Source organism: Trichosurus vulpecula, chromosome 6 (genome assembly GCF_011100635.1).
Source record: "Trichosurus vulpecula isolate mTriVul1 chromosome 6, mTriVul1.pri, whole genome shotgun sequence".
In the NCBI taxonomy this organism is placed as follows: Eukaryota; Metazoa; Chordata; class Mammalia; order Diprotodontia; family Phalangeridae; genus Trichosurus; species Trichosurus vulpecula.
The window spans coordinates 274,303,055-274,375,143 of NC_050578.1; the positions used below are offsets into that span (position 1 = coordinate 274,303,055).

The 72,089-nt window shown below is 44.7% G+C and overlaps 1 protein-coding gene across 1 annotated transcript; it reads right to left on the reverse strand.

The window, feature by feature from the left end:
• Positions 1-35,776: 35,776 nt before the first annotated feature.
• LOC118854476 (solute carrier family 22 member 12-like) lies at positions 35,777-47,458 on the reverse strand. Its single transcript, XM_036764841.1, has 10 exons — positions 47,276-47,458; positions 46,608-47,152; positions 46,078-46,181; positions 45,766-45,920; positions 42,251-42,419; positions 41,631-41,754; positions 39,140-39,255; positions 38,311-38,525; positions 36,858-36,966; positions 35,777-35,984 (listed from the first exon to the last, which is right to left on the reverse strand). Exons 2-10 carry the CDS (start codon positions 47,007-47,009, stop codon positions 35,777-35,779), a joined length of 1,602 nt encoding a protein of 533 aa, XP_036620736.1. The 5' UTR covers positions 47,010-47,152; positions 47,276-47,458.
• Between the last annotated feature and the right edge of the window lie 24,631 nt (positions 47,459-72,089).

Here is a 72,089-nt window from a genome sequence, read left to right on the forward strand (position 1 = left end):
TCCCAATGTTCCCCAGGTTGCGTTCCCCACAGCCTTACCCGCAGTGGTGTTGTCTTTGCCTGTTTTGCGTTCATTTGGGCACAGGATGTGCATCTGGTGACTGTGCTGGTAAGGATGTCATCTAGGTGGGGGATGTAATATCTGTCCCTGAGTAGCTCCCCAAGCTTTCTCGACCCCAGAGGCGTGATCTGATGGAGTCTTTCCATCCAATCCCTCCCCAAGACCTCAGGCACAAAAGTCCAGCCATCTCCCAAAACCCACCACCCGGACTCCTTCTTCCCCCACCTTTTTTTTGGCCTCAAAGGAATCATCCAAGGGTGAATAGGAGGGAGGAGGGTGACAGAGGGGAGGGGGTCTGAAACAAAAAGAAGCAGGGCAGCATCCGAGAGGGATGCCACCTGGGTGGCGGCATCAGCCGTCTAGTTTCCAAATGCCTCCGGGGAGTTTCTCATGACTATAAAAGAGTACCAATTTACCCAATTATTTGACTAAAAAACTTTTCCATTTCCTCCTATAAAACCTTTGAGATCTTTGGGTATCACAATTTGACAATAATAGCATTTTCTGACAACTCTCTTTCCTTGTAAAGCTTTTACCAGTAGCTCACAACCAAATTTTAATTTTTAAAAGAATGTCCTAAAAGCCAATTATTAAAAATTAGTCCTACTGGCTTTAAAAGCAGGTTCAGAGGTCAGGTAGTTTCTGACCCCACTGTTCTCTCTCTTTCAGTAAAACTTCCACTTCCAGGCTTTACCAACTTATTGTACAAATAGGGATCCCAGTACTGCTGCTACAAAACCTTTTTATTTCTGTTTCCTGGAGAAAATGTCACCAATGAAATAGGGACCTTGAACTGAAAATGACATTGTCAGTTTCACACACTGAATTGCCAAACACCCCAAAGTGATCAGCTGTGGGTCAGTGGACCTGGCTCTTTCATAGGGACAGGGGAAGCACTTCCTCTTTGCACTCCTGAACATCACACAGATTAAACATTTTATATCATAATTACCAAAAACAGTGCCCCTTAATACATGATGTCCGCAAGAAAATCAAGGAGAGGTTGACTGTTCAGCTGTCTGAGTAACTGGCCAAGCTTTGGAAAGATGGAGAGAGGGTAGTGGAAATCTCGATGGCTTCTTTGTTGTTGCCCTGGTCCTTAGGATTATATTTAGTCATCCTTGCCCCTTCTATCCTTTCTGCCAAGCATCCACCATTTTTGTTCCTTCTTAAAGAAGTGATGCCTGATTCATGATCCTAAGACCAAGACATAAGAATCACCCATACAGAACTGATTATGGTGATTGTGACGGCCAAGAATAACTGACCCAATAAAATGAAGTATAATCCTGCAGGGGGAAATGGGTCTTTAGTGAAACAGAGAACTTCCAAGCATTCCTGATGAAAAGACTAGAGCTGTGTAGAAACTTTGAAATGTAAACACAGGTGTTAAGAGAAACATAAAAAGGCAAATATGAATAAACAATAATAAAGAACTAAACAAAGGTAAACATTTGGGCGACAGAGGAGCAGACTAGACCAGAATGGAGGAGCATGGGAAGGAGGGGAGATTCCAGGACGTGGAGAAAAGGTGGGGAAGAGCAAAGGCATGAGCAGAGTCTAGAGAGAAGCAAGGGAGATGGCCACTGGTCAGGTCAACCAAGGGCTTTGTTCCCCTGGAGGAGGTTCTGCCTAGAGCAGGGTTTCAGAGGAGAAACATCTCTCTAATGAGGCCTTAGTCCCATGGGACCCCCCTCCTCCCTTCATAGAAATATACCAGTGGTGTAGCCTTAGACAAGTGTCCAAGGATTCCTCTGGCATGTGAGTGCATCTGCTGCTCCCAGAAGAACAAACAGAACTGTGTTGATTTCATGATGGCCTCTCTTGTCATCCTCCACATCTTGGCTTTCTCCAGCTGCTCACAAAAAAGTGAATACATACATTATTTATTTATATATGTATGTATATGTACACACACACACACACACACACACACACACACTTCTCTGGGCTCTGCAAACAAACAGAAGAGCAGTGGGGAAGCCCGGGTCAAAAATCATTGAGTAGCCATCGTCCTACCTAGAGGCATCCAGAAGCAAATCCTGCTCCTTGTCCCATGTAGCTCAAAGGGGCTGGTCATAGAAATGGCAGTGGGTGGTGAAGGGGTGGGAGGCAACCCAGAATCCATCCAAGATGCCTCTGCCATTCTATCTGGCTGGACCTTGACCATAAGGACCAAAACGACTTCAAACTAGGTGACACTAGACAGGAAAAGGTCATTGAGATGAAAAAATGAGGGGCTTGGTGTCTTCTGAGTCACCCAGATGGATGGACAGGAACCATGATGATGATGATGGTGGTGGTGTGTGGACCCTACTCTACATTCAGTCAGGGTTGCTCCCTAGGCTGCTGGTCTTTGTGTCCCTCCTTAAACTTTCCACAGCTCCCCCACCCCCATCCTCTCAGCTGAGAAACTTATCTCACATTTCACTGAAAAATTTAAGGCTATTTATTGAGAGTTCCAAGTTTCCCTCCCCCTCATCTCACATCACTCAGTTTTTGTCACTATCTCCACCTTCACCTCATCTCACTTGAAGATGGGACTCTTCTCCCAAGACTAAACCTTCTACCTGTACAAGGGATCCCATTATATCTCATCTTCCCTAGCAGATTTCCCCCCATGATTCCTACTCTCTTACTAATATTTGATCTTTCCCTGTCTAGTAGCTGCTTCTCTACTGTCTACAAACACACCCATGCCTCTCCCCTCCTCAAGGAACCCTCCTTTAATCCATCCATCCATCTGCAATAGCTTCCATCCCATATAACTTCTCCTCTTTGAGACTAAACTCCTTGAGAAGTTCATCTACAATAGGTGCCTTCACTTCCTCTCTTCTTACTCTCTTCTTGATTCTCTATAGTCTGGCTTTCAACCTCATCATTCAACTGAAATGGCTCTGTCCGAAGTTGCCAATGATAACTTAATTGCCAAATCTAACGGCCTTTTCTCAATTCTCCTCCTTCTTGACCTCTCTGTAGCCTTTGACACTGTCGGTCACCCTCTCCTCCTTAATCCTCTCTTTTCTCTAGGTTTTCTTGACACTACTTTGTCCTGATTCTCCTCCTACCTCTCTGACCACTCCTCAGCCTTCTTTGCTGGATCTTCATCAAAGTCATGCCCACTACTCATGGATGTCCCCAAAGGCTTTGTCTTGGGCCCCCTTCTTTTCTCCCTATAAACTATTTCCTTTGATCTTATGAGCTCCTGTGGATTCAATTATCATCTCTAAGCAGATCTAATTTTCCAGCCCTAAGTATCTGCGGATCTCCAGTCTCCCATTTCCAATTGTCTACTGCAGGGCTGTCCAACCTTAGATTTTTATTGAAACAATAGACAATATATTTTGATTTTCCATTTTAGTGAGAGCTCTGAGGTAGCTTGGGCTGTTTAATAAAGCATGTATGTAAATTTCTGTGCTTGTAGGCAGGCCGTTCAAGTTGCACTGTGGGCCTGCGTGCTGCCAGCCGGCCACATTTTGGACAGCCTGCTCTACTGGATATCTCTAAATAAATGTCCAGTAGACATCTGAAGACATCTTAAACTCAGTGGGTCCAAAACTGAATTCGTTGTTTTCCTGCCAAACTCCCATGTCCTACCCTCTTCCAGATTTTCCTGCTTCTGTTGAGGACACCACCACCCTCTCAGGCACCCAGACTCATAACCTCTGTTATCATTGATTCCTCACCCATTCTCAAGCCCATCACCTCACACATAGACTATTGCAACAGCCTGCTGGGGGTCGGAGGATCTGCCTGCCTTAAGCGGACTTCCCCACTGCAGTCCATCCTCCATTCAGCTGCCAAAGTGATCTTTCTAAAATGCAGGTCTGACCATATCACCACCCTATTCGTTCAACTGCATCAGCTTCCTGTCACCTCTGGAACCAAATGTAAAATCCTGTTTGGCATTCAAAGCCCTTCACAACCTGCTCCCTATTTTTTCCCCATCTTCTCATACTTTGTTCTCTCTATGAGCTGTTCCTTGAACAAGATGCTCCATCTCCTGACTCTGAGCATCATGAGGGACTGGCTGTCCTCCCTGCCTGGAATTCTCTCCCTCCTCATCTCTGTCTCCTGGTCTCCCTTACTTCCTTCAAGTCTCAGCTAAAATCCTACATTTTACAAGAAGCCTTTCCCAATTCGTCTTTCTCAACTGATTGCTTCCCACTTCTCCCATCTCTACCTTGTTTGCATATAGTTGTTTGCATATTGTCTCCCCCATGAAACTGTGAGCCCCTTGAGAATAGTAATTATTCTTGCTTTTCTTTGTATCTCAATGCCTCATGTACAGTAGGTGCTTAATAAATGCTTGCTGAGTGATTGTTGATACAGTGAAGGGAAAGGTAGATTTGAAGTCAAAGGCCCAAGGGTTAGTACCTTGGCTCTCCTCTACCTTGTGTGACCTAGACCAGAGTCATAGTTAGGGATGTTTATACCTGGGGCAAGCAGCATAAATGGAGGAGAAGAGGAACGGAGATATAGACACTGACGCTGGAATGCCAGCCCCCAAGGATAGGCATCCTGAGACCTCTACTGAGAAGGCTTCCCACTTCCCAACCACAACCCCTGAAATCTTCTTATTTTAGCCAAGCATTCTTGCAAACTAGAGGCTAGGTCAGTATTTCTTCACATTTAGGCCCCCATAGAGCCAGAATTATGGGCAGACGATTCTTCTACAGCAAGAAAGATGTTTGGTGAGAGAGCTGAAAGAAGATTGGAAACTTCACCCCCAAATCCTTACATCCATATAGCAGAATATTAGAGACCTTCAAGACCACCTGTGAAGGCCACAGCACAACCCTGTCTCTCTCTTATATCATTACATTGGTTGAGTATACCTTCCACCAATATGGAACCCAGGAGCTGGAAGGAACCCTCCAGGTCATCTAGTCTAACTGCTTCATTTTTACAGATGAGAAATCTGAGGCCCAAGGAGATAAATGACTAACTCAAGGTCATATGGGATATAAACATGGGATTTGAACCCAGAATCTGAGAGATCATCTAGTCCAACCATTTCATTTTTTCAGATAAGGAAACCAAGGCCCAGGGAAGTTAAACAGCTTACTCATCATCATGCAGGCAGTAAAAATCAGAGCTGAGAACCAGTGGTCTCCCTACCCAAGCCTGCTCTGACTGGAGATGGAGGGGAGGTAAGAGGAGCTTTACCCAGCAGCCAAACTTTTAGTCATCTTATGAGGGAAACAGAGCTGGAAGGGACCTCAGAGAGCCTCAGGCCTGATGAATCAGCAGCCCATCAACTGGGAGAGATTTCCCATAGGCCTCTTCCTGGCACACTCGTGGCATCCTCAGCCATACTAATGGCCCCTAGTGGCCTAGCTGGCTATCAAATGAATCCCAGGAGGAGATATAAAGGCAAAGGGAAGGGCTGTAAGAGGCATCCTCGTGGAGGTGGGGGCAGAATGTTTCTGAACCCCGCCCCCTTATCCTTTTTTTAATTTATAGAAATGGAGAGGTTTCTGCTAATTATTTAGGCTCATTCGTCACTGCCATAGGACACGACAGAAAGGTTATCTGTAAGGAAACCAGATCCATTGATGAATATAGATCATGCAATGAAATGGGTGAGATTATACAAGATATCACTGCAGGCTCCATAGAGAGCACCCAGAGGAGATCGAAAAGGAACCACTGCATCGAATGACTAGGACCGTACAGCACAAGTCTGATATCCTGTATAGACCAGCAGATGACAAGTCTCTGTAATGCCAACGCAAATCCAGGGTAGCCTTGAGAATCCAGGAAATAAACAGTCTAGAATTTGTGTATTGTTTACAGACAGAACTGTTGCCCACAACTGCCGGGACATAACATTGGCTGGGTCACCAAACCTTGAGTAAGGAATACCCGGGTTCAAATCCCTTCTTAGACACCTTTAAGCTTGTAACTCTGGGCACGTTGTTTCACTTCCCCAGGATTCAGCTGCCTCTTTTGCGACTTCTAAGGTGCCTTCTCCCTCTAAATCTACGATACTATGAAAACTCATCATCTCTACATCACGATATGTGGAAGGAAGAGCTTTCAAAATGTAGAGACCTAGCAGAAGAAATTGAAATGATGGGGGAAGAAGACAAGGTCTATCCTGCGGTCTACTGCTGGATTTTTCTCAGACACTTTTGGTGAATCCCCAGAAGACAACGTTCCATTCCAATACTCTTATGTAGTTACAATAAACTCATTTATCTACCTATACCCACCTAGGAAATATTAAATATAAAGGAATAATAGCGAAATAGCGACTAATTCTCAGACCATTTCTATCCATGTCTGATTTCCTAAATTCTGAGAAGAGGATGAGCTAACGGTTAGAGTGATAAAGATGATTATTTTCCGTATTTCATCACGTGACTTGTATTAAATCAGTGACTTTGGATGACTTCATAACTATTCCTTTGTATGATTATTGTTACAGATACCTTGGGCTTCTCTCGGCAAGACAGAGCAAACTTAAGGTTGTCAAGGAGAAAGCTGTTACTGCGTATTTCTTCCACCACACCCCCCCCGCACTTAATAGTACTTAATTTTTTTCAATTACACATAAAGATAGTTTTCAACATTCACTTTTATAAGATTTTGAGTTTCAAATTTTTTTCTCCTTCCCTCCCTCTCCTTCCCCCTCCCCAAGACAGCAAACAATCTGGTACGGGCTATACATGTACAATCATATTAAACATATGTCTACATCAGTCTTGTCGTGAAAGAATTGGAACAAAAGGGGAAAACCACGAGAAAACACAAAGAAAGAGAAAAGAGTCTGCTTCGATCTGCACTCAGACTCTACAGTTCTTTCCGAAATGTGGACAGCGTTTCCCATCATGAGTCCTTTGGAATTGTCTGAGATCATTGTATTGCTGAGAAGAGCTGAGTCTGTCAAAGTCAGTCATCGCACAATGTGGCTGTCACTGTGTACAGTGTCCTCCTGGTTCTGCTCACTTCACTCAGCATCAGTTCATCGAAGTCTTTCCCAGTTTTTCTGAAGTCCACCTGCTCGTCATTTCTTAAGGAACAATAGTATTCCATTACATTCATATAAGATAATTTGTTCAGCCATTCCCCAATGGATGGGCATCCCTTCAATTTCCAATTCATTGCCACCACAAAAAGAACTGGATTAAATATTTTTGTGCATGTGGGTCCTTTTCTCTTTTTATGGCAGAGATATTGGAGTGATTTACCATTTCCTTCTCCAGTGTGTTCCCATTTTACAGATCAAAAACTTACACAAATAAGGGTTAAGTGACTTTCCCAGGGTCACACAGCCAGTAAGTGTCTGAATCCAGATTTGAACTCAGATCTTCTTGACTCCCAGCCCAGTACTCCATCCACTGCACCACCTACCTGCCCCTCTGCCTAGTTAGACTCCCCTGTGTGAACCCTAATGATCACAGGACTAAGAGATTTGTGTTTTCACCTTTCTTTGTATCCCCAGGGTTTAGGGCAGTGCCAGTCACAGAGTAAACACTTAACAAATGTTTGTTGATTCAGTGGTTGATTAATTTCTTGCCAGAGGCTGTTTCCCTGAGAGCCCCACTCCCCAAATGAAAGGCTCTAAGAAAGGCTCAACTTAGGAGACTGCTGAGCCCCGAGGTCCTTCCATGGCTGGATTAGAGAGGGGTAGGCTCTCCACTGTCTCACCCAATCACACCACCATTGGAGGTCTACCTAACTGCATCTCCAACCCTTCTTTGGTCTCCATGAAGGAGCTAGTTATTAAAGGCCAATAACGCAGAACCTGACTTGGTGTCAAGAGGCCTAAATTTAAATCCTATTTCTGACGCTGGCTGTGTACACTGGGCATCTCCTGCCCAGTTCTTCAGGATACAGACCTGCTAGTGCTATTTCTGGATCAAAGAGTATGCACAGTTTTATAGCCCTTTGGGCATAGTTCCAAATTGTTCTCCAGAATGGTTGGATCAGTTCACAACTCCACCAACAATGCATTAGTGTTCTGATTTTCCCACGTCTTCTCTGACATTTGTCATTTGTCATTTTTTTTGTCATATTAGCCATAAGTGTGAGGTGGTACCTCAGAGTTATTTTAATTTGCATTTCTCTAATCAATAGTGATTTAGAGTATTTTTCATATGACTATAGATACCTTTAATTTCTTCATCTGAAAACTGCCTGTTCATATCCTTTGACCATTTATCGACTGGGGAATGGAACCCCCTATTTTCCTCCCATGAAAGGACTGACCTGACATTGCTAACCAAAGGTCTGCCTGGGACTGGGGAGATGGTATGGTATAATGAAAAGAGCCCTGGAGTCAGAGGACTTGAGTTCAAATACCACCTCTGCTACCTGCCCCCATATGACCTTGGCCAAGTCACTTCCCAAGATTTGGAATTTGGTGTCCTCATTTGTAAATGAAGGGGTTGGAATGGATGATATTTGAGGCCATTTCCATGACTGGTAAAACAAAGCTAATAGAAACAGCAGCTATTATAACACTATTATTAAAAAAAACACTGTAGTCTTTTTTTAAGGCAATTTGGGTTACATGACTAGCCCAGGGTCACACAGTTAGGAAGTGGCCGAGTCTGGATTTGAACTCAGGTCTTCCTGATGGTAAATCCTGTACTTTGTCCACTGAGCCCCTTAGCTGCCACCTAGAAGAAGAGGCTGGCCCTTGGATAGCCCCATATTTAGGAGGCTAGGGGAGGAGGTGAGTTTCCTCAGCTCTAAAATGAGGACAATAAGAACACCTGCTTTCCCGGATTATTGTGAAGACAAAATGAGACAATCTGTATAAAGTGCTTTGCGAACCTTAAAGAGCCATAAGGATGCTACTGATTATTATTGTCAATCATGCTTTTCATTAGCTATGGATATGGAGTTTTGCATATAATGTCTGACTTTTTCCAAATGGTGGTTTTTCTGTAGTATCTTTGTCCTTCTTTTTTTATTCTTTACTTTAAAGGAAAGGAGGGATAGCTTGTAAAATGTTGGTGATATGGGAACAAAAGCTTCGATACAAATGTAGTCTTTTATATACCCAGAGGGTCAGAGGACCTGGATTCAAATCCCAACTCTGCCAGGGAGGATATTCATCAAGTTTCTTCACCTCCCTGGGCCTTGGTCTCCTCACCTGTAAAATGACAGGATTGGACTGGCTGGCCTCGGAGGTGCCTTCCAGCCAGTTCTAGAGCTATGAGGCCTCACACGACCTCCTCAGGACATTCTTGGTCTCATTTTCATGAAAGATCAAAAAGACCTTGGCAATTGAAGGGAAACCACAGTGATCTAGGTTCTTAGACCTCCTGTGGGGTTTCTTGGCACAGCCTCCTCGCTCCCTGGCCACCAGACAAGGCCCAAGACAGCTTTCACCTCTAGGTCTATGATCCCAACACCCTAAATAACTAAGGCAGAGAGATTGAGTGGCTTGCCTAGAACCACACACCAGGTGTCTAAGGTGGGATTTGAATCCAGTTGACAACATGGGTCTTCCTGATTCCAAGCCCAGGGCATTGTAGACAGTGTAGACTACACCACTCTATCGGTCTCGTCTTGGCCTCGATGGCGCCTAAGGTCTCTTGCAGGTCTAAATGACCTTGTGATCTTCCTCTAAGAATGACGTTTTTCTCCCACGCAAAGCTCTGAAATGTTCCAAAGGTCCATTTGTTACTCCAGGCTAGCCCTACCACACAGTGATTCCAACTTCGCATGGAGCCGGAGCAATGTGGAGGAGCTCCTCCACGCACGAGGTCCCAGAAACTTTGGCGATTTGTTTTCTCTCACAATCCGGACAAGATAGCGCCGGGCACCCGACTTTACTCCAAGCTTGGCCTAGAGCTTGTTGTACGCAACAATGTAGCCAGGAGAGTTATGGTTTTCCCTCATGCGGTCTCCCTTCTCCGAGACTTTGAGCAGGCTGGGCTCGGTTTCTGGAATCCACTCCCTCCTTCCCTCTGCCTCTTAGAAACACCTGCTTCCTGTAAAGCTCAGCTCAGGCGCCGGCTTCTACAGGAAGCCTCTGTGGATTCATCTGCCGTGGTAGCGCTCTCTGCGTCTTGAAATGACTTTGTATGTGTTCATGTAGGGCAGAATGCCATCTGCACTCGCAGGAAGCACTTGCTTTTCATTCATGGAGGAGTAGCTCCTGGGTGTGCGCTATCTGGACGATCCACCAGGTGGCGCACCACGCTAGAGTTCTTCTCCTGGACTCCTACCGCATCAAAGGGAGCAACCACAAGGCTCCAGTGCCCGACAAACTGAGCACTATCTGAGTATACGCAGATCACGGCCAAACAGAGGAAGTCTTTTTTTCCCCTTGTAGCAATAGGGAGCCATGGAAGTTTCTTAAGAGGGTATTAACAAAAGTGGAAAGGTATTAGACGTGAGGCAGAGGTCTTCCCCAGCAGCTGACCATGTCATACAGGAGAAAGGGAACTGGGTCTATAGTCAAGAGCCAGTCTGGGTTTCGGCTTCCTCTGCTACTTATTCGTTGGGTGTCCTTAAGACCCTCTGAGCATCAGTTTCTTCCTCTGTGAAGTGGACATAATAATCCTTTCACTAAGAGTGAAGTGGAGTCAGGAGGACCTGAAATCAAATTTGTCCTCAGACACTGGCTGTGTGACCCTGGACAAGTCACTTCACCCTGTTTGCCTCAGTTTCCTCAACTTTAAAATGAGCTGGAGAAGGAATAAGGAAACCCTGCCAGTATCTTTGCCAAGAAAACCCCAAATAGAGTCACAAAGAATCAGACGCAGCTGAACAACACCAATCCTTTCACTGGGTGCCTTATGTTCTAGGTTAGTTAAAGAAAAAAATACAAAAATAATAAAAGATCAGATAATATCTTATTAAAAGAAAAGACAATAAAGAAAAGAAAGATAATGAAATGCGATATTGAGACACCCACACACCACAAGAACTGGTCGGGAGACGGGTGAGGCACCCCCACGTTTAGGAGCGGTACAGTCCCATTAATGGCCGAGGTCACACGTTTTCTCTTCCCAATGGAGCAATTATTCCCACTTTGAAACCTTGAAGCAAAACAAATAAAGATGACTGTTGTTATCAATAATTATCACTGTCTGCTTTTGCTATCATTATAATCACCATATCAAAGTTTTTAAAGCATCCCGATTTGAAACTTGACTCCCAGGTTCCGATTGGAGCAGTGTTATTAATGGTGAGGGCCAAGACTATTTTTTACTTTTGTCTTTGTGTCCTTTGTGCTCAAGAAATGCTTGGTGGCTGGCTGGTCGATTAATATCAATGCTTCAGTTTGTCCTTGTTCTTGTCCAGACCTCTGATTTTGTTGGTGTAGGGACACAGTGAGGAAACTCTCACTGAAGATTGAAAGCCAGAGAGGATTTCTGAGGACATCCAGGCCACCATCTCCCCCACATTTTATGGATCAAAACATTGAGGCAGAAATGGAGGAAGCCATCTGACTTGTCAGGGTTCCACGGGTCTTTCACTTGGCCCCAGCTCCTCAAGCTGGGAACATGGGGCTTGGAGGGACTACTGGACAGAGAGAGAAGGCTGAGCATGGATCCCGGCACACCCCATCCTCAGTGTTAACATTGACCAAATCCTCCAGCAAGTGGACGCACCCCCTTAACAAGAAAAGCCAGATTTCATAGGCAGCATAATGTGAATCCAGGGCTTGGGCTGAGGGTCAGAGAGACATGGGCTGAAACCTTTCTCTGATACTTTCTTTGTGTGTGATGTCCGGGACATATCACGTGACGGTGCTGGGCCTCGGCTCCCTTATGTCCTGTGGGGTGCTGTATGGCTTGCCCATTAGGGATAGACATCTTTAGGGTCTCCTCCCCTACTCACCTCCAAAGGAGATTTCAGTTCTGCTGGGAGGGGAAGCAAGAAGTTAGGGCCAGAGCCTGGCTACTGCTCACCCCCAAGAGAGGGGGTTCTGGGGTTTAAATGGCTGCGACATTTAAAAAGTTTAAGAGACATAGTTTCTGGATAATTAATAATTTTATTAATAATGCTAGCACATTATAAATAAAAAGAGACAGTGAGACTCTCGAGTGTCAAAGACCAAAACATGGAACACACTCAACTCCTATATGCCCTTGGTGGAGTGTGTGTTCCTCACTCTGATTGACTAACAAGTAATAAGAAAGAATGAATATTATCATGAGAGATGGACCTATTCTAATGAGGGGCTGGGGAATTGACTTTGATGATAGCCTTTACTTCCAAATCACTCCCAGCTTTGGGCAATTTAAGCAAAGACTTTATCTCCACCCAAACCAGAGTAGAGAACCATGGGCCTCCCCACATGGGTGGGCTCTGAACGAGTTAGTCCAAGCTCATTATCAGCAATGTCCTTCAGAGACTGAACAGCCTACAGGCTTTGGAAAAAATCCTGATCCTAATTCAATAATTGATTATTAATAAGAGAGAGAAATAATCATTTCTCTAAAGTGAAAAGTATATCTATCTGCTCCCTTAAATCACATTAGTCTAAAAGATATTTTTAGGTGTGAGGATCACTAATGGGGAAAGGAAACCTCCACTCTTCACATCCAAGGCCCGACTTCCCTCCCATCAAATACCAACTCCACAATGAACACACAGAGTAAACAGGAATTTATCCAAGTTAACAGCAAAACAGAAATCAGGGAAAGCATACATATGGGAATATGTACCTGACAATACAGAGTGCTGCTTCTCTCCCATTGGGATTGAGCTAACTCTGCTCAACCACATGAGAGAGTCCCATATTTCCTCCAGTGGGGAAGTTCCCCAAAGTCTCTGCTGTAGCAAGCTAGGGATGGTGACATCTGAAGTGTGCCGGCTCTTCTCCTGTTGGCTTCTTCCCAGGTCTCTTTTTTCCTTTAGTGTCCTGTAGAAGGGTTGTTCTCACCCATCTTCTTTCAAAGCTGGAAGCCAGAAGCACCTAAAGAGACTGAAGAGGCAAGATCTCTCTTCCCTTGCATTTTTGACAAGTCTAGCCCACACCTCATGTGGGGCACTGATCTCCACCAATGAGCAGAGGAGGGTCTCAGTTCTGATTTCTAGCCCATTGTGAAGCCTGCAGAGAAATAACCAGGGCAGCAATCCCAGACCAAAGGGAAGCCTATATTTATGTCACTGAACCAGCAGAGCTTTTTGGATGGCTGATAGTGGCTGAATCCAGCAGCTGTTTCTGCCAGAACTCCAAAATGGGCAAGCCCACAGGTGACTATTCAGACTCAAAGCCAAGTCAGGCATTTACAGAGTTCTGACCTTGGTGGACCATACGCAAACTTGCCCTAGATCAGACTGTTTGGGGAGCACTGAAAGCTTGCAGGTTCCTGGATCGAGCTGTCCCCAAACATAGCACCCAACACCCCAAGAAGGCAACAGCAGGATCATCCCAGACGTTCCCTCTAGAAATGTAGAGACCCTGACCCTAGCATGAATTCCAAAGTTGGGAAGTAGGCTGCAAGAATGAACAAATTTTAAAAAGAAAAAGAAAAAGAAATGTGGTGACAGGGACATTCAAAACAGAAACCAAGGATGTGTGATAGAGAGATTCCTGCCAAGAGGATCTGAGTAGTACTGAAAGGATTCAGGGAGGCCCTCCTACATGCAGCCCCAGGCTTCATGCCTTGATAGTCTGACAGAGTGGGGTGGCTCTTTACCGTGCCCAATTCTTCCTTCATCATGGACTTCTGAATCCCCAGGGAGATGGGGGAAGTGATGGAGTCGGTGCTGGCAGGATGGGAGCAGTCTCTGGCAAGAGCTTGAGCCACAGAGTCTGGGTATCAGGATTCTTCTGTAGACTAGAGCAGCCTTTGTAGTCATAGACTTGGCAGGAAGCCTGTTCTCTCTCTTCTCCATGACTGAGCTCATCATCTCAATCTGCCAGAGACAGGCAAACGTGGCAGCACAAGGGAGTTTCACGTGAGAGCCTGGGCCCCTGTTTCCCGCTCCTCTGCAAGCCAAGTCAGGAAAAAAGCCTCTGCTCCCAGCCCCCAGGCACCACACCAGCCCCTACTGAGCGCTGCAGGAGCCTTCTTTTCTGAATAGAGCCAGAGGGACAGACGGCAAGATCACAGAATCAGAGAATTTCCAGAGTGGGAAGGTGGCCCAGCCTCATCTAGTCCAACCCAAAAAGAATCTGCACTATCACCTACCGACATGTGGCAGGCAGCTCTCTGGTGAAGCAAGCCCCTACCTGCTAAGTTGTTCCACTTCTGACCAGTTCTCATTGTTAGCAAGTTTTTCCTGACATCCAGTCTAAATTAGCTTCTTTGTCCTTTCCCCCACTGTTCCTAGGCCTCCTGTCTGGGCCCAAACACAATAAGCCTAATCCTTCCTACACAGGAAAGCTCTCATGTCCTGCACCGCTCCCCCCAACTTCCCTTCTCCACACTTTCCCCCAGTTCTTTTAACGTATCCGTGTATGATACAGATGTGTGACCCTTTGGCATGGTTGGGGCCTTCCTCTGCATGCTCGCCAGTTTGTCGATGTCTTTTTTTGTGTTTTTTTTTTTAATCAGTAAAAAACCAACCGCCTTCTCTTCCTCCCACCCTGTATCCACCCCCTTCAACTGAGAAGGAAAGAACAATAAAACTCCTGTTATAAGCATGTATAGTTGAGCAAAACAAATTTTCATGTTGCCCACGTCCAAAAAATCTATTAGTCTCACTTTGCATTCTGAGTGCTTTACCTTTCTGTCAGGAAGTAGGCGGAGTGTTTCACCCTTGGTCCTCTGGACTTGTGGTTGTTCCTTACACTGATTAGAGTTCTTAGTCTTTCAAAGATGTTTGACTTTATGATACTGTTATCACTGCAGAAATTGTCCTCCTGTTCTGCTTGCTTCACTCTGCATCAGTTCATGCAAGTCTTCCCGTGTTTCTCTGAAACCATCCCCTTCGTCATTTCCTACAGAACAATATTTCATCACATTCATGTACCATAACTTGTGCTGACCATTCACCGACTAATGGCCATCCCCTCGGATTCCAATTCTTTGCCACCATAAAAAAAGACTACAAATATTTTTTTATACGTTCTTAGAGTTTGTTTCGAACTCAGACTAATCCTTCCCTTAATCTGCCTATTTTTCCCTTCTCCCTTCTCTCTTTTATTTCTCTGTTGAGTGAAAAGTGTTCCTGTACCCAGTTCTGTGTGTATGTGCGCGTGTTCATGTGCATGCGTATGCCTGTGTGTGTGTCTTCGTGGGGGGGGGGCGGCGTTTTGTGTGTGTGGTGCGTGTGTGTGTGTGTGTGTGTGTGTGTGTGTGTGTGGTGTGTGTGTGTGTCTGTGGGGGCATTGTGTGGCGTGTGTGTGTCTTTGTGTATGTATGGTGTGTGTGTCTGGGGGAGCATTGTGTGGCATGTGTGTGTGTGTGTGTATGGTGTGTGTGTCTGTGGGGGGCATTGTGTGGCATGTGTGTGTGTGTGTGTGTGTGTGTGTGTGTTCCAGTGTCAGCCATTCCTGCTCCCCCTTCCTCCAGGAGTCTAGGCTTCCACTTGAGCATGCCAATTCTGTGGGACAATTTTCCCTAACCTTCTTCATTTCCTTTCAGCCTAGTGTACCCCTCTTCCTCTCCTTTTCCATTCTTCTACTGAAACCTGCAATAATGTATAACAGACCCACTCCCAATCCTTCTGTCTAGTTTGTTGTTGTTCAGTTGCCTCTGACTCCACATAACAAAGATATTGGAGCGATTTACCATTTCCTTCTCCAGTGTTTTCCCACTTTAAAGACAAATAGGGGTTAAGTGACTTGCCCAGGGTCACACAACCAGTAAGTGTCTGAACCTAGATTTAAACTCAGATCTTCTTGACTCCCAGCCCAGTACTCCATCCACTGCACCACCTACCTGCCCCTCTGCCTAGTTAGACTCCCCAATATGACCCATAAGGATCACAGGATTAAGAGATTTCTGTTTTCACCTTTCTTTGTATCCCCAGGGTTTAGGGCAGTGCCAGTCACAGAGTAAACACTTAATGAATGTTGATTCAGTGGTTGATAAATTTCTTACCAGAGGCTGTTTCCCTAAGAGCCCCACTCTCCAATTCAAAAGCTCTAACAAAGGCTAAACTTAGGAGACTGCTGAGCCCCGAGGTCCCTCCATGGCTGGATTAGAGAGGGATAGGCTCTCCACTGTCTCACCCAATCACACCACCATTGTCGTGGTCTCGAACCCTTTTTTGGCCTCCACTAAAGAGCAGACTATTAAAGGCCAATAAAATAGAACCAGACTCGGTGTCAGGAGGCCTGACTCTGGCTATGTACACTGGACATTTCATGCGTGAGGCTGTTTCCTCAACTATATGTAACCCATGGGTCAGTGCCTTAAGCTCCAGGCTTATATAGATCAGGGTCAATGTTGGGGAGGGGTGCAGCAAAGAGAACGCTGTCCCTCCAAATCATTCTCTTTGGCTCACTTTGTCTCCAGTCAGGTAGGTGGCGCAGGGCCTGGAGTCAGGAAGGCTCATCTTCCTCAGTTCAAATCCAGACTCAGATACTTACTAGCTGTGTGGCCCTGGACAAGTCACTTTACCTGTTCACCTCAGTTTCCTCATCTGTAAACTCAGCTAGAGAAGGAAATGTCAAACCTCTCCAGTGTCTCTGACAAGAAAACCCTAAATGGGGTCACAGAGAGTCAGACATGACTGAAAATGTCTCAACAACAACAGAATCTATCTCACCTCACTTCAAAGTTTCCACCGAAGTGGATAGAAGGGTCACCAGTTCCCCTGCTCTCTTACTCAGGGTTCGAATGCACATAGGGAATAGGACAGATGAAACTCAGACAATATGTAAAGGAATCCATGTTCCTTCTCTTGCACAGTAGATTATGAACTCCTTAAGGTTAGGGACTCTCACCTTTGTCCTGGCAGCCCCAAGATCAAGCACAGTGCCTGGCTCATAGCACCTACTTCACAAAATATTAAATTGAATTGTTTGCCCTAAGCAGGGCTTCCACCTTCCCTCAAGGCCAGGGTCAGAGAATCAAGAAGCTTAGCACTGGAAGGGACTTTTGAGATCCTCTGGTCCAACAAGCTCAATCATTTCCTTTCCTTCAGTTCTGGGGTTGGGGGAAGAAGGAAAAGGAACAGGAGTCCTGTTCTAGAGCTAGTTCTCATCCCAGAGCCTCAGTGTCGAGACCATCCAAGGAGCTGCTGTCTGGGAGTCCAAGGGAGAAAAAGAAATGATTTGGTATCATCGTTCCAGGGGCTGGTCAGGATGACGGGCAGTACAAATAATGATTCATAAACCTCTGGGCTGTGAAAGCACCTGGGTCCCTGTTGGGCCCCACTTGTTTCATAACCAGAAAGTCCAGCCACCCAGCAGATGCCCGGCCGCCTGGAGGGGTTATGTTCCAGCAGAGCACACAGAAGCTTCAATTTGGGGTTTGCATGCAATACTGTAGCTCCCAGAGGAAATACAAGGATAGGCTCAGGCATGTTTTCATGCCAACCACAATAATGGGGTTGACTTGGCTGGGTTATATGCGCCACAGCCAAAGGCTGCTTTGGAGCTCTATTCTCGTACACTGGGCAGAACACTGGCCATGGAGTCAGGAAAACTCAGATTGTAATCCTGCCTCCAACACTGACTGGTGGTCTGTCCTTGATTAATTCGTTTAACCTCACTTACTCTCTCAGTTTCCACATCTATAAAATGGGTTGCGATACGGACTATACAAGATAATGTATGGAAACCTCCATACGAATGTGGGCGATTATTACAGTCCCATTAGGACACTCTAGAGACTTGATCAGCCTTGATCTGGGAGTATCTGGGTCTATAATGACAGAGGTAAGCTCGAAAGAGCAGTAGATTTGGAATAAGAAGTCTTGGGTTCAAATCCCGACTCTGCTTTTTGCCACTTAAGGTCATGAAGCTAGACGCAGTAGGAGTTCCCGAAATCATTTATTCCAACCCATTCATTTTAATGGTAAAGAAACTGAAGGCCAGAAAGATGAAAGGATTTGCCCAAATTCACACAGGTACTAAGTGGACAGTCAGAATTCAAATTCACATCTAAACTCCAAATTTAGCAGGAAACTTCATTATTCTTTCCCATGTGCCAGATTCCTCCCAGTGTGATCTTGAGAAATTCAAACAGATGGAGTGCACTGCCTCGGGAAGATTCCTCCCCCCACCCACCTCCCCTCTACAAAGAGGTCTTCCAGCTGAAAAATAAGGGAGAGATCCCTTAACAGGGACGTATTTCAGAAAAGGTCCTCAAGCACATTCAATGTGGACTGGATAACCCCCAAAGTGCTGCTTTGCAGTCATGCCCCTTTCTGGGCCTTGGTTTCCTCATCTGTAATAGGAAGCATTGGATGAGAAGATCTCTGAGGCTCCTTTTAGTTCTGAATATGGGACCTGATGAAAACCTTCAAGCAAGGTTGTCCCTTACTTTTGAAGAAGGTATTTAACATCAAAGACTCTCAAGTTCACATTTGACAAAGAATAAACTTTTCAAAAGGATTTAGTGACTTAATATACCTATGGTGACAATTGGCTAGGTGGCTGATGCTTAAGCCTCATCAGAATGTGCCACACTTCACAGGATTGCTGATTAAGCACTTTACATTTCACCTCAGCTCTGCACTGTCCAAGCAACATATCTCCTGGGAAGACAGCCAGGCTTAGTTCAGCCTCTTGCCAGAGCCTGTCCTCTCTGATGGAGAAGCTTCCCCTGTGGCCCGTCATCTCCACCCCAATAGAACTCAGAGTCTTTGGACCCCTCAGACTCACAAAGTAGCCTTCACGCCTGCACACATGCATTCCAAGATAAGTGCTTATTCACCTAATACCAGAAAAGATCAAACACAAAAGAGACCACAGAAATCCAGGCTGACTCTTGCTTGCCAGGGCTGTGTGTTCATGGCCTCATGGAAGTTCGGGTGAGAGCTAAGAATAAGCCATCCTTCCTTCCATAATTCTTCAGAAGAAGCCTGAAACAATCTTGGCACAGTTCACAGCTGGAAAGGAAGAGAGAGTGAGGAGGCTGGAGCCCTTTTTGTATATCTATTGAATTTTTAGGTCCTCCTGCTCCACAGCCAAGAAGAGAAGTCTCCATTATCTCCAAGTGTGTGCTCCTCAGGGATGAGTCACACATGTCCAGAAGCAGGTTCCCTTCAACCAGCAATGTCAACTCTGAGTATGTCCCATGGGATGTCCAGAGTTTCTCCAGTGGGAGAGACACAGGAACCGCTACAGTTCTGGGACTTTTTCACCCTGCTTTTGCCTAGCATTGACTCCCACAATCTGGGACTTTCCTACTTCTCCAATCTTACTGTGTACAAACACCCTCAGGCTGGTTAAAATACCTTGGGCTTTAGATGTGGAACAGAGGCACTAATATGCCATCACAAAGGCAATAAAGAGCCACTGAATTTTCTTGAGCAGGGGAGTGACACACTCAGATGGTGGAAAGAGCATCAGTCTGTAGATAAAAGCCTCTGCTGCTTACTAGCTGTGTGATTCCAGGCAACTTCCTTCCCCACTCTGATTCTCAGTCTTCTCAAGTGTGAAACAGAGATCATAGAGTATGCTCATAGCTATGACCTCACAGGGTTGACTTGTGTAGGGACATGACTGGCCAGACCTGCCGTTGAGGAAAATCACTTTGGTGACTATCTGCTAATCAATCAGGAAACTTCTTTTTGTGCATACTACATTGAGAGAGACATCCCATAAGACCAATTAGAGAGCTATCGGGGAAGTGGAGTCAAGACCACAGAGTAGCAGGAAGTACAGCAAGCTCCTCCCCCATAGAACTCCTCCAAACAGATCTAGAAAACACACTAGACCAAATCCCAGTCAGAACATCCAAGAAAAGGTCCTAGTGAACAATGTTAGCCCAGGTCACCAGACAGAGAGAGTGAGAGACAGAGGATCTACGGGTGCTGGGGACAGGGTCCAGCCAGGGGCACCAAATGGAGCACTACTCCTGAATACAGAGATTGAAAGAGGACCTAGGCTTGCCCCAGGTTAAGATGAGGTTCCAGACCCATCCCAGAGCACTGTGCCCTCACCCAGGATGCTCAAACAGGCACCAACTGGCAGTTCTGTTACTCACTATACAGGTCAAAGTCATAGATACAGAGTGGAATGAGGAGGGGAGCTGTGCCTAGGAGTGATGCTCTGTAGTGAGGAGAGATCCCAGGTCTTGGCTGTGTACCAAGCAAGAAGAAAGCTCAAAAGCAAGGCATAGGTGTGTGGTTCTGAGCCCAGGAGCAGAAAAAAGTCACGGTTCCAGCCTCCAGGGCAATCTGAAACTTGCAGAGGAATAACTATGGGCAGGAATCCCAGACTGAAGGGAAACCTGCAATTCTGTCACTCTGAATGAACAGAGCTTTAAGATGGCAGACAGTGGCTAAGGACAACAGCAGCCAACTGAAACTCTAACCAGAGTCAAGCCCACAGGCTTGGTGCTCAGACCCAAATCCAGGATAGAAACTTGCGGTGCTCAGATGGGGGTCAAGGATAAGACTTGTCCTAGATCAGATTTGGGGAGCACTGAAAGCTTTTGAGTCCCCAGACTGAGCTTTCCTTGAGAGCCTGGAACAACACTACACCCAATACCCCAAGAAAGCAGCATCAAGACCAGACCTGCCCTTCCTTCCAGAAATGTGGCACTGCTCAGCTGTAACATAAATTCCAAAGTCAGGAATTAGGCTGGAAGAATGAGTGAACAAAAAAAGAATCCTTTCACAAAAAAGCTGCTGTAATGACTGGGACACTCTAGACACAAACTCAGAAGAAGAGAATGACTCCAAAACATCTCCAAGCAAATCCTCTGAGAAAAAGACAGCCTGGGCACAAACTCAACTAAAATTTCTGGAAGAGATGAAGCAAGAATTTTAAAAAATAGCTAAAAAGTGTTTTTACTAGAGGGAAAAATAGAAAAGAAATGAGAACTGCGGGAGAAATAATTAGAAAGGGAATCAACAGCTTGGCACAAGAAAGTGACTCAAGTCCTTATCTAAGTAACAAACTCCCTGAAAATTAGAATGTATCAAATAGGAGCCAAAGACTCCACAATACAACAAGAAATATTAAAACAAAATCAAAAGACTGAAAAATAGAAGAAAATGGAAACTATCACATGGGGAAAATGACTGACCTAGAAAGCAGAACAAAGAAAGATAACCTAAGAATCATTGAACTACCTGAAAGACGTGACCAAAAAGAACACAGACATCCCATTTCAAGAAGTAATAAAAGAAAACTCCCCAGATTTCCTAGAACCAGAGGGCAAAGTGGAAAGACAAAGAATTCATCAATCACCTCCAGAAAGAAACCTCAAAATAAACCAAGAACCAAGGAACCAAAGTCAGAATAACACATGATTCAGCAGCCAGCATTGTAAAGGAGCAGAGAGTTTGAAATATAATGCTCTAGAACGCGAAGGATGTAGGCTTAAAGGCAAGAATAACTTACCCATAAAAACTGATAATAATCCTGTAGGAGGAAAATTGACCTTTAATGAAATAGAGGACTTCCAAGTATACCTGACAAAAAAGACCAGAGCTAAATAGTAACTTTTAAGCGCAAACACAAGAGTCAAGAAGAACATAAAAAGGTAAACATGAATACATAATCATAAGGAATTAAACAAAAATAAATTGTTTACATTACATTATGGGGAGATGATACATGTGTCCCCTCTGAAACCTATGACCATCAAGGGTCATAGAGGGAATGTACTTAGACAGAAGGTCTGGGAGTAGTTCTGTGTTTCAACAATCCAGCTAGCAGCTGCTGTGGGGGTGAAAAACCAACACAAGCCCAACAACAAGAACACTTCAAGCCCAGGTTCTTTTGATCTGCTTTACTAAGGAAAGCAACGTTAAGGGGTTAACAATCTCACTTTAATCCAACATACAAATATCATTCGCTCAGCTCAGGGGGAAAAGCCAGCACTCTGAGTTTCAGAGAAAATACAAACAGAACAAATAAACATGAATCAACAGACAGATTTCCGCCTGACAAAATCACAATATACAGTTACCAGAGAAGCATCAACATCTGAGTTTTCTCCAAAGCTGGGGAGCTCATAACAACGGCTGGCCCAGAGTCATGCAACACTCCCGCTGTGGCTCAGAGCTCCAAAAGAGAAAACCAACCTCTGGGTTTATGTATCTTATTCAGGGTCAAAGATGAGTCACACATGCGACTCACCCACATGGCCTAAAAGTGTCACAAAAATTCTACTTAAACTCACATGGTCCAAAAGCCTCTGAGGTCACAAACATGGTACTAAAACCCATGTAAACTAGGCTTTCCCTTGAAGCAAGGAAGTCATCAAGGACTCCTAATTTAATCAAGGAAACAAAGGCCAAAGGCACGTGGTTGAATAAGTGCTAAGAGTCCATCTTGATTGCCAATACATTCTGTTATATGATGGTATTCTTATTAAAAGAAGAATGGAAAAGGTGCCAAAGAGGAATACACTGAAGGAAGAGAGACGAAGATTAGGGGAAATTATCTCACATAATATGGGTGCACAGAGAGAAGTGTACACAAACAAGGAGGGAGGGGTAGGGGGACCAGCACCACTTTAACCTCATTCTCATCTGAACCACACACACACACACACACACACACACACACACACACACACAGAAATACATTTTATTTAACAGGAAAATAGGAGGGAAAGGGGAGTAAGGAGAAAGGGAAATTAGAAGTAGAGTATATTAAGGGAATTATTCATCCTAAGCAAAAACAGAAACAAAAAAACCTTGTAAGGATATATTTATATTTATTTGAGTGTGTGTATACATTAATACATATTTTTGACTTAAATATATTTATAGTTCTTTTGTGCTTGGGAAGAATTGAAATCTTAGGGTAAGAAAAAGGTCCCCATCAATTGGGGTCAATCTAAGGTTGACTTAGGTTACCATATATGAATGTGATGGAATGCTCTTGTGCTATAAGAAATGAATGATTTATAAAATCAAATTAAGGGATGAGAGTGGAATATATTGAGAGAGGGAGAAAGGGAGAGATAGAATGGGGCAAATTATCTCACATAAAAGTGGCAAGAAAAGGCAGTTCTGTAGGAAGGGAAGAGGGGGCAGATGAGGGGGAATAAGTGAATCTTGCTCTCATCGGATTTGACCTAAGGAGGGAATACCATGCACACTCAATTGGATATCTTACCCCACAGGAAAGAAAGAGGAAGAAGATAAAAAGAGGGGATGATAGAAGGGAGGGTAGATAGGGGGAGGAGGTAATCAAAAAGAAACACTTTCGAAAAGGGACGGGATCAAGGCAGAAAATTCAATAAAGGGGGATAGGTTAGGAAGGAGCAAAACATAGTTAATATAGTTACTCTTCCACAACATGAGTATTGTGGAAGGGTTTTACATAATGATACACATGAGGCCTAGGTTGAATTGCTTGCCTTCTTAGGGAGGGTGGGTGGGAAGGGAAGAGGGGAGAGAATTTGGAACTCAAAGTTTAAAAAACAGATGTTCAAAAACAAACAAAAAAATGTTTTTGCATGCAACTAGGAAGTAAGATACATAGGCAATGGGGTGTAGAAATTTATCTTGCCCTACAAGAAAGGAGGGGAAAAGGGGATGGGAGGGGAGTGGGGTGACAGAAGGGAGGGCTGACTGGGGAATGGGACAACCAGAATAAACACCATCTTGGAGTGGGCTGGAGGGTAGAAATGGGGAGAAAATTCGAAATTCAAACTCTTGTGAAAATCAATACTGAAAACTAAATATATTAAATAAATTTTTAAAAGTCACCAAACTAAAAGAAAAAAAAAGAAATGAATGATCTAAAAGAAACTTGGGAAAATGTGTACAAACTGATACAGTGTGGAGCAAGCAGGACCAGGAAAATAAGTTTTACAATGCCAATAATATTATAACGTCAAACAACTTTGAAAGTCTTAGGATCTCCGATCAGAATAATGACTACCACAATTCCAGAGGACTAATGTTGAAACAAACTACCTACCTCCTGATAGTGACATGAAAGAATCACAGTGTAAAATGAGGCATGTTTTTGCATGACCAATTTGGAAAGCTTTGTGCTTGACTATGTTTACAACAAGAGCTTTGTCCTTCATTTCTTAATTGGGAGTGGGGCAGAGATTGTGGGGCAGAGAAGGTGGATTTTTGCTAATTGAAAAAATGCAATTAAAAAAAAAAAAGAAGGCTATTGCAGAAGTCCAGAAAAGGGGTGATGACTGCCTGAATCAGGGAAGTATCTCTGTGAAAAGATTTGCAAGAGATGTTATGGATTTATACATGACAAAATTTGGCAACACATTGAATATGCGGAATAAGTGAGACTGGGGGGTTGAAGATATTACCAATATTGCAAAGCTAGTACAGTGGAGGAATGGTGATGCTTTCAGCAAAAAAAGGTACAGTTCAGAAGGTGGGGAAATTTGGGCAGAAAGATAAGGAGTTCTACTTTGGATATGTCGATTTTGATGTGCCCATGAACCACTCTGCCTATGGGTAGTCAGTGATTTGAGACTGGTGCTTAAAAGACATAATAAATCGAGAGATCAATCGATCGATCGATAGATCAATATAATGAAGGGCTTTTTTAAGGATGGGAGAGGTTTGAGTATGTTTGTAAGCAATATCTCTCCAGCAGATTGAGAATTTTTTAAATTAATATTTTATTTTCCCAATTACATGTAAAAACAATTTTTAACACTCATTTTTTTAAATTTTGAGTTCCAAATTCTCTCCTGTCCTACCTCCCCTCTCTCCCCCAGACTCCTCTTTAAAAGACAAGCAATGTGATATAGGTTATACATATGCAGTCATGCAAAATATATTTCCATATGTTTTTCTTTCTTTTTTTTTTCTTGAGACAATCAGGATTAAGTGACTGGCCCAGGGTCACACATCTAGTTAGTGTCTGAGCCTGCATTTGGAATCAGGTCCTCCTGACTCCAGGGCCGGTGCTCTAGCCACTACACTAGATCTATCTGCCCCTCCATATATTTTTCCATATTTTCCATGTAGTGAAAGGAAACACAGACATCTTTAAAAAAAGGAAATTTTTAAAAGTATACTTTGATCTGCATTCAGACTCCCTCAGTTCTTTCTCTGGAGGTGGATAGCATTTTTCATCATGGGTCTTAGATTTGTCTTGGATTTTTATATGGCTGAAAATAGCTAAATCGTTCACAGTTGATCATCATATTATATTGCTGTTACTGTGTACAATGTTTTCTGCTTCTGCTCATTTCACTTTGCATCAGTTCATGTAACTGTTCCCAAATTTTTCTGAGAACATCCTATTCATCATTTCTTATAGCAAAATAATATCCCAACACAATCATATACCACAACTTCTTCAGCTGTTCCCCAACTGTTGCACATCCCTTACATTTCTGACTCTTTGACACCACAAAAATAGCTGCTAGGAATATTTTTGTGCATATAGGTCATTTTCCTTTTTGTTTTTTATCTCTTTGGGATATAGACCCAGTAGTGATATTCCTGGGATAAAAGATATGCATGGTTTTATACCCCTTTGTGAATAGTTCCAAATTGCTCTCCAGAATGGCTGAATCTATGCATTAGTGTCTCAATTTTCCCACCTCCCCTCCAATAGTTGTCAATCTGATAGGTGTGGGATGGTACCTTAGACTACTGCCTCCCTCAATCTACCCTCCCTTCTATCAGCCCCCTTGCCCTTCCCTTACCTCCCTCCCCTCCTACTTTCCTGTAGGGTATCGTAGATTTCTATATGTGACTGGGTTTGTATGTTATTCCATCTTTGAGGGAATTCTGATGAGAGTAAAGTTCAAGAGCTTCCCCCCCCACCTCCCCCATTTTCCTCTCCACTGTAAAAGCTCTTCTGGGCCTTTTTTATGTGAGATTATTTACCTCATTCTACCTCTCCCTTCCCTCTTCTCTCAGAGCACTGCTCTCTTACCACTTAATTTTTTTGTGTATCATCCCATCACATTCAACTCATCCCTGTGCCTACATATACTCCTTCTAACTGCCCTGATAATGAGACAGTTCTCAGGAGTTACAAGTATCATCTTCCCATCTAGGAATATAAACAGCTTAATCTTATTGAATCCCTTATGATTTCTCTTTCCTGTTTATCATTTCATGCTTCTCTTGAGTCTTGTATTTGAAAGTCAGATTTTCTATTCAGCTCTTCTCTTTTCCTCAGGAATGCTTAAAATGCTTCCATTTAATTAAATATCTATTTTTCCCCTGAAGGATTATACTCAGTTTTGCTGTGTAGGTGATTCTTGGTTCTAACTCTAGCACCTTTGTCCTCCAGCAAAGCCCTCCAATTCTTTAATGTAGAAGCTGCTAAATCCTGTATTATCCTGACTATGGATCCACAATATTTGAATTGTTTCTTTCTGGCTGCTTGCAATATTTTCTTCTTGACCTGGGAGCTCTGGAATTTGGCCATAATATTCCTGAGAGTTTTCATTTTGGGGTCTCGTTCAAGAGGTGATTAGTGGATTCTTTCAATTTTGATTTTACCTTCTGGTCCTAGAATATCAGGACAACTTTCCTTGATAATTTCTTGAAAGATGATATCTCTAGGCTCTTTTATTTTATCATGACTTTCAGGTAGTCCAATAATTCTTAAATTATCTATCTGTTTTCTATGTCAGTTGTTTTACCAATGAGATATTTCACATTTTCTTCTATTTTTTGTCCTCTTGATTTTGTTTTATTGTTTCTTGATGTCTCATGGAGTAATTGTTTCCATTTTCCCAATTCTAATTTTTAAGGAATTATTTCTTCAGTAAACTTTGTGCCTCCTTTTTCATCTGGCCAATTCTGATTTTTAGATAGTTCTTTTCTTTAGTGATTTTTTTCTGCCTCTTTTACCATTTGGCCTATTCTGTTTTTGTGGTGTTATTTTCTTCGGTATTTTATATGCCTCTTTTAATAAGCTGTTCACTCTTTTTTCATGATTTTCTTGCATCACTCTCATTTATTTTCCCAATTTTTCCTCTACCTTTTGTATTTAATTTTAAAACTACTTTCTGAACTCTTCCAGAAATTGTTTTGGGGCCTGAGACCAATTAATATTTTTCTGTGAGGCTTTGAATGTAGCAGTTTTGAATTTGCTGTCTTCTTCTGAGTTTGTGTTTTGATCTTCCCTGTCACCATAGTAACTTTCTATGCTCAGGTTCTTTTGTCTCCGTTGTTTATTTTTTCCCAACCTATTTCTTGACTTTTAATTTCATTTTAAAGTTGGACTCTGCTCCTGGGGTGGGGGAGACACTGTCTCAAACTTCAGGTTTTTGTACATCTATTTTCAGATCTAGTTCTAGGGGTCTGTAAGTTTTCAGTTCTCCTAAGATGGTATGATCTAAGGAGAGGTAGGTTTACTATTCTCCCGGCCTGTGTTCTGGTTCATGAGGGATCACAAGTATTCCTTTCCACCCTAGAACTGTGACCAGGGTCCCCACTCTTCTTCAGCCTCAAGCTCTAGTGTTCAAGTGCTCCTCCTTGCCCTATTTTACTTTTTTAAGATTTTTAGTTTAAGTTGATTGGAGGGGAATTGGGGAGAGCTCGAGCAAATCCCTGCTTTTCTCCACTGTCTTGGCTCTGTCTTGTCCCCCCCCCCCCGCAATGGAGAGATTAAGCCTTAGAAAGAATATGGGTGATAGAGGCTGCAGTCTTCTGCAGAAGGAAGAGGGAGCTGGGATCAAGGATGTGGAGAAGCTGACATTGGCAAGGAGAGGCTTCTCTGCTTTGGAGACTGGAGTGAAGCGGGGGAAGGTGAGAAGGAAAGAAGAGGGAAGTCATGATGAATAGCATCAATTTTCTCCATGAAGTATGAGGTAAAGTCTTTTTCTGAGAGAGTGGGGAGAGGAGATACCATGGATGATTTGAGGAGAGAAGGTTTGGAACACCCTCGGTGACGAACAGGACAGAGAATCAGTTAGGAAGGAGTAAAAGGACTGTCTTGATGCAGTGAAAGCCCAGTTGAGATAAATCTGCAGCATACTCCAATCAGCACAATTGAATGTCTTCTTCCAGCTCTGTTCAATAGCACCTGAGTGGGAGGGGAGGAGGCAGGCAATGGGAATAATCTAAGATGGGGCTTTAGCCAGCTGGGAGAAGCAATAGACAAGAAGTGAGGAATTTGAGCATAGGGGATAGTGTGGAGTTTAACCAGTTGTGTGCTGTCATGATTGGGGAGGAAGGAAGCAGAGCAGCAGCCGGAGTGATGACCTGGGAAAGTCTTAAGGGGTGGAGGGAATAGAGACACAGAGAGAATAAAGAGTTAGGTAAGAATGAGTGAGGCATAGGGAGAGATAGAAGGATGATCAGATGAAGTCACTTCAGAGTTCTTCATCAAGGAAGTAGAGCATTATTGGAGGATGGTAAGATCAAGAGTGTGACCGTCCCCTTGGGTAACTGAGGTGGAGTGGAGAAGTGAGTCATGGCATTTGAGTTGATTGAGGAATTGGAAGCTTAGAGTTTTTGACCAAACATAGTTCATAGAAATGTTGAAGTCCCCTACTATGAGGGGAAGAATTGGGGTAGAAAAAGGAGACTGCAAATTGAACTTGTGAGAAAGGAGGGAGAAGGTCCTCAAGACTGTTGGATGACAGCCAATGTGATCTAGGAGCTGTAGCTACAAATATTTCAGGAAGTTTTCTTAAATGCAGAAACCCACACCCTACCTTGGCTCACGTTCCTTTCACCTCAGTCTAGGATTTTAAATTTTCATATAATATTTCACAAATGCAGTGTCACCTGAGGGAAGGCAGGTCTCTGTGAGTGCCAGAGGATAGAAAGGACATGAGTTGAAGGAATCTAAAGTGAAGGGAAGCTTGTTAATTATGGAATAGGAGTTCCAGGGGGGTACGACATAAGAGGCAGGCAGGTATTAAGTGAGACATTGTAGGGGCAGGGTTGATCTGGATGTGGATAGGAGAATGGGAAATGGGGTTTGGGAAAAGCGTGGTTACTCTTGGACTGTCAAGGAATCAGTATTACTGGGACTGGGAGAATAAAAGAGGACTGGGAGTTTGCTAACCATGAGAGAATAAATCCAAGCAGAGCACTGGGGGATGGGAGTAGCTCCATTGTAAAAAGTGTATGAGTCAAACGATCCAGATCACAACTCCACCTCAGCCCAGCCATGATCTTGCACAGTCATAAATTTATCACAAATTGGTTCATACAGTTCCTATCCTGTTAGGATTTTGATCTCTTTCCCACTCCAGCTGACCCAAAAGGGAAACACATTCACATCGTAGTCCAAAGCACATTTACTGCATGAATCAAAATTACAAAGCTACAGTATTCAGCACTTGTAGCAATCATCATGTACAAATGATTTGTTAAGGAGCCCTCCATGCACCCTGCAGAGGAGTCCCAAGGAGGAATGATGGAAGGATTCAGAGACTCATGGTGATTGTTGCTGAGCAGTCATTTCAGCAGCATCCAATTTGTTGTGACCCTATGGACCTCTGTCCATGATATTTTCTTGGCAAAGATACTGGAGTGGTTTTCCATCTTCCCCCAGTGGCAAACAGAGGTTAAGTGACTTGCACGAGGTCATATAGCTGGGGAGTTTTGAGGCTGAATTTGAACTCAGATCTTCCTGACTCCAAGCCCAGCACTCTATCTACTGCACTATCTAGATGCCTCAAGAGGCTCATAGTGTTGTGCCAATTATTAAAAATTAGTCCTACTGACTTTAAAAGCCAAGTTCAGAAGTCAGCTAGTTTCTGACTCCACTGTTCTCTCTCTTTCAGTAAAACTTCCACTTCCAGGCTTTTCCAGCTTATTGTACAAATAGGGATGCCAGTACTGCTGCTACAAAACCTGAAAGTTTATAACTTCCTAAATTAAAGTTATTTAAAAGTCATGGTCATACGAAATGACTTAACAGTTTCCTAATCCATTCATCATTTTAACAGTACAGTTGTCAGTCTAGCAACACTTCAGAGAAATTGTTCTCTAACAACACAAATGAACCTAACAGTTGTTACCAAGCAATATGACCTTAATTTTAGAAATACAACAATACCATAAACAGATGTCATGTATTTAAACCTTTTAAAATCATAATTAATTGATTACCAATCTGGCTGGATGTATTTCCACCTTCATCTTATCACCATTGACATAAACTTCACATCTGAGAAAATTCACATATGGGGCAATTCTATTTAACTTGAACGTTTGTTTTTGCCAATCAATATACTAAATACTTTTACATTTAAGAATACTATTACAATTCAGAATCACCTGTTATAACCAGGTCAGTTTGAAGTGACATACTGGACCAATATTCATGTTAAGTTTAATAGAACCTACTCACAGATCTAATCCAAAGGGTGAGTGGGCATAATCCTCTATAACTTCATCTATTGGGTTTTTTTTTTTAACTCAGGCTATGAAGCCTTTTACTCTAAGCTGCTTGCTCAAGATTTTTAATTTATTAATCTTCCACTTTTATCACAGTCTCTCTTTTCCTTTTTCCATAAACTTTAGTGACAAGCAGTAAAATGAACTCTAATTTATCTTATGCATTAAATTAGGAATGACACATCTTCACTTTTCACTTCTTTTCTGGTTGGGTCCCATTACACAAAAAATTTTTCTCCTTTAAGTAGGCAGGAAAAGGGTTAAAATACTTCTCTAGCTGTTTCCCTTTTGATCTTTAGGGAGGAGTTAACCCTTCCTTCTCTTGAAACTTTTTTAGTGCAGAGAAGTTCAAAGGAACTTTTCCCATGTATCTTTAAGTTTTTCTCCTGAGTGGTTACCTTTAAGTCTTTCTGCTCAGATAACTCTGCCTTTTTTTGAGGGGAGGTTGTGTCAGAGCCCTGAGAACTCGGTCTTAACACTTCTCAGGCTTTCTTTTCTCACATACCCTGTTTTCTCCAATCTTCAACATAAATCAATCCCCCCCCTCCCCACCCTGCCCCACAACTTGACTTTAACTCGTGGGTATTTTTTCCTTACGGTGTTAAGCTTTAACCAGACTACAGACACATAGCCTGCTCTGCTCTGCTCCCTTCTCAGGAATGCCAGTGTGATAGGGAGGGGCAAGGGGGGAGTTTACTGCCCGCTGCTGCAGCAGCTGACCGGCTACTCTTACTCATTCAGGGACACACACACACACACACACACACACACACACACACACGCACAGGCACACGCACAGAGAGACACCCCGGGACAGATAACAGAAACCAGAAAGGGCAGAGGCCTAACGTCTTAGCGCATGCCCAGGAGATCAGTGCTTATTCAGCCTCATCTGGCACTGAATCTCCACCAGAACAAGAAGGGAATTCTCACCGGAAACCAGAAAACAGAAACCTGACTCAACTTACCCTCTGGGGCTCTGGAACATATCAGAGATCAGTTCCCCTAGAGGACTGGATCCACAAAAGTCGGAATAGAGGGCAGGTCGGTGTCTGGGGGTGGGTTAGTTCTCCTCCCTCTTGAGCTCTTGGGTCTCTGGACGTCTGGCCTAAAAGCCAATTATTAATGTCTCAGAGACCGGCTCCCCTAGAGATCGGGACGAGGAGATGCCCACTACCCGAGGACGAGACCCTACCTGGCCCAGGTCTCGGAGGGCGCCACAGGCCAGGCCCAAATCTTGCTGGGGCATCCAGAAATGTTGTGCCAAAAAAAGCGAGCAAGACTTGGATATAAATTTGGATGTGGATTTATTCAAGCGTGACTGTTTGGAGTAATTACTCAAATCGAACAGCTCCGAGTAAGGGTAGGGATAGAGTATTTAAAGGGAAAGAACGCAATTTGAACTCTGTGGAGAAGGGAACACAAACAGTGGGGTCCATGGAGATGGGAGTAAAACCAGTGGGGTGAGCTGGGGCAAGAAGGAGAAACTGGAAGGGGGCAGGGCAACAGGATCATGGAATTAGAGATGAAAGGGAATTTAGAAACCATCTGGTCTAAACCCCTCATTTTAGACATGAGAAAACTGCGGCCTACAGTGATTAAGTGACTGATACAAGGCCACTCAAGTAATAAGTGGCAGAGATGGGATTTGAACCCACATCCTATTACTCCAAAGAGTGATCTTTCCACTGATTAGCTCTGGCTTTTTTTGGGGGGTGGGGAGTACCCAGCCGATCCCCTCATCAACATCCCACTCCTGCACCCACAACTAAGGACCCCACAGACTCATGATGCAAACTGACCACTGATATTACATCTCAATTGAAGGTTCCCATCCTTGAGGCAGCAGCAGTCTCTGGGCTTCCAGTCCTGACCCATAGATGACACACACTGACAGAGACAGACAGACAGACAGAGACAGAGAAAGAGAGAGAGACAGAGAGATGAAGACAAAGACAGGCAAGCAGGGGGAGGGAGAGAGAGAGAGAGAGAGAGAGAGAGAGAGAGAGAGAGAGAGAGAGAGAGAGAGAGAGAGAGAGAAGCAATCTCCTTGGGTTTTAACTGTTCTACTCAGGAGAATGGTTGTGCAGCAATTCTCTTTCTGGACTTCCTCCCAAGTTCCTGTCTCTGATCCTTGCAGTGTGAAGTCCTGTAGTCACTGAAGGTGTGCAATCAGCCAGCCTGCATCAGTGGATGCTACATTAAGGTCTCAGAATGGCAGGTTCCTGGAAGAAGGATCCAGTCTTTGTCTTTGTTCAGAGTTTCATCTTCTCTGATAAGCAGGAGGCTCCAGACTGCCTTGCTTGGGTGTGACAGACCAAACTTGGAGGAAGCAATTTCCAAGAGTATGTGGGTGGATTAGGCAAGCCTCTTCTGCTAGATTCTTCTTGGCCCTTGAGATGGCAACATGTATCCATCACTCCACAGGGTTGGCAAAGTACGTTTAATCTCATATCCTCCAGGATCCTCATTTCCTCCAGGAAACTGCTGCTTCTCCAGCTGAAAGCAGGCTCTCCTTCTGTAAGCAGAATGGCCTTTGTTTTCTTTGAGTGACTCAGTTTATCTCATTGAGCCTTGCTGGGTGCTGAGCCCCAGGCCCAGAGCCCTGTTAGGTGTGGAATCTTGGTGGGGTAGGGCTAACTCCAGGAAGGGCCTATGTTCGATTAAAGTAAGCTTGTCAACCCCTTCACCTTGCTTCCCTTGGTTAAGCAGATCGAGAGAACCTGTGCTTTCCCGGTGTGCTGGCAGAAGCTGTGGGTGGATCTTACACCCCCACAGAAGCTGCTAGCCGGATTGTTAAAACAGCTTCTGTTGGAGCTGAGACAGCTACAGCCGAAGCTGAAGCAGGAGCTGCCAGTAGCAGAGCTGACCAACGTTTGGACCGAAGAGTGCTGAGCAAGGACTTGAGGCCAGTGGGTAATCTTTTTACCATAGAGGGGAAGCATGTGTATGATTTTGCTTTATACCATCATGCTTCTCTGTGGCCTCCTGATTACTCTTGTGAGGCGGACTTATTGGGCCTGGAAGCTTTTGATCAAAATATCATAATGGGGATGCTGGTTCATGGGTCTGTTACTTTGGAGTTTAAATACATGCTTTGATTCTTCTGCCTCCTACCTAGATAATTCCTTATATCTTGTGGTTCCAAACCTTTCAGACATATATATGATTCTCTTTGAAATCATAAATTCTGCCCTCATAATACACCTTCCTCCAGTCTTCCAGCAGCCTTGGCCTGGGTCTCAAATCTACTCCCAACAAATTCCATCTTGGAAGATGCTCACCTGTGTACATGTCACAGCCCTCTACCCCCCCCCCCCCCCCGCCCCAAGCTCTGTGTGTGTATGTGTGTGTGTATATATATATATATATATACACATATATGTATATATATATATATATATATATATATATATATACACATGTAAACATATATATGTTTCCAGCTCCCAATCTTTCAGTCCTCTTTGGATACAGGAACCACTTTTGAACTTAGTATCACCAGGGTCCAGCATGGGACCTCTCACACAATGAGCATCTATCAGTCATTCAGTTAATCAGGAAATATTTATTATGCACCTACTATGTGCCAGGCACTTGCTAAGTGCCAAGCAAAGCATTTTTTGTCCTCAAGAAGCTTACATTCTGCTGGGAAGGAACAGAATACATTCATTCAGTAAATGTTAGTTGAATTGGATGCAGACTGGGTCTGTTGAGGGCCCATACAAGACAGAACCAGAAGACCAGTTAGCAAAGAAGCCAGAGGCCTTTCCCTCCCCAGCCCCCATGTGGTTCCTCATTTGGGAGGAGAGGAGGAATGAGTAACACCAGGTCTTAGGAAAGCCCCACAGTCAGCAGGAAAGATCAGCAGCCCATGACATGGTCCATCCCCCTCCTCCACACCCAGAAGTACAGGAGAAAGGGGGAAGGGGGAGGAATACTAAGCCCTCTTGGGACCCTGGCCAGGGCAGCCATGCCAGCCAGACCTAGCCCAGGTTCTACTGGAGCATGACCTCACCTGAAGGGCAACAAGAGAAAGTAGCACACCATACATGAAGGACAGAGAGCTGGAAAAGGCCCAGGGGCCATCTTGTCCAAACACAACTTCTTCATTTCACGAAGAAGGAAATTGATACCAGGGGCGATAAGTGACTTGTTCAAGGTCATGCAGGAAGGATGTGGGAAGGGTCAGGATTTGAACTCAGGTCTTCTCACTCCAAATCCAGTCTCTGGCACCAGAGCAGAGGAAGAAGGAACCCGAGGTTGAGGAGGAGGGAAAAGGGGGAGCCACAGGGGACTGGAGAGGGTGTTAAGGTTTGGAATCAGGGCTCAGGAGGAAATATTTGTGGCTGTGTTCAGGCTGGAGGTTTCTCAGAGCTCTTGGGCAGCAGACTAGGGGATTGATGGGAGGAGGTGGGTTGTAATTCCAAGGGATGGAAAGGAGAGTGAGGAGGAAGGAGAGGACAGCCCCAGTGAGTGCCCCAATCTCTCCCATAAGGGAGCACTCACACCCAACCTAAGGTATTCTCTCAAAGTTGTAGCTGCTCATGAGGGGCAGAATGTCATCAGCCTCCTTGGTTGGCTCTCTGCCCTGGGATGGGAGCTCTTATGACCGTCCTACAATCTTGTCGACTTTACAGTGCTCCCTCCCTGTTTTGCACCTTTTATTCTGCGGCCCCTAAAAGAGAAAGAAAGAGAAACTAGTATCAAAGTATTTAGAGCTGGAAGGAATATTAACGGATAAGGTCAGGTATCACTTCGTCTAAAAAAGATTTGGGAGAGAGAGAGAGAGAGAGAGAGAGAGAGAGAGAAGCAAGCAAGGAAGGAATCAGTGGATAGTAATGGTAAAGAGCACGGGCTTTGCACTCCAAAGGCCTGAGTTCAAGTCCTAGCCCTGACATTTTTGAGTTGGGTGGGCTTTGGCCAGGGCACCAGGTTCAGTGAAGAGGTGAAGCTCTCTGAAACTCAGTGTCCTCCCAAAATGGGGATAATAATGCCTGCTCTGCCTGCCTCATAGGGCTGGGGGGAGGTGCCAGGGAGCCCCTTCCCCTTCTTATGGGACCCTTGAATTGTTGTCTTTATATCTCCATCACGTAGCACAGTACCTGACACACAATAGGCCCTTTCTAGGACACTGTTGATTGATTGGTAGCTATTTTCTACATACTCACATGTGTAGATTTCACCTGCCCAGATAGAATGTACTCTCCTTAAGGGCAGGAGCTGGCTCACTGTGCTGCCAGTGTTTGCCCTCAGGGTAAGTGTAAGGACCAAGGCTCCTCACCCTTCAGGAAGATGTACCTTTGGGACACTGATCACACCGGGTCTATGGAGAACCCTGTGATACTTGCAGGGTGGCAAAGTGTCCCCACTCTCTCAGGCTGCCCGGGGCAGGGCCCACTCACCGACTCTCGACATCCTGGATGGTGTCTGGCAGTGGCAGGTTGAGGGTTTCAGGCAAAAGGAGAGAAATCAGGCCTGTAGTCACAGAAACACCTCCATAGATGAGCAGGGGCAGCAAAGGGTTGAATTGGCCCAGCAACCTCACTAGAGGTGCCAGGATAGAGCCCACACGTGCTGTCATCTGGACCCCGCCTACTGCAGTCATTCTGTGGAGGACAGAATGGCCAGGGGGGAGCAGGACAGGGCAGTATGGACAGCCCTGCTCAGCTCCAGTGAACATGGAAGAAGGAGGTGGCCGAGATGTTGCTCTGAGTGAGCACGTACTGCTTTTACGGGGTACCATCCCTTCCTTTGCTGCCTGCTCTAGGGAAGCCCTGGCACTCCTGAGGCATCAGCAGAGGTCCCTGAGTGTCAGAAGATGGGACAGAAGAGGTCTGGGAAGCTGATCTCCCTCCAGAAGCCCCAGCTGCAGGAGCAGACACAGAGAGGAGCTGTAGAAGGCCCTCCCACTTCCCCAGGGACATTCAAGGGTGCCAGGGTGGAGGAAGGCTGCAGGTGTGCAAATGGTGGAAGAAGCTGAAGGCTACTGCTCCTGTGGAATGAGAGTCATGAGGGAAGAGTGTGTTAACAGGTTGGGGTGGGGGGTGGGGAGCGTTTGGTCAGTTCAGGGAGAGAATGGCAAAGCCTTGTCATCACTATGGGATGTCTGTGTGTGCCCCCTCTCGTGCGTGCGTGCGTGCGTGTGCGTGTGTGTGTGTGTGTGTGTGTGTGTGTGTGTGTGTGTGTGTGTGAGAGAGAGAGAGAGAGAGAGAGAGAGAGAGAGAGAGAGCACCTCTGCAAAGGGCATTTATAGACCCTGGCATGGGCCTGGGACATGTCTCACTTCCTGGATGAGTCCACACAACATGAACAGAAGCGACAATAGCAAATTCAGGCAAGTTAATCCTGGCTGAACAGCAGCTGCCAGCCCTCCTGCCTCCCAGGTCCCCGCCCCACATCAGAAAGGTACAAGGCAGCCCTGGGCATTCGGGGCACTGGGCACAGATCCCAACATCTGCCAGGCGCTCACCTTTCCTTACCTGAGCACTGTGGGGATGAGCTCACTGCTGTACACAACAAGAGTGTTGTAGAAAGAGCCCAGGAAGCCGATCCCCAGGATGGCCAGGATCGTCCGCAGGATCTGCAGCTCTGTGGGAATGATGGGGAGTGAGGAAGGAAGGTGGGGGACGGGATGAGGGGAGGGCTGGGGGAGGGGGAAAATGTGATAGGGGAGAGGGAAGGGGGAGGGATGAAGAGGGGGTGGATGAAGGAGGGGTGCATAGTGAAAGGTAGGGGTGGGGGGTGTGATGGGGTAGGAAACGGAGAGGTGGGGCGGAGGGATGGGAGAGGCATGGGGGGAAGTGATGGAGAAGGGATGGGGGTGGGAAATACACCCAGCAGTGATCAAGTCCCCTTGCCTCAGACAGCGGCTCCTTCCCAGAAGAGAGAATATACAAAATATTCTGTATCTATGCATTGTATCTCCGTAGATGGTGTCTGATATAAAGTGTGTGTTTGCTTATGTGTGTCCGTGTTTTCCCTGAGAGAATATGCCCTCCTTGAGGGCAGGGACAGTCTCATCTATGGTTTGGTGTGCCTGGCACACAGTAGGGACTTCACAAATGCACGTTGATCAATAGGAGGCAGGGCAGAATTGAGAGTCCCAAGGCTGCGGTCCGAATTCCTCCTCTTCCACTTACTATCTGTGTGACCTTGGCTAATTCCTCTAACCTCTTTCGGCCTCAGTTTCCTTAACTGGAAAATAAAGGGGTTGGATTAAATGACCTCAAAGTTTCCTGTCCATTTTAAACCTATAATCTTCAGAGAGAGGCAGGGCAGCATCACGGTCTCCAAGTCAGGAATCCCCAGGCTTGAATTCCGCGGACCGAGCGAGATCGTATTTGTAAAACACTGCAAACCTTAGAGCCCTCTATAAATGCTAGCTGGCATTGTCACTATTATCCTCAGTTTTCTGGCCAGTAAAATGGGGTAACAAGAACACTTGTACCTGCCAGGGTTACTGTCGGGACCAAATGGAACGGGGTGTATAAAGCATTTTGCAAACTTTAAAGGGCTCCCTCCGTGCTGGTTGTTGGAGGCTGGCTCCATCATTCTCTGGTGAGGGAAGGTGGGGACGACGGGGGAGCTCACCTTGGCCAGTCATTCCCAGGGTCTCCTATATCAGAGGGCTGAGTTGGGGTCCTGCTTCCACCATACAGATGTTCTTGAGACCGGGCACTAAAACCACTGGACAATTCCTTGACACACTAATCTCCCAAAGGATTGGGGAACCTAGTCCTTGAGCACTGAAGAGCAGAGATGTGGGCTTTTGTGTTTTAAACAGCAGACTCTAACCTTGTAGAGGGCAGCAACTGTCTCATTTTTGTCTATATTTCCAGTATCTTGCTGAGTGCCAGGCACATACTAGGTTTTTACAAATGCCTGGTGAACTTAGCAAAGGGACCAAAAGGCCTCTGGTCATCGTGGACTCACCCTGGGGTATCAACGTGTTGGCAAGAATGCAAAGACCAGCCAGAATCAAAGAGCCTGCTTGCGCTATGCGCCGACCCAGGTGGTTCATGGCGAAGAAGGCACCCATCTTGTTTGGGATATCAATGGCCCCAAAGAGCACCTGGAGCAAGAAAATATTGCTCCCCAGGCTCTGCAGGTCTAGGGCAACTCCAAAGAAGGTGAAACCAAAGCAAAACCTTAGAGAAAGAGGCAGGAGGTGAAGGCCCTTCCCCTCTGCCCAACAGCGTTATTTGGGATCTTCTCCAGCTTCCTCCTCAGGGGCCAGCACATTCCCCACTGGAGATATTCAATGTTCTAAGGTTCCTCCCAGTTTCAGCTCTGATATTTCATGTACTAAGGTTCCTCACCTCCCACCACACTTCCAAATATGATTTTTTTCTGGTCTAAGGTCCTTCCCAGCTCTGACATTCTCTGTCCTCAGGTTCCCCCCACCCCCAAGCTCTGACGGTTGGTGATTCTGGTTTGCTTTAGTAGCAGCTGCTTCTACTTCCCAGAAGAGGCTCACCTGATGGGGTGATGCTAAGGACATTAGCTTCCTGAGCCAAGGGTCACTGGTGGGCCACAGTACTTACAGGTAGATAACCCTAGGGAAGCTGGGATAGCTTTGCCACCTCTCCTGCCAGGCTGGATGGGACTCAAGGGGGATGGGATGGTGGTAGGGGTTAGAGTGGACCTTCTTTCCTCCCCTCTTTACTGAACCAAACTCTGGATCCTCCTCTACTATGAAGCTGGGAATTGTTTCCTATGGTCTCCAAGCTGGGACTAGTTTGCCACAGGCAGAGGAACCCACCACACAGGGAGCATGCAACAAAACCGCTTGCACAGCTCAGGGGTTCGGAAGAGATCCAACACTGAGTGCTTGTTCTTAGTCACCATTAATTCTTCCTGCATGGTGGATATTACAATCTAGAAAGGGAGACACAAGGATGATGTCAGTCTCTGAAGCGAGAAAGAGCTGGGAGCCATAGTGACCCACATGTCCTAGAAGAAGCTCTATAATCATGGTTTCTCTCTGCCCATGACTGTCATTGGGACAGAACTTTCTCTAGAAATCTTTCTGGACTGTGGGCTTCCATGTCCTGATTTACTCTATTGACATTGTCATGGCCACTGGCATCCCTTGAGCCAGGGCTCAAGGAAAGGCCCCTGGCCTAGGAGTCAGAACAATAGGTTCTCTCACAACCTGCTTTGGGACCCTCCCTCGGTAGGTCCCTTAACTTCTCTGGACCTCAGTTTTTATCTGTAAAGTGGGAAACTAGATGAGCCCTTCTACTTCTAACAATCTATGATCAGATCCAGCTGGCTGTTACTCAATGGCCACTAGGATTTTGTGCATTGGCCACAGTATCTCCTACCCCTCTGTGGATTCCAGGGTCCCTTCCCCGCTGTCCTTCACTGCAGACAGGGTGGGAACTGACAGGCTTAGAGAGTCTGGAAGAATTGGGTTCAAATCCTACCTCCAATACTTACTGCCTATGTGACTCTGGGCAAATTGCCGCACCTGTATGGGCCTCACTTTCCTCATCTGTAAACTGAGGCAATCTGACAGATGACCTAACTCTCTGAGCCTATGATTCCTGGACACCAGGGGGCACACTGTGCAAAGAATGCAAAGTCCTACTTTTGGGGGAAATGATAAGAGAAGGTTGAGGAAGGGTTAGGAAATTGTTATGGATGAGCTGAGCTGAAGGCACACAGATTCTGGCTGTCCTGGGGTCCTAGCCCTACTGCCTCCGTGAGAAGGCCAGAGAGCACTGAATTTAGACCCAAGATGCTTGGGTTCCAATCCCAAATCCTACACCATCTGTGTTACTTAGGACAGGGAGGGTTAGGCTTAGCGTTAGCTGCCTAACTTGAGATGGCTAGATGGCTCGATGGATGGAGCGTTGGGCACAGAGTTAGGAAGACCTCAGCTCAAACCCAGCCTCAGACATTTAATAGCTGTACAATACTGGGCAAGTCACTTAATCTCTGTTTCTCTTTCTCCACTGGAGAAGGAAATGGTAAACCACTGCAGTATCACTTATAAACAAGTCTACAATCCATGGAGTCACTAATAGTTGGATACAACTGAACTACACCTAACCTTACCTGTCTCAGACTCAGTTTCCCCACATGTAGAATGAAGATAGCATAGCAGCCCTATCTCCCAGCATTGCTGTGAGGAAAGTGCTTTGTAAACCTAAAGACAGATGTGGTTGATGCTTGCAGCTGCTTCTGATTGTGGGCATCAGTTCTAGGAGAGACCTGAATAAAGACCATCTCCCTCTACAGAGAGTGGGCTCCAAGCTCAAATGCAAATGCCAAAGGGCTCTCAGGCTGCCTGAAAAGACATACAGCACCCAGGCTGAGGCTGCTGTCTGGCACTGTGAGCATCCTCCCTCCCAAACCACCATGTAGATATTTGTAGGTATTCTGAGCACTAAGGAGCTGCTCTCTCCCCTACAAAAAGGCAGATTCCGTAAGGGCAGAGACCGCTTTATCTGTTGTTTTTATGTCTCTAGGGCCTGGCGCAGAGCAGGCATCTTAAAAATGCATGTTGTTGGTCAACAAGCTGGAGCACGTCCAGAGGAGGCCTGCCAGAGTGTTTAAGGGGCTCGAGTCCATTAGGAGTCAATTGGGAGAAGGGGGGATATTTATGCCAGAGAAGAGAAGGTGTGGGGGGAAGTGATAGTGGTCATTGAATATCTGAAAGGTTTTCATGAGGAGGAGAAGTTTAACATTCACTTTGCACCAGAGACCAGAACTGGGAGCAAAGAGAGAAACTGAAGAGAGGCAAATTTGGGCTAGATAGAAGGAAAAACTTCCTGAGAATTAGGAATGTCTGCATTGGGAAGGGATTGGCTTGGAAGGTAATGGGTCCTTCCTCACCGAAGAGAGGTCTTTATGCAGAGTTAAGGGGACCTCTCATTTTATATGTGTGTGTATGTATGTATATGTGTATGTATATATCTGTATTGTGCATGTATATGTGGGTGTATACACATGTATCTGTCTATCTAAATCAGGAGTTATTTGAATCATATGACTTCTAAGGTCCCTTTACACTCTGAGATTTTGGGGGGAAACTGAGGCAGGAAGAGTTTTGCTCAATGTTTCACAGCCCATCTCCTCACTCCAAATCTCCTCTTTCCTGATCCAACAGGAGCCTAGTGGTTCAAGGCAGAGTGTTGCCCCTGCCAACCCTGCCCCAGGCTGCCTCATGGACAGGAAAAGGAGTCACTGGGCTATGTCCAACACTCTTCCTCAGTTCTCTAAAGCAGCTGAACTTTTCTTCTTACCTCGATGGTCAAGGTGTCTCTAGCATCCTTCTTCCCATTCATTCCTGCAACTTTCTTGAGTGCATGGAGCCCACGATCTATTTTGCCTGTGATGATGAGCCAACGGGCAGACTCTGCCAGCCACCTGTTTAACACAGAGGACCCACCTGCCCTGCTGATTCTGAAGGAGAGAACCACATGGCCCTCCCCCCATCCTGGAATCTGGCCTCCTTCCTGGCTTATGTATTCTCTGAGCAAACCACCTCAGCAGATACTAGCAAAGCATCCTGGTTGTGCCAGATGGGATGGAGAGACAATGAGAAATGGCAGAAAGGGCCTTGGCCTGGGGATCTGGTGAATGGGTTCTAGGCTCAGCTCTGCCACTGCCTTCAAGACAGGCTCTGGGCCTCCATTTCCCCCCTACAAGATAGCATGCATCTCTCCTAGGTATTCTAACTGATTGATGGCAAAATGACAGCCGATTTTGGGTGTAGTAGGAAGACAATATAGAGAGCAATGCTGGCCTTCAGGGGGTGGCAGTGGCCAGCCTTACTAACTTACTCCTAGTGAGAGGAATTCCTCACTCATGTCACCTTAGCCATAAGGAATCTATCCCAAGTGGAGCCCCCAATGGCACTGACCATGAAGACAGAAAGAAGAAGAAGAAGGGCACGGACAAGGTAATCTGGAGGATGCCCCAATCTCGGATGGTATATGCGACGCCTGAGAGAAAGGCCATGCCAAAGCTAAACCCAAGAGAATTTATGGTCATCACTGTGGCTGCGGCCTGGGTTTTTGTCCACTCCATCACTGAAAGGAAACCCAGACACAAGAATGACTTCATTCACTCGTTAATTCAATGATCCAGCCATCATTTCACCTGCTCAGTCATTTATCTACTCAATTCCATTTACTTTGACAAATGTATGCAGAAACCACTGGGTGCAATCAGGCAGAAATGGAACCCATCTTTATCTTCAAGGAATTCATATTCTCTTGGTGAATGGGGGTTAAAATGTTTACCCAGGGAGTAAATATGAAGTGTATCCAACATCCTTTGAAGAGGGAGAGAGTGCTTATAATGGGGATGAGGGATATATAGAAGGTGGCTCCTGAAGTAGATCCAGAACAGAGTCACAAGGTGGAGTCAGTGTGATCCACTCAGTTCCCACAAGTCCCTTCCTAAGACTAAGGAGATTGGTGGAAACCAGGTTGTGAATGGTTTTTTTTGTTTGTTTGTTCGTTTTTTGGGTAGAGGAAGGCATTTATTACTCTCCTCCTCCAGAGAGCGGGTGCAGTGCTCACTGGAACACTCACACTGATACAGCTTCAGGAGAAGGAGTAACCATTCCCTCCACTCCTGTTAGAGTTACAGTTAGTTTACAATCTTTATTTTTACATAGTTTTCCTAGGTTATACAGTTTATATAGGCAGGATAATAAGGATATAGAAGCAAAAGTGAATTTAATTAGATTTTCCTTGTCTTAGTTTAAGATTAAACTACATTCCTTTACTTCCCCTACTTTCCCTCTTTAACATATGCAAATTATGTAAATCAGTAGGCCTGGATTCTTGACCAAGATCAGACCCTATATAAGCTTGAACTGGTTCAAGGGGTTTGGCCTCTCTAATTCTGCTGACTGCCTTCTCAAAAAGCATGCACATGAGTACAAGCCTCTGACCTTTCACCTGACAGACATTGAGGCCTGGTTTCTGCTAAAGCTGGGGTGGAGAGGGGGGGAAGTACACCTTTAGTTCTGTGGAAACAAAATTCCTCCTCACATTTCTTACAATTTCCCCCTCTTCTTTTATGTGAATGGTTTTAAATGAAAACCAGAGGCATTTGTATTTTTTCACAGAGGCAGCAGAGAAGATTTTCAAGCATAGGGAATAGATTGGTCAAACCTGTGCATTTTGGGAATATCACTGGCAGCTGTGGAGTGGGAAATGGTAAAGACAGCTGCATCAATTAGAACTCCTTTTCGATAGTCCAGGTGAGAGGCGACAAGGACCGGAACGAGGGTGGTGGCCATAAAGAGTGAAGAGTGGAAAGAATGAGACCTTGGGCAGGGGAGGTGGCTATGTGGAGCCAAGGGACAAGAAATAGATATGGGAGCTGAGGGAGAAAGGGGAGCAATGACTGAACTTGCACACCTCAGAGAGTAGGATGCAGGGACCTGCAAGAGAAGTGAGGGAATTCTGGAGAAAGGGACACTTTGGGGGGGGGAGATAATGAGTTGTATTTTGGATATGCCTCTGGAATATCCAGGGGGAGCTGTCCAGCAGGAAGCTGTTGACATGGGACCGGAGTTCAGGAGAGAGGTTAGGACTGAATATATAGATGTGGGAGCTGCCTGCATGGAGGATAGGGAAGGGCTTTAGGCAACATCTGTAGTTATTGGATAACAATAGTGAGCAGTTAGATAGCATTTTGAAGTTTACAAAGTACTGAGATGACATATTGTACATATGTTATCTCATTTGATCCCCACAACAACCATGGGAAGGTTGTTATCCCTATTTTACATATGAGGAAACTGAGGCAGACAGAAGTTAAGTGACTTGCCCAGGGTTACACAGCTAGTGTCTGAACTCAGGTCTTCCTAACTCCAGGTCCACAGCTCTATCCACTGCACCACCTAGCTGCCTCAGGAAATGAAAGAGGAGGGAGATCTAGTAAGGAAACTAAGGAATAATCAAATACATAGGAGGATAACCAAGACAGGATGCAGTGTGTGTGGGGGTAGGGGGTGGATATGGTATGGAAAGTGCTAAACACTTCAGAGAGATCAAGAAGAAGGAGAACTGAGAAAAGGCCATTCACTATGAACAATCCAGAAATCATTGACCATCTTGGAAAGAGTCGTTTCCATCAAGTGATAGGGTCATAGGCCATAGTGCAAAGAGCTGAAGGGAGTGAGAAGGGAGGAAACAGAGAAATCAGGAGAAGAAAGCCCTTTCTTGGAGTTTGACTCCAAGTGAAAGGGAGGAGAACGTAGGATGATAACTGGGGGAGATGGCAGGGTCCAAGAATGGTGAGGGTTTTTTAAGAATAAGGAAAGTATGGGCACATTTATTGGTTGTGGAGAAGTCAGTGGATAAGGATAGATTAAAGATGAGAGGAAGAAAAGAACGATTGAGCACTCAAGGTCCTAGATGAGATGAAAGTAGATGGAATCAAGAGCCCAAGTGAGGAGTTAACTTTGTAAAGGAAAGGGCTCACTTCTTCATCAGAAACTAGAGCAAAGGAAGGGGAAATGGGGAATAATTAAGAGGGGCTTTGAGACATGGAATGGGAGAGAAGAGGAAGCAAAGGACAGATGGCTTCTATTTTCTCAGTAGAATAGGAGTCAAGGTTCTCTGGGGAGAGGAAGTGGGAAAGCCAAGAGGGGAGACAGGGAAGGGTTTAGAAGTGTATCCATGGAGAGCAGGATAAAGAGTCAGTCATAGAAAAATAAAAGCATTGTCATGCAACAGTGAAGTCTCAGTTGAAATTATATATCATAAATTTGTACTGAATAAAGTCAACATGAACGAATGGCTTTGTCTTCTAGTGGTCAGCAGTATGTAATCCATACTGCTATGTCTATAAATTGATCCCCCCATCCATTCACCCATCTATCTACCCATCTATGAATCTATTCTTCCATCCATCATTATATCCACTCATTCATTAATTCATCCCACTATCCGTTCATCCATCCATTCACTCATCCACCCATCCATCCATCCATTCAGTCTTCCATACCGTCCTCATGCAAGCATCCCTTTCGTCTTTCAATAATTCAAACTTATTAAGCACCTACTATGTGCATGGCCTTCTGCTAGATACTGAGCAAAATTAATCTACATACAAACCCTGCCTTCAAGCAGACTAAAGTTCAGTAGGGGAGATGAGACGCAGACACAGAAAAATGATGCAGATTAGAACATCTAAGTATACGAGGTTCCAAATGAGACTAGGTGGAAAGCTAGCGTCTACTTGGAGATGGAGTACAGATCTTACAGAAATCTGCAGAAGAGATGACATTTGAATTGTACCATGCAGGGTGAGAAGGATGCCAACCTCACTTCAGTGGTTATGGGGTCTTGGTCTGACGGGCGGTCTCAAGGCATGATTTCAGGGTTTCAGACAGGTCCATGACACCATACTTACTGAGTATCCCACTGTTCATCATGACGCCAGCCACAGCAAGGGCTGATAGGAAACGGAGGCAGCAGTAAAGGGAGAAGTTGGGGACAAAAGCACAACAGGTGCCAGTGATGGCCAAGTGCAGGTAACAGCAGCTCAGGACCAGCATCCGCCCAAACCTGTGATACAGGAAGTGAATCTAGGGCAATTTGGTGGGACAAAGATGTCATGGTGCAGGGACAGGTGGGCGGGGGTCCCCCAAGATCTCTGTCCCCAGTTCTGAGGAATCTGTATGGAGCTGGAGAGTGAGAGCAGCTTAAATCAGAAAACACTCACCTGTCAGAGACAGGGCCACAGATAAGAGCTCCAATCATAATGCCTGCCATGAATATGGATTGAGCCATGGGCCTCAAGAACTGCCAGTCACACACCATATCCCACTGTATCAGAAGGGAAGCGAACAGCAGAGGTTGAGAGAAGCTACTTCACAGACTGTCAGGGCTGGGAGGGGGCTCGGAACATGGAATATCAGGACTGACAAGGCCCTTAGAACCAGGGATGTCAGTGGGAGAGACCATCTCGTTTCATATACTTGAAGAGTGAGCCCCAGCAAAGGAAGTGCTTCCCCAAGCTCACACAGATCCTTAGTGGCAGTGCTGGCACTTGAACCCAAGGTTTTGTCCTCTTTATTCCCTCTATATTAAGTGTAGAAGGGGGCAGGAGAGATGTGATGGGAAGGAAATATTTTCAGTCCTAAAGAAGCCATGTGGAACAGGCTCAGCTATGTGAGTGTTGGGTGAATCTCCAAAGAAATACCCATGGAGATGGGGAAGGGAGAGGGGAGTTAGAGGGAGGGAGCCTCTGACCTCAGACACAATGGTGGAGGTGAAGTCGCTGCGGTCATAGATCCAACCATCCAGGCAAGGCTCTGTATCTGTCTCACTGGCATTTGGGACTGATGCATTGAGTTCCAACAGCTGCCACTGTGGATGGAGGTAGCGACGGCAACTCTCTGGCTTCTGGTGTTTGTCCAGGGGGATGAAGACCCTCAGGAGGGCATCAGGACCCAGGCCTCTGGTGATATTGAGGGAGGCAGTGGCATTGTCCAGCAAGGGGAGCCTGCAGCGATGGTTGGGAATAGCTGCAGTGAAGTTGTCAAGAAGGCTGTGAGGGGTGACAAATATGATAGCTATGACCAGAGAGATAATCTGAAAGATCTGAAACCTCCCCAAGCTGCCAACGTGTTCCAGGAGCTCCGCAAAGCCCATGGGGGCCCAGCTCAGCTCCAAGAAGCAAAGGTGGTGTAGACAATAGAAAGAGCTCTGGATGCAGGGTGAGAGGCTGTGAGTTCCGTCTTAGCTCTGCACCTCACTATCTGTGTGGCCTTGGGCAAGTCATTCCTTCTATATACCTGTAAAAGAAGGGGGAGACAGTAGATGATGAGCTCTAAATCTTACCAAGGTATCATTGGTTAGTATGGACGTGGACCCTTGTTCCCTCCTGATGTAGATGCTCATGGCCACCACATACTAACCTTGAGTTGAGATTGGACTTCAGTTCATCTAGGGGAACTCTTCCAGGGTGGGGAACAAGACTCTCTCAGAAGTTCTGTTTACCTGGGTCAGGTGCTCTCTGGGTCCTGCTCCGTGAGGATCCTGGCAGTTTCTGGCTCAAACCAAGAGAGAGCCAGGCTGGAAGAAATGATGAACTTCAGAATGCAAGAGAAAGCTAAGATCCAAGGAGAAGACACTTTGCCAAACTGCCTCTGTGTCCCAGATCACCCTGTTACTAAATTACATTGGTGGAATAGTTAACCTTGGGGTTAACTAACCCTGGCACAGGCCATGATGTAAATGAACATTTCACCCACAGCCTTTCAGGTACCTATTAGTTGTGAGGTGGGCATCTGCCTGAAGGCATGGCAATCCAGAACAGTCTTCTGTAATCTGATCCTGTGTCCCATGACCCTTGGGGTCTTAGAGCTCTTTTTCATTGCCTAGCTCCAATTCTTCTTGCTGCAATTAAAGTCATTTTCTTCTTATATTACTTTTGGCACTGTGGGAAAAGAATGGAACTTGGAGGTTGAAGACCTGGATTTGAATCCTGGTACCTACCACTATTTGTGACACCTTGGACAAGTCATTTTCCCAACTGGACCTCAGTTTCCTCATAGAGAAAAATGAGGTTCTTGGCATTATGTGTGTGTGTGTCATGGTCCCCTGTGGCTTCTCAATATCATGATTTTAAATAGCTGAGGGAAATGCTAATGGGGAAAATTAAGGTGGCATTTTTTCCTACCCAAGTCTATCGACCTTCTGAGGAACCCAAGTGAAGGGGCCCTGGGTTAGATCTTCTCTAAGGCTCACTACAGGTCTGATCCCTGTGATCCAAAGAACCACAACTCTGCCATTTACCAGCCATGTGACACTCCAGCTCTCAGCTTTAGCTCCCTTCCTTGAGGACAAAAAATTCCCTGAATGAGCCAAGGTGTGCAAACACACTTTGTATCCATGAAGTGGGGTGCTTTTGGTTTTAAGAAGCACTTTACATTGGTTAACCCAACTGATACAACAGCCCTGCGAGTTAGGTGTGATTGTCACTCCCTTTTTACAGATGAGGAAACTGAGGCACAGAGAAATTAAGCAACAGGTCAGTGTCTGAATTGGGATTTGAATTCAGGTCTTCCTGACTCCAAGTACCACACTCCGGCCCGTGCACCAAGCTAGAGAGAGTGTCACCATCAGGGAAATGCCAGGGGGCCTCTTTGGCTGGCATGTAGATTGCACAAGGAGAAGTGAATATGTCTAGAAAGAAAGTCAGATTGTGATGGATTTTAACTGCCAAACAGAAGTATTTTACCCTAAAGCACAGAGTCACAACTGGAAAGTTCTGAACAAGGGAATGACATGGTCTGACCTATACCCTAAGAACATTGGCTGTGGAGGATGTATCAGAGAGAGGGAGAGCCCTGAGGCAGAGAGACCAATTAGGAGGCTGCTGGGGATGTGGAGGTGATGAGGCTCTTAACTAGGGATGTGACTGTGAATAGAGACAAAGGGGCTGATGTGAGAGTTGCTTATAGCATTCTGCCTTTTGTCTGAATGAATGAAAAGTCATTTGTTAAGTACCTACTATGTGGTGATCCTGTGCTAAGGGCTAGAGATGCAAATATAAGGATACAAAAATGATTCTTGCCCTCAGGAGCTCACATTCTAACAGGGTCCCTACTGGCCAGGGATGAGAAACTTTGATCCAGGAAATTACAGGGTGAGAGGGGGCCCTAAATGAGTAGGTTGACACATTCCATCCAGGAACAATGCTAGTGTCTGGATCGTGGTTCATGATTCTAGAACTTTGGAGGATGGGGGAAGGGAAGGGCACAGGGAGGATGTGAGATGCCAGCCAGAAGGTTGTGGAGGAGGTGACCAGAGAGCAAGGAGGGAAGGGAAGCAAGGCTGGGACTTTCCTGAAACACAGCTCCATAAAGGCAATCACCTCTTATGGTTCAGTGCTCTAGGGCACAAGTCCTTCCTGGGCATGGAGTCAGGTATGGGATGCTGTGGGAGGTGGCCAGAGATGAGGGTGTGATTTATCTGCTGCAGGTCACACTCTCTCCAGCTCTCACCACCAGGCAGCCTTTCCTGATACATCACTTTCCTCTACAAAGCACTTTACATATACAGTCTTTCATCTAGTCCTCACAAGGACACTGTGAGGCTCATCGTCAGTGTGTTACAGTTATTCCCTTTTAGCAGATGAGAAAACTGAGACCCAGACAAGGGAAGTGACTTGCCCAGGGTCATATAACTAAGCAAATAAAAGGGGGGTTAAGACTTGAGAATCCCAGTTGCCTTCCAAGTCCCGAGCTCTTTCCATTATGCTACACTGCCCTTCTGAGACATTCATTATCTGTTTCACTCAAGGATTCTGTAAGTCTGATCTCACAGACTGGATTGGAAACTCTGCCTTTAAGGATCTGACAGTGGAGCTGGGGAGACTATGTGAACACATAGAGAGATAGCGACATGAGGTTATCATAGCAGGAGGAATCAGGAAGGGCTTCACAGAGGAGGGGATGCTTGAGCTGAGCCTTGAGGAAAGCCAGGGATTGTAAGAGACAGAGGTGAGGAAGGAGAGCATTCCAGGCCTGGGCACAGAGATGGGATCTGAGCCTGAACTTAATCCCTCCTATGAGATCCCCAACAAATCTGTGAGATTCCCAACCATCGTGAAGACCCTCAGCCATGTGAAGTCACCACACTCTCTCTGGAGCCACCCATTCCACTTTGGGGAACTTAAATTGCTGGGGGGTGGAATGTTTTTTCACTGAACATAAATTTTTAACAAGCCCCCATTGCTCCTGGATCTGACCTCTGGGGCCATGTCTAATTCTTTCTCCACAGACTTTCAGATCGTTGGAAACAGCTCTCCAGTTCCCCTGAGCCTTCTCTTCTCCAATCTAAAAATCCTCAGTTTCTTGAGCCACATTTTGTAGAGTAAGGTCTCTAGGCTAGGTCTCTAGGTTGGCCTGAATCTAGTTGGATAAATGCTTGTTGAGTTGAATTATGCAATTTTAACAATTCCTCCATTGCCAAAGTTCCTATGGGAATAGTTGACTTCTCCATTTTTTGAGCCTGAGAAAAAGGGGGTTAGAGAAAAATCCTTACTGCTTAGTGACTCAGCATCCTGGAGGGACCCTGGGATGTTACTCTTTAATGGGGACACCAAACCTGGCTATATTCCCTCAGTGTCAGAGTCCACTCTTCTCCTAATGTTGCCCTCAGCAATTCAGACATTTTCTAGTTACTCAACCAGTCTTGACTGTGCTGTAGTCTAGTCACACTCACTCCCTTCCCAAGAGGAAAGAGGGGAAACACAGAGATGAAAATATCTGAAGCCTAGTGAGTCTGTTGAACATTGAGCCAACACCAAAGGAATTGGGGCATCCCTTGTGTCTATCCTCATCTGAATTACTCATGACTGGTGCTTGGGATTGGGAGTGATTGGGCTTTGCTTACCACAGACCGATGCATTTTTGAAGGTTTCCAGATCCCTCTGCTCTCCTGAGTGTAAGACGTTGCATACCCTAATCTCTGTGTGCCCCTTGGACTCAGCAGGTCATGTTCTGAACAGAACCAGAACCATCATTGGGCCCCCAGTCAACTGACATCTGGGTATATGTATCCTCACTTTCCTTTGTCTGCTTAATCCATACACAATAAATACAAGAAATCCTGTAATTAGATGAACAAAGTCTCAGACAGTCCAAGTGCCTTGAAATCCTGGACTATGCTGGTGGAACCCTTTCCTTCTGGTTCAATTTGTTCCATTTCACAAACACACATACATCTTCCCCACTCTTGCCACACCTACTGTGCCATTAGATCATTTGAGGTAGGGACCATGGCTAGCTCCTTCATATATTTATTTCACTATGAGCATTGCAGTAATTGGGTGAAATGGACAGAGATACATTCACTCAATCATCTAACAAACGTTTGGTGAAGGAACAGAAAAGGCTGGGAGTGATGGATGCAGAGAGGGCAGTAGGGCTGGCTCTTTATGAAGTCTCACCAACATTTTAAAAGGAATGGTTGTTTCTGAGACCAGGGAAACCTGCAGACAGGTAAGACTGCACAGAAGGACGTTGGTGTTAAGCTATCCTGAAGCTCCTTAAGACATGGACCAACCTCTTTCCTTCCCAAGTCCTGTAGTATGGAGGGGAGTGCTGATTGATTACTGACCAGCCTGGGGCAGGAACATGAAGGAGTATGTCATTGACATAGAGAGAGCCTTGCCAGCATGTCTGCAACACTTGGGGTGGGGGTTAAGGGAAGCCGAGCAAAAGGAGAGGACAACAAACATCTGTCACCTGCCTACTATCTTGTCAAGGAAATCCAGCATGTGTGCCATCTTTGATGGGTCAACAAGTACTTAGTAAGCTCCTACTCTGCGCCAAACACTGTATCTACTGTGGTTGAGCTGCTTAGGCTGACCAGACATTTCATAGTTCCCATATTGAATTCTTCTCTATATTTACCCCAAGTTAACTGCCTTCCCCCAACCTCAGAATGTCCTTTTTCCCATTTAACAATCTGGCTGTGCTAGGGTAAGGAAAACAGAGCCTGTCTATACTCCATTCATTCCATAGACACTGACTCTAAGCTGTCAGGTCTCGCTTCACCAAAGGGACTTTGTTCTGCTCACTCCATCGAAAAGTTATTTCCTATTACAATTTAACAGTTGTTTTAACTAGCCAGGTCACAATGAAAATCACTCAGATAGTTGGAGCCCTGACCTGCTGACTGTCACATTTGTGAATATTCACTTTTGAAGGATGGCTACATTTTTAAAATGCTGTGTCATCATGATGCTCTCTCCCTACAATTAATTAATGCATTTCCCCATCCCAATGGTATTCTTGTTTTGTCTTGCCTCTTCCAGGAAGTCTTCAATGATTGCACCAGCCCATACTGATTTCCTTTTCCTTTGAACTGTGTCTCACCCATCTGGGCATAGTGATTTTTACTGAGAAACCACCTCACATCTCTGTTCAGAAACCTTGTCATGCTCTATTTATGCTCTATTATTCCCCAGTTGATAAAGTCATAGGATTTGAACAGGGGGTTTTCAGAGGAAATCAAAGCTATCCATAGACACATGGAAAAATGTTCTCAATCACTATTGATTAGAAGTACACAAATTAAAATAACTCTGAGGTTCCACTTCACACCTATTAGATTGGCTAACACATAAAAAGGGAAAATGAGAAGTGCTGGAGGGGCTGTGGAAAAATAGGGACACGGATGCACTTCTGGTGGTATATGGACTGGTCTGACCATTGTGGAGTGATTTGAAAGTAAATGACAAGCTCAAAGTCGTGGCTCCAGCCCTTCATTAGAGTAGGTCCACCTCTCATTATAATATTCATTCTCTCTCATTACTTGTTAACCAATCAGAGTGAGGAACACTCTCTCCTCCAAGGGCATATAAGAGTTGAGGGAGTCCTATAATTGGCCTTTGGCATTTGAGAGCATTACTGACTCCTTTTATTAATAATATGCTAGCATTATTGATAAAATGATTAATTACCCAGAAGCTATGTCTCTCAGTCTTTTTAAATGTCACAGCCTGGAACCCCAGAATTCCCTCTCTCCAAGGAGAGCAGTGGTCAGGCTCTGGCTCTGACTTCTTGCTTCCCCTCCCAGCAGAACTGAAGTCTCCTTTGGAGGTGAGTAGGGGAGGAGACCCTAGAGATACATATTGTGCTCCCTGAGGGGCAAATCATACACAGCACCCCATAGGACATAAGGGAGCTGAGGTACAGGACAGTGACATGATACGTCCAAGACACCACACAGAGAGGAAGTCAGAGAAAACTTCCACCCCATCCCTCCCTGATGCTCAGCCCAAGCCCTCGAATTACATCATGCTGTCTATGAAATCTGGCTTTTCTTATTAAGGGAATGTGTGTCCACTTGCTGGAGGATTTGGTCAACGTTGACACTGAGGATGTGGTGTGCCAGGATCCATGCTCAGCCTTCTCTCTCTGTCCAGTTGTCCCTCCAAGTCCCATGCTCCCAGCTTGAGGAGCTGGGGCCAAGACCCGCGGAACCCTGACAAGTCAGATGGCTTCCTCTGTCTCTGCCTCAATGTTTTTATCCATAAAATGGGAGGGGGAGGTGGTGGCCTGGATGACTTCGGAAATCCCCTCTGGCTTTCAATCTTCAGTGAGAGTTTCCTCACTGTGTCTGTACACCAATAAAATCAGAGGTCTGGACAAGAACAGGAACAAACTGAAGCATTGATATTAATCAACCAGCCAGCCACCAAGCATTTCTTAAGCACAAAGGACACAAAGACAAAAGTAAAAATAGTCTTTGCCCTCACCATTAATAACACTGCTCCAACGGGATCCTGGGAGTCAAGTTTCAACTTGGGATGCTTTGAAACCTTTGATAGGGTGTTTGTAATAAGAACAAAAGCAAAGACAATGATAATTATTAATAACAACAGTCATTATTATCTTTAACTAACCTAGAACCAAGTCACCTAGGGAAAGGATTGTTGTTCAGCTGCGTCTGATTCTTTGTGACTATTTGGGGTTTTTTTGGCAAAGATTCTTGAGGGGTTGCCAGTTCCTTCTCCAGATCATTTTACAGATGAGGAAACTGAGGCAAACAGGGTGAAGTGACTTGTCCAGGGTCACACAGCCAGTACATGTATGAGGCCAAATTTGAATTCAGGTCCTCCTGACTCCAAGCCCTTAGTATAAAGATTATTATGTCCATTTCACACAGGAAGAAACTGAGGGTCAGAGAGTCCTAAGGACACCCAACTAATAAGTAGCAGAGGAAGCCGAAACCCTGGACTGGCTCTTGACTATACACCCAGTTCCCTTTCTCCTCTGGTCAGCTGCCAGGGAAGACCTCCGCACTATGTCCAATACCTTTCCACTTTTTGTCAATACCCTCTTAAGAAACTTCCATGGCTCCCTAATGCTACAAGGGGGAAAAAGACTTCCTCTGGTTGTGATCTGCGTATACTCAGTGCTCAGTTTAGGCGGGCACTGGAGCCCTGAGGTTGCTCCACTTGGTGTGGTAGGAGTCCACGAGAACTTGAGCTTGCTGCGCCACCTGGTGGCTCGTCCAGATAGAGCACCCGCAGGAGCTACTCCTCCATTAACAAAAAGCAAGTGCTTCCCGCGAGTGTAGATGGCATTCTGCCCTACATGAACACATACAAAGTCATTTCAAGACGCAGAGAGCGCTACCACGGCAGATGAATCCACAGAGGCTTCCTGTAGAAGCCGGTGCCTAAGCTGGGCTTTACAGGAAGCAGGTGCTTCCAGGGGCAGAGGGAAGGAGGGAATGGACGCCAGAAACAAGGCACAGCCTGGGCAAAGTCTCGGAGGAGGGAGACCGCATGAGGGAAAACCACAACTCTCCTGGCTACATTGTTGAGTACAATAAGCTCGAGGCCAAGCTTGAAGTGAAAGTCGGTTGCCCGGCGCTGTCTTGTCCGGATTGTGAGAGAAAACAAATCGCCAAAGTTTCTGGGACCTTGTGCCTGGAGGAGCTCCTCCACATTGCTCCGGCTTCATGCGAAGTTGGAATCACTGTGTGGTAGGGCTAGCCTGGAGTAACAAATGGACCTTTGGAACATTTCAGAGCTTTGCGTGGGAGAAAAACGTCATTCTTAGAGGAAGATCACAAGGTTATTTAGACCTGCAGGAGACCTTAGGTGCCATCGAGGCCAAGACGAGACCGATAGAGTGGTGTAGTCTACACTGTCTACAATGCCCTGGGCTTGGAATTAGGAAGACCCATGTTGTCAACTGGATTCAAATCCCACCTTAGACACCTGGTGTGTGGTTCTAGGCAAGTCACTCAGTCTCTCTGCCTTAGTTATTTAGGGTGTTGGGATCATAGACCTAGAGGTGAAAGCTGTCTTGGGCCTTGTCTGGTGGCCAGGGAGCGAGGAGGCTGTGCCAAGAAACCCCACAGGAGGTCTAAGAACCTAGATCACTGTGGTTTCCCTTCAATTGCCAAGGTCTTTTTGATCTTTCATGAAAATGAGACCAAGAATGTCCTGAGGAGGTCGTGTGAGGCCTCATAGCTCTAGAACTGGCTGGAAGGCACCTCCGAGGCCAGCCAGTCCAATCCTGTCATTTTACAGGTGAGGAGACCAAGGCCCAGGGAGGTGAAGAAACTTGATGAATATCCTCCCTGGCAGAGTTGGGATTTGAATCCAGGTCCTCTGACCCTCTGGGTATATAAAAGACTACATTTGTATCGAAGCTTTTGTTTCCATATCACCAACATTTTACAAGCTATCCCTCCTTTCCTTTAAAGTAAAGAATAAAAAAAGAAAGACAAAGATACTACAGAAAAACCACCATTTGGAAAAAGTCAGACACTATATGCAAAACTCCATATCCATAGCTAATGAAAAGCATGATTGACAATAATAATCAGTAGCATCCTTATGGCTCTTTAAGGTTCGCAAAGCACTTTATACAGATTGTCTCATTTTGTCTTCACAATAATCCGGGAAAGCAGGTGTTCTTATTATCCTCATTTTAGAGCTGAGGAAACTCACCTCCTCCCCTATCCTCCTAAATATGGGGCTATCCAAGGGCCAGCCTCTTCTTCTAGGTGGCAGCTAAGGGGCTCAGTGGACAAAGCACAGGCTTTAGCATCAGAAAGACCTGAGTTCAAATCCAGACTCAGCCACTTCCTAACTGTGTGACCCTGGGCTAGTCATGTAACCCAAATTGCCTTAAAAAAAGACTACAGTGTTTTTTTTTTAAATAATAGCATTATAATAGCTGCTGTTTCTATTAGCTTTGTTTTACCAGTCATGGAAATGGCCTCAAATATCATCCATTCCAACCCCTTCATTTACAAATGAGGACACCAAATTCCAAATCTTGGGAAGTGACTTGGCCAAGGTCATATGGGGGCAGGTAGCAGAGGTGGTATTTGAACTCAAGTCCTCTGACTCCAGGGCTCTTTTCATTATACCATACCATCTCCCCAGTCCCAGGCAGACCTTTGGTTAGCAATGTCAGGTCAGTCCTTTCATGGGAGGAAAATAGGGGGTTCCATTCCCCAGTCGATAAATGGTCAAAGGATATGAACAGGCAGTTTTCAGATGAAGAAATTAAAGGTATCTATAGTCATATGAAAAATACTCTAAATCACTATTGATTAGAGAAATGCAAATTAAAATAACTCTGAGGTACCACCTCACACTTATGGCTAATATGACAAAAAAAATGACAAATGACAAATGTCAGAGAAGATGTGGGAAAATCAGAACACTAATGCATTGTTGGTGGAGTTGTGAACTGATCCAACCATTCTGGAGAACAATTTGGAACTATGCCCAAAGGGCTATAAAACTGTGCATACTCTTTGATCCAGAAATAGCACTAGCAGGTCTGTATCCTGAAGAACTGGGCAGGAGATGCCCAGTGTACACAGCCAGCGTCAGAAATAGGATTTAAATTTAGGCCTCTTGACACCAAGTCAGGTTCTGCGTTATTGGCCTTTAATAACTAGCTCCTTCATGGAGACCAAAGAAGGGTTGGAGATGCAGTTAGGCAGACCTCCAATGGTGGTGTGATTGGGTGAGACAGTGGAGAGCCTACCCCTCTCTAATCCAGCCATGGAAGGACCTCGGGGCTCAGCAGTCTCCTAAGTTGAGCCTTTCTTAGAGCCTTTCATTTGGGGAGTGGGGCTCTCAGGGAAACAGCCTCTGGCAAGAAATTAATCAACCACTGAATCAACAAACATTTGTTAAGTGTTTACTCTGTGACTGGCACTGCCCTAAACCCTGGGGATACAAAGAAAGGTGAAAACACAAATCTCTTAGTCCTGTGATCATTAGGGTTCACACAGGGGAGTCTAACTAGGCAGAGGGGCAGGTAGGTGGTGCAGTGGATGGAGTACTGGGCTGGGAGTCAAGAAGATCTGAGTTCAAATCTGGATTCAGACACTTACTGGCTGTGTGACCCTGGGAAAGTCACTTAACCCTTATTTGTGTAAGTTTTTGATCTGTAAAATGGGAACACACTGGAGAAGGAAATGGTAAATCACTCCAATATCTCTGCCATAAAAAGAGAAAAGGACCCACATGCACAAAAATATTTAATCCAGTTCTTTTTGTGGTGGCAAAGAATTGGAAATTGAGGGGATGCCCATCTATTGGGGAAGGCTGAACAAGTTATCTTATATGAATGTAATGGAATACTATTGTTCCTTAAGAAATGACGAGCAGGTGGACTTCAGAAAAACTGGGAAAGACTTCGATGAACTGATGCTGAGTGAAGTGAGCAGAACCAGGAGGACACTGTACATAGTGACAGCCACATTGTGCGATGACTGACTTTGACAGACTTAGCTCTTCTCAGCAATACAATGGTCTCAGACAATTCCAAAGGACTCATGATGGGAAATGTTGTCCACATCTCGGAGAGAACTGTAGAGTCTGAGTGCAGATCGAAGCAGACTCTTTTCTCTTTCTTTGTTTGTTTTCTCGTGGTTTTCCCCTTTTGTTCCAATTCTTTTACGACAAGACTGATGTAGACATATGTTTAATGTGATTGTACATGTATAGCCTGTATCAGATTGCTTGCTGTCTTGGGGAGGGGGAAGGAGAGGGAGGGAAGGAGAAAAAAATTTGAAACTCAAAATCTTATAAAAGTGAATGCTGAAAACTATCTTTATGTGTAATTGAAAAAAATTAAGTACTCTTAAGTGGGGGGGGGGTGTGTGGTGGAAGAAATACGCAGTAACAGCTTTCTCCTTGACAACCTTAAGTTTGCTCTGTCTTGCCGAGAGAAGCCCAAGGTATCTGTAACAATAATCATACAAAGGAATAGTTATGAAGTCATCCAAAGTCACTGATTTAATACAAGTCACGTGATGAAATATGGAAAATAATCATCTTTATCACTCTAACCGTTAGCTCATCCTCTTCTCAGAATTTAGGAAATCAGACATGGATAGAAATGGTCTGAGAATTAGTCGCTATTTCGCTATTATTCCTTTATATTTAATATTTCCTAGGTGGGTATAGGTAGATAAATGAGTTTATTGTAACTACATAAGAGTATTGGAATGGAACGTTGTCTTCTGGGGATTCACCAAAAGTGTCTGAGAAAAATCCAACAGTAGACCGCAGGATAGACCTTGTCTTCTTCCCCCATCATTTCAATTTCTTCTGCTAGGTCTCTACATTTTGAAAGCTCTTCCTTCCACATATCGTGATGTAGAGATGATGAGTTTTCATAGTATCGTAGATTTAGAGGGAGAAGGCACCTTAGAAGTCGCAAAAGAGGCAGCTGAATCCTGGGGAAGTGAAACAACGTGCCCAGAGTTACAAGCTTAAAGGTGTCTAAGAAGGGATTTGAACCCGGGTATTCCTTACTCAAGGTTTGGTGACCCAGCCAATGTTATGTCCCGGCAGTTGTGGGCAACAGTTCTGTCTGTAAACAATACACAAATTCTAGACTGTTTATTTCCTGGATTCTCAAGGCTACCCTGGATTTGCGTTGGCATTACAGAGACTTGTCATCTGCTGGTCTATACAGGATATCAGACTTGTGCTGTACGGTCCTAGTCATTCGATGCAGTGGTTCCTTTTCGATCTCCTCTGGGTGCTCTCTATGGAGCCTGCAGTGATATCTTGTACAATCTCACCCATTTCATTGCATGATCCATGTTCATCAATGGATATGGTTTCCTTACAGATAACCTTTCTGTCGTGTCCTGTGGCAGTGACGAATGAGCCTAAATCATTAGCAGAAACCTCTCCATTTCTATAAATTAAAAAAAGGATAAGGGGGCGGGGTTCAGAAACATTCTGCCCCCACCTTCACGAGGATGCCTCTTACAGCCCTTCCCTTTGCCTTTATATCTCCTCCTGGGATTCATTTGATAGCCAACTAGGCCACCAGGGGCCATTAGTGTGGCTGAGGATGCCACGAGTGTGCCAGGGAGAGGCCTATGGGAAATCTCTCCCAGTTGATGGGCTGCTGATTCATCAGGCCTGAGGCTCTCTGCGGTCCCTTCCAGCTCTGTTTCCCTCATAGGATGACTAAAAGTTTGGCTGCTGGGTAAAGCTCCTCTTACCTCCCCTCCACCTCCAGTCAGAGCAGGCTTGGGTAGGGAGACCACTGGTTCTTAGCTCTGATTTTTACTGCCTGTTTGATGATGAGTAAGTTGCTTAACTTCCCTGGGCCTTGGTTTCCTCATCTGAAAAACTGAAATGATTGGACTAGATGATCTCTCAGATTCTGGGTTCAAATCTCATGTTTATATCCCATATGACCTTGAGCTGTCATTTATCTCCTTGGGCCTCAGATTCCTCATCTGTAAAAATGAAGCAGTTAGACTAGATGACCTGGAGGGCTCCTTCCAGCTCCTGGGTTCCACATTGGTGGAAGGTATACTCAACCAACATAATGATATAAGAGAGAGACAGGGTTGTGCTGTGGATAGTCCTTGGACTAGGAGTCAGAAGACTTGGGTTCGAGTCTTTGCCACTTGTTAGTATTTGACCCTAAAACACTGGGAACCCTTGAAGAAAAGGATTTGAAGTACCCCTGGTGCTATGAAGACCCCAGGGATGCTGTTGGAACTTCAGGTTGGGCACCAAGCTGAGCACTGGCCCAGTCTGATGTGGAATGGCAAACATTCCCTTGAATCTGAGCCACTCAAAACCCTCACTTTGGTTCCTGTCTTATCCTGGAGTTAAGCTTTAATCAAGAAAATAACCGGATTGAACTTTATTCTGGTCCAACACAGTTTTTCAGTATTTACTTAGACTAATGTGAAATGGGGTTCCTTCTATTTGTCATTAAGTCCAGCCTTTTATCCCCAGCTGGGGAGCTCATGTCACTGGGGAAATTTTCTTGGCTGAGGAAATTAGTGTAGTCTCAGAGGTACCGGTTACGGGGAATGAGCAGCAGACAAGCTCCTCCCCGAGGGATTCTGAACACCTCTTGGCTCCTGAAGCACCCTCCTGACATTTGGAATGAAGCTGGCCACCCACTGACCCACCCTGGTCTGCTGAGCTGGCAAGTGGCCTTTTAGTGGGGAGAGGATGGGTTGGTAGATTTGTCCTCCACCTCCCCAGAATCCCAGATGTGTGGACACTGACCTTCCTGCCCTGCTGACCCCCATCCATTGGTGCCCGAATGTCAGACCCCATGGCCTTTGCTGAGCTCTTAGATCAAGTTGGTGGCCTCAGGAGATTTCAGATCCTTCAGAATGTTGCCCTTCATTTCTTAAATGATATTATCACCTTACCACTTAGCAGAAAACTTTGTTGCTGCTGTTCCTGACCATTGCTGCTGGGTTCATATCCTGGATAATACCACCTTCCCTGCCAACACCCTGACTGTCTTTCAGGGCCTCGATACTTTTTTGAGGCTCTACGTTCCCTTTGGGCTCAGACTGGAGGCCGGAAAGGTATCACTGGCACCTTGTACACTGGAATGAGACAGACCTGAATACAAGCCAGCTAGGCATGGACCCCTGCCTGGATGGCTGCCTGCGCAACCACGGCATTCTTGCTTCTACCATTGTGACTGAGGTAAAAGACCTCTTCTACTGCTGATGGCTTCTGTTCCTTCCAGATTAGAAAAATGTGGTTAAATTTTTTTAAAATTAAACACTCATATGTAGCCCTTAGGGACACTTCCATTTGCTTGTGGATCCTTCCAGATAACCCAACCCACGTTCTAGGCACTCTGTGTATCCATATCCATTAAAAATAATGTAGCTTATGAGCCCCCACCAATGTGCTTGCTTTTACTGATCAGCCAGAAGGCACACTTAGTTAAAAACAAAGATATTTAAATAAATAGCTTGGTAAGGACAGTCCTAAACCTGAGGTACATCCTGCTGAAAATACACATACCATAACTAGACATACCAAGGGAACATTCCTAGAGGGGAACACACATAGCGGAACATAGATGGTCATGGAATAGCATGAAGAACACATGTGTAATAATGATAATAGCTAACATCTATATAGCACTTTAAAGTTCGCAAAGTCCTATGTATATGCATGCTTGTATGTGTAAACATAAATCTCATTTGATCCTGTAATATCTATATTCTATCCATTTATCTATCTATCCATCTCTATCTGTAGAAGGACATGCTTGATAGAGCACTTGTGGCTATCATGGCTCTGCAGAGAGGGCATACTCTCAGGGGACACATCACTAGGGAGCATAGGTGCAGGGACATATGGTGGGCAGTCTTTATCCATGCACAGTCTCCATCAAGTATTCTTAATGACAGCTAACAATAATAACTGCCGTTTACATAGCTCTTTAAGGTTTGAAAGGCACTTTACAGGTATTATCTCACTTTGTTCTCACAACAACCCTGGGAGGTGGGTGCTAATATTATAACCATTTGATAGATGGGGAAACGGACTGAGACATGTCATGTGACTTGCAGAGTCATACGGCTAGTGAGTACTGTGAGAAGGTTCAGGATCTGTGCTAGTCACTGCCCAAATCAGCCCGCACAGAAATCAGATAGATGGGTAAGCTGCAGTGTATTTGTTCACTCAAGAGTGTGACGTGCACCATCACTAGGTGAGAGCCATATGTGACTAATAATCCCAGAGACGATGTATGGTCGTATACACACATATGCATATATTATATATAGTATATACATGTGTGTGTATAATATAATATGTGTGTATGTATATATGTACATGCATGTGTAAGTGTGTGTGTAGTTGCCCACTCATTTCTCAGTCATGTCCAACTCTTTGCAACCCCATTTGGGATTTTCTTGGCAAAGATACTACACTGGTTTGCCATTTCCTTCTCTAGCTCACTTTATAGATGAGGAAACTGAGGCAAATAGGGTTAAGTGACTTGCCTAGTGTCACACAGTGTCTGAGACTTATGTAAAATGAGATGGAGAAGGAAATGGCAAACCACTCCAGAAAGATCTGAATTCAAATCTAGCCTCAGATATTGTGTATAGCTTTTCTCTCCAGATGGAGAACCTTGCCTCAGGAAACTAAGCACCTGTGAAATACAGGATAATTTGCCAGTTAAGTAGATATCACAGGCTTTTCATCTGTTTTCAACTTTATTTCCTCTTAATCACCAATCGTCTATCTGACTTAAGGTTAGAAAATCCCTTTCTGTTGACCTCTTTATGGCAATGGTTTTAAAACTCTAAGCAGTGATGACCCTCTCCCTTGGAAAAATGTCATTCAGTTTTCTCTCCTATTTTTCTCAATAAAACAACATGTAGATAATTTGGTTACCTCATTTCATTTTTTTTAAATAGAGTTAATTATAATTGTATGAAACAAATCTTAAGTATGCAATAACATAATCTAATATACACAGATGTTTGTTGATAATAGACCTTACCATTTTTATCTTTAGTTATGCGAATTTTATTTGTTAGCTTATGCAAATAACAAGCAGCACAATATTTTTTAATATTCACACTTGATATTCTTACAATGGGCAAGCCATTTTTTTGGCTCCAAGTTTCTCAAGGGGCAGTGCTGTTGATGCTTCTCGTACAGTATCTTCTAAATTTAAATTTAAATATGATCATGGCTGCTGTTGGCCAACAGAGGCCAATCTATGATTTTATAACTTCTCTGAGATTGAGACAGCCACTAGGAGCTGAGAGGCCTCCACTGACCTCTGGTGTGTTCACTGTCCACAGTGCTGATGATTCCAGCCTTTCCCCCAGCGCTGCTAAGCTGGGACCAAGGCTGTCAGAGTTGGAAGAAGCATCAATAAAACTGTTACTTCTGGCTACAAATCGGCTGCCCCAGAAGGGCCTGGTTCCTATTCAGTGGCAGGGAGGAAAACATTTCTTTCCTTCCTTTCCAACCACAGCAGATGAGAGTGGGCTACTGCCTCTGACTACTTTCATAGCTGGAAGGGACCTCAGAGGCCCCCTAGTCTATTTCCCTCATTTTACTCATGAGGGAACTGAGGCCCAAGGCCTTACAGGGAGTAGAGATATGGGATTTGAACCCAGGTCCACAGATTTCACAATCAGAGCTCTACACTCTAGTTGCCTCCCTTTGATTCATTGCAGGGGGGACTCACTAAGAGAAACTTTTTTTTGCTCCTCCTGTTCAGGGAGGATCCATTGGCAATTTCCAGTCTTTTGGGGAACTCCTGTCACAGGGTGCGAGGGTTGCATTTTCATCAAGCCAGTCTATAAAGGAAAAACAAACAAAAACAAAACCCTCTCTCACCAAGAGTATCCAGGACGGCCCACCCTGAGGTGGCATTAAACTTTCCCTCCAACCAAAGCTGGAAGGAATTTCCATGGCCATTTAGTGCAATCCCCTCAGTTTACTGAGGAAGAAACAGGCCCAGAAAGGGGAGATGGCTTGTTGAACTTAGAGCCAGAACCAGGGTGGTGTGACTGGGGCTTTGCCCCAGGAGGAAAACATTGCCCAAGTGTAAGAAGCTTAGAAGAAAAAAAGAAGATACTGGAAGTGCCTGGTTGTCTCTCAGGACAGAGGCAGAAAGAAGGCAGAGGAGCAGAGCTGTGGCTGGTAGATGATGGATGGAGAGAAAGCCGCAGGGAGCAATTCTGGCTTCATCTCATCAGGCAGAGGGGGAGGGGAAAGGCTGGCAGGAGAGGGTGATGAGGTCATAGACCATCTGCTGCTCACACATCAAGCCTCCCTGGGGCAACCTGGGGGCTGTCCTGAGTCCCAGTTTCCCCTGGAAGAGGTTGTTGTGATGCCGCTCTCCTCCCCCACACCATGGGATGGGAAAGCTGGGGATCAGAGTGCACCCAGGAAGAACTGAGGGGCTCCCCTTCCACTTCATGGTGCAGTACTGGGAGTTAGATGGCCTCAAGTCTAGTTCCTACTTTGACTCAGGGCTCTGCTTCCTCCTCGGTAAAAGAAGGGTGTTGGGCAAGGTTGTCTTGAAAGTCTCTAATATTTTGCTCTTTCACTAAATTTTAGCTCTATCCCAGAACATCTTTCTTGCTGTAGAAGAATCCTCTGCCCATGATTCTGGCACTGTGGAGGCCTAAATGTGAAGAAACACTGACCTAGCCTCTAGTTTTCAAGAATGCTTGGCTAAAATAAGAAGATTTCAGGAGTTTGTTTTGGGAAGTGGGAAGCCTTCTCAGTAGAGGGCTCAGGATGTCTATCCTTGGAGGCTGGCATTGCAGCATCAGTGTCTATATCTCCTTTCCTCCTCTCCTCCCTTTATGCTGCTTGCACCAGGTATAAATGTCCCTAGCTATGACTCTGGTCTAGGTCACACAAGGTACGGGAGAGCCAAGGTACTAACCCTTGGGCCTTTGACTTCAAATCTATCTTTCTCTTCACTGTATCAACAATCAGTCACCAAGCATTTATTAAGCACCTACTGTACATGAGGCATTGAGGTACAATGAAAAGCAAGAATAGTTACTGTTCTCAGGGAGCCCACAGTTTCGTGGGGGAGACTATATGCAAACAGCTATGTGCAAACAAGATAGAGATAGGAGAAATGGGAAGTAATCAGTGGAGGAAGACAAGGATTGGGAAAGGCTTCTTGTAAAATTTTGGATTTTAGTTGCAACTTGAAGGAAGCAAGGGAGGCCAGGAGATGGAAATGAGGAGGGAGGAATTCCAGGCAGGGAGGACAGCCAGTCCCTCATGATGCCCAGAGTCAGGAGATGCAACATCCCTGTTCAAGGAACAGCTCATGGAGAGAACAAAGTATGAGAAGATGGGGGGAAAAGAGAGGATAGGTTGTGAAGGGCTTTGAATACCAAACAGGATTTCATATTTGGTCCCAGAGGTGAGAGGAAGCTGATGGAGTTGAACGAATAGGGTGGTGATATGGTCAGACCTGCATTTTAGAAAGAACACTTTGGCAGCTGAATGGAGGATGGACTGGAATGGGGAACTCCACTTAAGGCAGGCAGACCCTCCGACCCCTAGAAGGCTGTTGCAATAGTCCATGTGTGAGGTGATGGGCCTGAGAATGAGTGAGGAGTCAAGGATAACAGAGGTTTTGAACCTGGGTGCCTGAGAGGGTGGTGGTGCCCTCAATAGTAGCAGGAAAATTTGGAAGAGAATAGGGCATGGGAGTTTAGTGGGAAAACAATGAATTCAGTTTTGGACCCATTGAGTTTAAGATGTCTTAAGATGTCTGCTGGGCATTTATTTAGAGATATCATGGAGACAATTGGAAATGGGAGAGTGGAGATCCACAGATACTTAGGGCTGGATAATTATATCTGCATAGAGATGATAATTGAATCCATAGGAGCTCATTAGATCAAGGGAAATAGTTTGTAGGGAGAAAAGAAGGGGGCCCAAGACAGTCTTTGGAGACATCCATGATTAATGGGCATGACCTTGATGAAGATCCAGCAAAGGAAGCTGAGGAGTGATCAGAGAGGTAGGAGGAGAATCAGGACAAAGTAGTGTCAAGAAAACCTAGTGAAAAGAGAGGATTAAGGAGAAGAGGGTGATTGACAGTGTCAGTGGCTACAGAGAGGTCAAGAAGGAGGAGGATTGAGAAAAGGCCATTAGATTTGGCAATTAAGGAATCATTGGTAACTTTGGACAAAGCAGTTTCAGTTGAATGATGAGGGTGAAAGCCGAACTATAGAGAATCAAGAAGAGAGTAAGAAGAGAGGAAGTGAAGGCACCTATTGTAGATGAACTTCTCAAGGAGTTTAGTCTCAAAAAGGAGAAATTATATGGGATGAAAGCTACTGCAGATGGATGGATGGATGGATCAAAGGAGAGTTCTTTTTTTTCAATTAAATTTATTTATTTAACATATTTAGTTTTCAGCATTGATTTTCACAAGAGTTTGAATTACAAATTTTCTCCCCATTTCTACCCTCTCCCCCACTCCAAGATGACATATATTATGGTTGCCCTGTTCCCCATTCAGCCCCCCCTTTTGTCACCCCACTCCCCTCCCATTCCCCTTTTCCTTCCTTTCTTGTAGGGCAAGATAAATTTCTACGCCCCATTGCCTGTGTATCTTATTTTCTAGTTGCATGCAAAAACTTTTTTTTTTGTTTTTGAACATCTGTTTTTAAAACTTTGAGTTCCAAATTCTCTCCCCTCTTCCCTTCCCATCCACCTTCCCTAGAAGTCAAGCAATTCAACATAGGCCACATGTGTATCATTATGTATAACCCTTCCACAATACTCACGTTGTAAAAGACTCACTATATTTTGCTCCTTCCCAACCCATCCCCCTTTATTGAATTTTCTCCCTTGACCCTGTCCCCTTTCCAAAGTGTTTGTTTTTGATTACCTCCACCCCATCTGCCCTCCCCTCCATCATCCCCCCCTTTTTTTATCTTCTTCCCTCTTTTTTCCTGTGGGGTAAGATACCCAATTGAGTATGTATGGTATTCCCTCCTCAGGCCAAATCTGATGAGAGCAAGATTCACTCATTCCCCCCTCACCTGCCCTCTCCCCTCCTCCCACAGAACTGCTTCCTCTTGCCACTTTTATTTGAGATAATCCACCCCATTCTATCTCTCCCTATCTCCCTCTCTCAATATATTCCTCTCTCATCCCTTAATTTGATTTTATTTCTTTTAGATATCTTCCCTTCATCTTCAACTCACCCTGTGTCCTCTCTCTCTCTCTCTCCATATATATATATATATATATATATATATATATATATATATATATATATATATATATATATATACACACACATATACACACATACATATATATATACATACATGCACATTCACTTATATATATATGTACATAAACATATATATATATATATGCATATTCCTTTTAGCTACTATGATATTGAGGTCTCATGAATCATACACATCATCTTTCCATGTAGAAATGTAAACAAAACAGTTCAACTTTAGTAAATTCCTTATGATTTCTCTTTCTTGTTTACCTTTTCATGCTTCTCTTGATTCTTGTGTTTGAAAGTCAAATTTTCTATTCAGCTCTGGTCTTTTCATTGAGAAAGTTTGAAAGTCCTCTATTTTATTGAAAATCCGTATTTTGCCTTGGAGCATGATACTCAGTTTTGCTGGGTAGGTGATTCTAGGTTTTAATCCTAGCTCCGTTGATCTCCAGAATATTGTATTCCAAGCCCTTCGATCTCTTAATGCAGAAGCTGCTAGATCTTGGATTATTCTGATTGTGTTTCCACAATACTCAAATTGTTTCTTTCTGGCTGCTTGCAGTATTTTCTCCTTGATCTGGGAGCTCTGGAATTTGGCAACAATATTCCTAGGAGATTTCTTTTTGGGATCTATTTGAGGAGGCGATCAGTGGATTCTTTCAATTTCTATTTTTTTCTGTGGCTCTAGAATATCAGGGCAGTTCTCCTTGATAATTTCTTGAAAGATGATATCTAGGCTCTTTTTTTGATCATGGCTTTCAGGTAGTCCAATAATTTTTAAATTATTGTCTAAGGCTACACCACCAGTATATTTCTATGAATGGAGGAGGGGAGTCCCATGGGACTAAGGCCTCATTAGAGAGATGTTTCTCCTCTCAAACCCTGCTCTAGGCAGAACCTCCTCCACGGGAACAAAGTCCTTGGTTGACCTGACCAGTGGCCATCTCCCTTCCTTCTCTCTAGACTCTGCTCATGCCTTTGCTCTTCCCCACCTTTTCTCCACTTCCTGGAATCTCTCCTCCTTCCCATGCTCCTCCCTTCTGATCTAGTCTACTCCTCTGCCACACGAAATGTTTACCTTTGTTTAGTTCTTTATTATTCTTTATTCATGTTTGTCTTTTTATGTTTCTCTTAACACCTGTGTTTACATTTCAAAGTTTCTACACAGCTCTAGTCTTTTCATCAGGAATGCTTGGAAGTTCTCTGTTTCACTAAAGACCCATTTCCTCGTGCAGGATTATACTTCGTTTTATTGGGTCAGTTATTCTCGGCCGTCACAATCACCATAATCAGTTCTGTATGGGTGATTCTTATGTCTTGGTCATAGGATCATAAATCAGGCATCATTTCTTTAGGAAGGATCAAAAGTGGTGGATGCTTGGCAGAAAGAGTCGTGTTTGTCCTTCGTTTTTGAAGAGGACCATGACATCAGGGAAATGATGCCATGACACGCAAGTGACTTTGATTTGAGTGAGGGAGGGCTCTGCAAAGTCACTAACCTCACTTTCTCCTCCAGAGCCATCTGGATCCAGTGACCTGATATTCATCAGGATGATGTGGCAGGGATGACTAAATATAATCCTAAGGACCAGGACAACAACAAAGGAGCCATCAAGATTTCTACTCCTCTCTCTCCATCTTTCCAAAGCTTGGCCAGTTACTCAAACAGCTGAACAGTCAACCTGTCCTTGATTTTCTTGAGGACATCATGTATTAAGCGGCAGTCTTTTGGTAACTAGGATATAAAATGTTTAATCTGTGTGATGTTCAGGAGTGCAAAGAGGAGGGGCTTCCCCTGTCCCTGTGAAAGAGCCAGGTCCACTGACCCAACAGATTATCACTTTGGGGTGTTTGGCAATTCAGTGAATGAAAATGACAGTATTGTTTTCAGTTCAAGGTCCCTACTTCATTGGTGATGTTTTCTCAAGGAAATTTAGGAACTAAAATGTGATTTTCTTCCTTGCCCAGAAGTTCTAGCAGGATTGTTGTGTGACTACTTTACTATGGAGTTACAAATCCTCTTCATTTCCAGGTGTTCAGTGAATTGTATGGGAACTTCACTTTCCCCCCTGCTTAATAGTATTTTTTTCTAATTACATGTAAAGATAGTTTTCAACATTCGCTTTTACAAGATTTTGAGTTCCAAATTTTTCCCCTTCCCCAAAACAGCATGCAATCTGCCACAGGCTACACATGTGCAATCATAGTAAGTATATTTCCACATTAAACATGTTGTAAAGATGAATCAGAACAAAAGGGGAAAACCACAACAAGGAAAAAAACAAACAAAAAAGAAAATAGTCTGCTTCGCTCTGCATTCAGACTCCATGGTTCTTTCTCTGGATGTGGACAACATTTTCCATCGTGAGTCTTTTGGAATTGTATTGGATCATTGTATTGCTGAGAAGAGAGAAGTCTATCAAAGCTGGTCATTGCACGATGTTTCTGTCATTTTTAAAAAATATTTTTTATATTTTTTGAAATGATACAAACTTCAAAAGAAGTTAAAGGGTTAAACAAAGTAGCAGGTTTTTTTTTGAAAAGAGGGTGGTAGGCCAAGTAAGTTTTGGAACCTCTGGTCCATTTGGAGTAGAGATGTCTCTAAATTTGCGCATCTCCACTCAAACAGCTCAACCCTCATGTTTCTTTTACGTAGGTGTTGGGTGGGGGCGAAAAATGGGGAGATGCCACTGCTAACATATTCTCTAAGCTACAGGGCCTACTTTGTTTCACTCAATATGGGGGATCACCATGGGGTGGTCACAGAAAGTTCTTGAGATAGAACTGTTTTGTGAAGCCAGTGGGACTTTCATGGGAGTCAGACTCCTTAGTTAGAGGCTTCATTAGTACCTGTCCCTACAGTTTTCCCTTTTTTTCCCTTCCAGCCTTGGTTTTTCAGCAGGTACCTGAAAAACACTAAAAGCTGTCAAGGAAGGAGGCCCTCCAGGGGTCTGAAAGACAGAGCAAGCACCTTCATAAAAACCGGTGATAGCTACTTGTGCACTGACGTGGAAGAAACTTTGATCTTTAAAATAAATTATTCCAATAATTGAATCCCAGTTCCTATTCTGATTCACTTGATTGGATCCTGAATTCTACTTCAAAAAATTTTAACTTGGTTTTCATTTGGAGGCGGGGGTGGGGGTGGGGAGGGAAATGCTGCATCTTTAAGTCTTCCCTCTAACTTCCTGCTCTCTTCAACCTCAGAGAAAAGTAACTCCTTTCAGGACCAGTCAGTGCACATGTTCAGGCTCCTAGAATTGTTAGGTTTTCTTTGAAGTGAAAGTACAGTAACTCCACGGTGACTATTGAGCTTTATCTTCTACCTTTTCTACCTCCACTCTGAAAGGAGGAGCAGAAAGATAGATCCCCCACCCTCAGCCTTATTGTGTATCTGGGACAAAGATGGTGTTGGTTCAGGTCAGCTGGTATTGGGACAAGAACTTTGCCCTTGGATGAGCTGACCCCACTCCAGAGACAAGCAGACATCTCTGTCCTTTTCTCGTGTGGATCAGGTCACTAGTGAAGAACCCAGTAGGACTCTAGTTAATATGGTTGTTAAAATGCTTTGGTAATATGTTTCTTCAAGGATGGCCCCTTAGTGCCACAATGTTTATTTACTTTACCCCTCCCCCAAATTTCTTTAAGCAAATGTATTAATTTTTAACTTAAACTTGGCCAGACTGTTTTGGCTTTACCCAACAGATGAAAGACATGGATATTCAAAGAATTTACTTATTTAAAAATGAAAAAAAAATCTGTGCACCTCACATTTCTTTTAAGCCAATGCAATCCTTGTTTGTTTGTGGAGTACAATACCTTCTTTAAATGTGGGCGTGCCATGCAGGGTGGACTATGTAAGTGTCTCCCATGTCACAAATCAATCCTAAAGTTCTTCATAAACACCTTGAGAGTGTCCTTGTATCGCTTCTTCTGACCTCTGTGCGAGCACTTGCCTTGTGTGAGTGAGTTCCCCATAAAACAGTCTTTTAGGCAAAAGTACTTTTGGCATTCGAACAACGTGGACATCCCATCAGTTGGGCTCTCTGCAGTAGAGTTTGAATGCTTGACAGTTCAGCTTTTTTTTTTAGTTTTTTTTTCATATTCTATTTTTTATTTAATATTTTAGTTTTCAGCATTGATTTCCACAAGATTTTGAGTTACAAATTTTCTCCCCATTTCTACCCTCCCCCCCATTCCAAGATGGCATATATTCTGATTGCCTCGTTCCCCAGTCAGCCCTCCCCTCTTTCACCCCACTCTCTCCCCATCCCCTTTCCCCATACTTTCTTGTAGGGCAGGATAGATTTCTATGCCCCATTCCCTAGATATCTTGTTTCCCAGCTGCATGCAAAAAAAAAAAACCAACTTTTTTTTATTGTTTTAAGCATCTGCTTTTAAAACTTTGAGTTCCAAATTTTCTCTTCTCTTCCCTTCCCATCCACCCTCCCTGGGAAGGCAAGCAATTCAACATAGATCACACATGTATCATTATGTAAAACACTTCCACAATGCTCATGTTGTGAAAGACTAATTATATTTTGCTCCTTCTTATCTTGTCCTCCTTTATTCAGTTTTCTCCCTTGGCCCTGTCCCTTCTCAAAGGTGTTTGCCTTTGATTACCTCCTCCCCTATCTGCCCTCCTTTCTATCATCCCCCCCTTTTTTTAATCCCCTTCCTCTTACTTTCCTGTGGAGTAAGATACCCAATTGAGGGTGTATGTTATTCCATACTCAAGTCAAATCCGATGAGAGTAAGATTCACTCATTCCCCCTGCCCCCTCTTCCCTTCCAACAGAACTGCTTTTTCTTGCCACTTTTATGTGAGATAATTTACCCCATTCTATTTTTCCCTTTCTCCCTCTCTCAATATATTCCTCTCTCACCCCTTAAATTTGTTTCATTTTATAGATATCCCTTCATATTCAACTCATCCTGTGCCCTCTGTCTATATTCCCTTCAACTCCCCTAAAACTGAGAAAGGTCTCATGAATTACACACATCATCTTTCCATGTAGGAATGTAGACATAACAGTTCAACTTTGGTAAGTCCCTTACGAATTCTCTTTCTTGTTTACCTTTTCATGCTTCTCTTGATTCTTGTATTTGAAAGTCAAATTTTCTATTCAGCTCTGGTCTTTTCATTGAGAAAGCTTGAAAGTCCTCTATTTTATTGAAAA

What these genes read in the sequence shown, in the direction of transcription:
- LOC118854476 (XM_036764841.1), bottom strand. Translation starts at nt 47,009, where the DNA reads ATGGGCTTTGCGGAGCTCCTGGAACACGTTGGCAGCTTGGGGAGGTTT. An exon ending in TTCTTCTTTCTGTCTTCATG is followed by an intron (nt 41,755 to 42,250) that starts GTCAGTGCCATT and finishes TGTGTTAAACAG; the next exon opens with GTGGCTGGCAGAGTCTGCCC. An exon ending in CAACACGTTGATACCCCAGG is followed by an intron (nt 36,967 to 38,310) that starts GTGAGTCCACGA and finishes TCATTCCCACAG; the next exon opens with AGCTGCAGATCCTGCGGACG.